At 35.1% G+C, this 70,275-nt stretch overlaps 10 protein-coding genes and 1 long non-coding RNA gene across 13 annotated transcripts in view; 4 read left to right on the forward strand and 7 right to left on the reverse strand.

The window, feature by feature from the left end:
• Window positions 1-6,950: 6,950 nt before the first annotated feature.
• On the forward strand, window positions 6,951-8,964 carry LOC140982184 (uncharacterized). The gene is made up of 5 exons (XM_073448600.1): window positions 6,951-7,630; window positions 7,808-8,053; window positions 8,456-8,521; window positions 8,620-8,685; window positions 8,803-8,964. The coding sequence occupies exons 1-5, from the start codon at window positions 7,004-7,006 to the stop codon at window positions 8,899-8,901; spliced, it is 1,104 nt and encodes a 367-aa protein (XP_073304701.1). The 5' UTR covers window positions 6,951-7,003; the 3' UTR covers window positions 8,902-8,964.
• Window positions 8,965-13,835: 4,871 nt separating this feature from the next.
• Window positions 13,836-19,582, forward strand: LOC140982522 (uncharacterized). Its single transcript, XM_073449064.1, has 9 exons — window positions 13,836-14,370; window positions 14,898-15,057; window positions 15,158-15,219; window positions 15,828-15,922; window positions 16,544-16,657; window positions 17,110-17,175; window positions 17,376-17,473; window positions 17,580-18,019; window positions 18,158-19,582. The coding sequence occupies exons 1-9, from the start codon at window positions 13,962-13,964 to the stop codon at window positions 19,354-19,356; spliced, it is 2,643 nt and encodes an 880-aa protein (XP_073305165.1). The 5' UTR covers window positions 13,836-13,961; the 3' UTR covers window positions 19,357-19,582.
• A 463-nt stretch (window positions 19,583-20,045) lies between these two features.
• Window positions 20,046-24,511, reverse strand: LOC140983307 (uncharacterized). Its single transcript, XM_073450295.1, has 13 exons — window positions 24,213-24,511; window positions 23,630-23,798; window positions 23,358-23,438; window positions 22,667-22,749; window positions 22,465-22,580; window positions 22,265-22,375; window positions 21,995-22,104; window positions 21,595-21,904; window positions 21,427-21,504; window positions 21,296-21,346; window positions 21,118-21,207; window positions 20,628-20,705; window positions 20,046-20,366 (listed from the first exon to the last, which is right to left on the reverse strand). The coding sequence occupies exons 1-13, from the start codon at window positions 24,220-24,222 to the stop codon at window positions 20,322-20,324; spliced, it is 1,332 nt and encodes a 443-aa protein (XP_073306396.1). The 5' UTR covers window positions 24,223-24,511; the 3' UTR covers window positions 20,046-20,321.
• Window positions 24,512-33,095: 8,584 nt separating this feature from the next.
• LOC140982002 (calcium-transporting ATPase 1) lies at window positions 33,096-38,492 on the reverse strand. The gene is made up of 7 exons (XM_073448417.1): window positions 38,042-38,492; window positions 37,223-37,277; window positions 35,197-37,136; window positions 34,582-34,740; window positions 34,271-34,442; window positions 33,902-34,200; window positions 33,096-33,725 (listed from the first exon to the last, which is right to left on the reverse strand). The coding sequence occupies exons 1-7, from the start codon at window positions 38,213-38,215 to the stop codon at window positions 33,459-33,461; spliced, it is 3,066 nt and encodes a 1,021-aa protein (XP_073304518.1). The 5' UTR covers window positions 38,216-38,492; the 3' UTR covers window positions 33,096-33,458.
• A 6,703-nt stretch (window positions 38,493-45,195) lies between these two features.
• On the forward strand, window positions 45,196-47,690 carry LOC140983202 (flavonoid 3'-monooxygenase). Its single transcript, XM_073450142.1, has 3 exons — window positions 45,196-45,688; window positions 46,303-46,755; window positions 46,935-47,690. The coding sequence occupies exons 1-3, from the start codon at window positions 45,233-45,235 to the stop codon at window positions 47,574-47,576; spliced, it is 1,551 nt and encodes a 516-aa protein (XP_073306243.1). The 5' UTR covers window positions 45,196-45,232; the 3' UTR covers window positions 47,577-47,690.
• A 395-nt stretch (window positions 47,691-48,085) lies between these two features.
• Window positions 48,086-50,884, reverse strand: LOC140982458 (uncharacterized). The gene is made up of 2 exons (XM_073448965.1): window positions 49,643-50,884; window positions 48,086-48,443 (listed from the first exon to the last, which is right to left on the reverse strand). The coding sequence occupies exons 1-2, from the start codon at window positions 50,615-50,617 to the stop codon at window positions 48,375-48,377; spliced, it is 1,044 nt and encodes a 347-aa protein (XP_073305066.1). The 5' UTR covers window positions 50,618-50,884; the 3' UTR covers window positions 48,086-48,374.
• Window positions 50,885-51,937: 1,053 nt separating this feature from the next.
• LOC140982608 (polyadenylation and cleavage factor homolog 4-like) lies at window positions 51,938-58,379 on the reverse strand. 2 transcript variants are annotated; one of them, XM_073449185.1, is made up of 7 exons: window positions 57,575-58,379; window positions 56,463-56,564; window positions 56,094-56,348; window positions 54,595-55,140; window positions 53,292-54,251; window positions 52,655-53,203; window positions 51,938-52,113 (listed from the first exon to the last, which is right to left on the reverse strand). In XM_073449185.1, exons 1-7 carry the CDS (start codon window positions 57,926-57,928, stop codon window positions 52,069-52,071), a joined length of 2,811 nt encoding a protein of 936 aa, XP_073305286.1. In that variant the 5' UTR covers window positions 57,929-58,379; the 3' UTR covers window positions 51,938-52,068. The 2 variants fall into 2 exon arrangements, with proteins under 2 accessions (XP_073305286.1, XP_073305285.1); XM_073449184.1 differs by having other exon boundaries at window positions 56,085-56,348.
• A 512-nt stretch (window positions 58,380-58,891) lies between these two features.
• On the reverse strand, window positions 58,892-62,186 carry LOC140982451 (uncharacterized). Its single transcript, XM_073448957.1, has 4 exons — window positions 61,995-62,186; window positions 60,128-60,233; window positions 59,807-59,856; window positions 58,892-59,150 (listed from the first exon to the last, which is right to left on the reverse strand). The coding sequence occupies exons 1-3, from the start codon at window positions 62,102-62,104 to the stop codon at window positions 59,842-59,844; spliced, it is 231 nt and encodes a 76-aa protein (XP_073305058.1). The 5' UTR covers window positions 62,105-62,186; the 3' UTR covers window positions 58,892-59,150; window positions 59,807-59,841.
• A 1,550-nt stretch (window positions 62,187-63,736) lies between these two features.
• Window positions 63,737-64,353, forward strand: LOC140982669 (uncharacterized). Of its 2 annotated transcripts, none has more exons than XR_012176330.1 (3): window positions 63,737-63,795; window positions 64,001-64,211; window positions 64,306-64,353. It is a non-coding gene; the product is annotated as an uncharacterized lncRNA (long non-coding RNA). The 2 variants fall into 2 exon arrangements; XR_012176331.1 differs by having other exon boundaries at window positions 64,012-64,211.
• A 967-nt stretch (window positions 64,354-65,320) lies between these two features.
• On the reverse strand, window positions 65,321-67,856 carry LOC140983367 (exocyst complex component EXO70I-like). Its single transcript, XM_073450402.1, has 2 exons — window positions 66,949-67,856; window positions 65,321-66,750 (listed from the first exon to the last, which is right to left on the reverse strand). Exons 1-2 carry the CDS (start codon window positions 67,729-67,731, stop codon window positions 65,509-65,511), a joined length of 2,025 nt encoding a protein of 674 aa, XP_073306503.1. The 5' UTR covers window positions 67,732-67,856; the 3' UTR covers window positions 65,321-65,508.
• Window positions 67,857-69,367: 1,511 nt separating this feature from the next.
• The window catches only part of LOC140982179 (uncharacterized), a 1,101-nt gene continuing 193 nt past the window's right edge, over window positions 69,368-70,275 (reverse strand). The window contains exon 1 of the mRNA XM_073448597.1: window positions 69,368-70,275. This exon is cut by the window's right edge and continues 193 nt beyond it. Coding sequence (XP_073304698.1) covers window positions 69,368-70,275 — 908 coding nt within the window.

Below are 70,275 nucleotides of genomic sequence, written 5' to 3' on the forward strand. Positions count from 1 at the left end.
AATAAAAACTTTATAAAAATTTTAGGGTATATATAGATTAATAATGAAACAGCTTGTTCGGTATACACGATATCATTCATATATATATATATATATATGTATGTATGTGTGTATGTATAAACAATAATTTACACATATTATTATGAATAAAAGGGTCCATTGACCTTTAGGTCTATAATTAGTTGAAGGGGATGTACTTAATATTAACTTACAAACACTATTTTATAACAACATAATGTATCTCTGCATTACCTATAAAAACTTATGCTTTTATACATGCTTAGCTAATTTATAATATTATATGCTAACAAAATTTAATTGGCATATATTCATTTAATATTTTTGGCAAACAACTGTAAATGCATTTCGTATAAATAATGTGTGTAAATACATATAGCTTAAAATTTGTTTGAGAAGCCAAAGAACTACTGTACGATTGGTGCCATCATGATATTTAAAAATAATTTATTTCGTTTCAATCATTATGGCTTTAAGACTATTATTCCAGCTTCTAGTGGGAGAGAACAATTACATTTTTATTATTTTAGTAGACTTCAATAGCAGCACGATTCCAAGTTTATGGTTAATATAGACGTGATAGTCGGAATTTGTTGACTCAAATAATTATTGACTCAAATAATTATTGAATGTGTGTGTGTGTGTGTGTATCTATATANACACACACGCATATATAAATATATTATAAAAATTTAATTTTATTTCTTATAAGATTTAAAATTTTCAATATGCAGAATATTCACATTGTAGTTTAAATCGACCATCTTCGTCAAATTAACATATATCCCTCCCCCTAATAAACCGACTATATGTTAAAATTATTGAAACACCAATTTCTTATGAGGCAATATCTATCTATATTAGAAAGATAGTAATTCTAATAGCAGTTTTCTTGTGAGACGGTCGCACATATCTTTATACGTGAGACGGATCAATCATGCACATATTTATAATAATAAGTAATAATTTTGACAAAAAAAATAATATTTTTTCATTAGTGACTCAAATAGAAAATCAATATCACAAAATCGACTCGTGAGATCGTCTCACAAAAGTTTTTATGTAATTTCAAACTTTCTCTTAATTCAGTCACTATAACATTTTTTTTATTACACGCTCGATTTAATGAAAGTTTGGTATGTACGTGCCGTATTATTGTCTTGGAAAAACATCTAAGCCACACCACCTTTGCATTCACCTATACAATCATTATTAATTCAGATTAATGAAATTTTATCCATCCCAAAAAAAATTCTTACTTTTCGTAAATTTTTGATTTAGTGATAACCAATATATGATCAATATATATATATATTTATTTATTTTATAAACGGATCTTTGGCCCGACTCAATCCATGAAAAATATTATTTTTTTATATCCAAAGTATTATTTTTCATTAAAAAAGTATCAATTTTTGTTAGTTATATATGTTATAGATTGGGTCAACCCGTCTCACATATATATCCGTGAGACGTTGTAACGAGACCTACTCATATATATATATACATGTGAAAATTTTACCAGGTAATTAATTAGCTAGGTGGTTGTGCTTGCAACACTATACGTATCATCGTGTGGTAGTTCGAAGACAAAGATTGGCTGTCATTCTCTCTCCCATCAAAATTAAAAGTTTGTAACCCACTGGTGATATATTCCGCCGACCCGACAGACAAAAACCCTAAATTAATTTAATTAAACCAATCGTGCGAAGCCGGCCACAGCTAGCCCATCCAGGAGAACAATATCGGATTTTCATTGTATTTTTATCCCTTCACCGTTTCGAAAACCGAGTAGATTTTATTCCCACTATTCATTTGTAAATTTAAAGCTTCACATTTTGTAGCTGAGATCGTGGAATGGGCGGTGCGCAACTCCATTTTTAAAAGATTAATAATCTTTAAGGTTATGTATATGTGTGTCTTACATTTGATTAGGGTTGAAGAGAATCGATGCAAGCTAGCGACCTTGGAGTTAATTATATTATATATATACAGTGTTTCTTAAATATTACGTTTCTTCATCCTAACGACAATATTTACATTAAAAAAGGATCTTTGCAAAAAAGTATTGAACAATGCACTATTGCTTATGTTTACGTTGAAATATATTGAAAGTATTTTGTTAAACATAATGGTAAAGAGTTTGCATCAGATATAACATTTGTGATTGGATGTTGTAATATCTCGTGACAACATGCAACATAATAACATAGCACACGAATAAATAACTTAATTAAAAATAACACATAAATAATTATGCATAAGTGAACATACTTGTGCGATGTATCAAGGCAAAATAATCACTAGAAAAAAATCGTGGTAACAAAAATAACCAAAACACAAGAATGCAAATCTGTGTGACCAAAATTCCGAGCAACAAAACAATATTTCTTCAATCAACACTTTGTACGAGTGTTGTCTTCAAGTGTATCCAACACGTCATTGTGTTGAAACAACGATGCTTCGTCTTTACGAGTTCTCTTTCTTCTCTCGTGTCTCGCTCATCTCACATCACTTCAATGCACCCGTTATTCTTCAATATATATAGATGTGTTTTCATTAAGAAACAAATTCTTTTAAATATTAAAGATCAAATCTAGAGTTTAAAAGACTGAATATTCCAGAAAGACAAATCTTGTGCAAAATCTTATCAGAAAATGAAAGAGAATTTAGGAAATAAATTGTCTTGCAAGGCAAAACATGTTTCCTTTCAATCACTTTTTTTTTTTTTTTTGTCTTTCTGGACAAAATAAGCACAAAAAGTCCACGCAAGTTGATTCAACTCCAATCACCTCCATTTAACTCATCCTGAATTTGAAAACATATATCTCTCTGAATTTGATCTTGTTAGTTTGATTGTTTTTAGTAATGTTGACAACACGGGTGCAGAAATGTCATTTATCACTCAAATTTAATCAGAGCATTAAAAACAATGAAAATAACTAACGTACACTTTATTCAAATAACAATAAACAAAACTAAGCCCAAGTACAAAGATAAAGATAATAAAAGATCAATGATCAGTTTCCTCTCTCTTCAGTGTCTTTATCCTCCTATGCTTTAGTATTTTAACGAGTGCTAGAGGGCCCAGTCTCAGAAGTTTGTGCATTGCTATGTTTCTTTTTTGTCCAGAATGGACACCAATTAGTGAACGATCAAATTTTTTACTTGAACGATTTGCTGAAGTGCAAAGCCAATCTAGACTGTAGGGACAAGCTGGATATAGTCAGGACTTTGTCTCTTCTTTGATCTTTACTAGTTGATTTCACATATTTTGGCTTTTTTTTTTTTTTTTTTTTTTTTTTTTTTTTTTTTTNGAAGATTTGCCTGTTTGCCACTAATTTTTTTAGAACTTTTATTTTGTTTATGATGTTGAATTTCTTGTGTTTCATGGATGCATTGTAATTGCATGTGTGAATTATGATTTCAACAATATTAGAATTGCTATTAAGATGGTAAATTTACAGATTTGTGAGTGCGATGTTTTATGTAGTTAATGCCAAAGATGTGGGTCAATGCATCGTTTTTATTCGGCAGGTATCATTTCTAGTTGAAATATCTATAAATTTTTATCAGAGAAACAATTTAAAAAAAAAAAAAACTATTTTCATAGAACTTGATAATGCAGTATTACTGATGAAAACTGGTTATTTGTTCTAAAAAAATTTCAATAGTTGTAATTTTTTAAAATCGTACGTATATTATAGCTTTTCGATTTGAGTATATAATTCACGGGCATAATTTCAAAGTTCGACTCAAATATAAAAATTCCTGCTATCAAAAAACTAGTTTATAAACGTTGAGCTCCGGCTCCCATGTGCCTAACACAAGGCAAAACTTGTCAAAGTACGTGTATGGTGAAAACTTCAGTGAGTTCCACGCCAAAACATAAATTCATGCCATTTTAAAATTTTAAACTACGTTATATTATATTATTGGCGATTATTTAATAGAAATTGGTTAATGTATATATTTTAGTTATAGTTTAATTGAGTGCAATACCTTCCATGCTTGTTATAGGGCTATCACTAAATTATTGCAAATTAGTTAATAATTTTTCATCGCACCACATAATTAGCAATTCATTTATGGTAGTGTAAGGGGGTCAAACCTAAGGTTTGTACACTAGTTTTTCTAATTTTTAGTTTAATTAATTCCAATACGTATATCTCTTTATTTAAATCCCCGATCCAAAATGCACCAAATTTATTTTCTAATCAATGTGTTCCTTTATCCTAGCTAATAATGTAATTTTTATAAAAGAGTAACATAATAACAAAATAAAAGCTAATTTCCGAGGTTTATTAAAGATTTTACAAAATGATTGTAGATAATTCATTTAACGTTTAGTATAATATATAAAATACAAAATATATTTTTTGAAGTATAATTATACATAAAATTTAAAGATGTTTTTCATTTACAAGGCCACTTTTTTTTAATGACGATGAAACATCCAACTGCTAATTTTCGATGTGAACTAGATAAATTTCGGGCTAACGCAGTGGCTTGCAATCACATTAGCCATGTAATTCGAACTGGACAAATCTTATGGGACATGTTCGCTCGAGAAAGTCTCCTAATTTACAAGGCCATCTTATTCTTACACATATATGCGGCTTAAATAGTTCTACGGCGCGTTAATANTATTTTTCTTTCCAAGAAAAACTTTATACTATTATTCAATATGAAACTCGATTGTTCTGTTAAAATAATGTTGTCGACAAAAATTTTAAATCATATAGAATAATATTTTTTAATAAACTCTACAAAATTATGCTATAAAGTAGTATAAAAGAAGATATTGTCAAGACAAAGATCTAGATAAATAATGCAAAATGCATTGGAGTAATAACCAAATATATAATTCCAGTAAAATAATCTCCATCTTTGGGTAAACAATTTCAATTATTAAACTTTAATTTAAACTAAAAAATAAAACACATAATGATCAATGACAGTTATATATAAAACGTGCATATGACATATATGTCGCAAATATTTCATATATTTAGATGAATAAATGAATTCTACGAAAATCTTTTGTTAACATGATATTATTGAACCTGACTCAATGGGATCATTAAATCATCAACAACACATTGGGATCTTTGTCACGTTTTCGTCCGGTTCTTGGCATGAGTTTTTTCCGAGAGGTTTTAACCTAGTCTCCGGCCACCTCGCGTATTCATATCTTTTGCTTTCAATAAAAGCACGTCTCGCGTGTTTGATTTTTATTTTTTATTTTTATAAAAAAATACATGAGTCTCTCAATAAATATAAATAATACATTATCTTAACTATTTCTATCAAAAAACTAAAATTATGCATTTGGGTGTATGAGACATTCATCTTTTACGATATGAAATATAATAATGAAATGTCATTAGTTTTGAAGCTCTAAAGTCGAAAACCCGCAACTAATCGTAATCTACTTTGTTCCGATTTATACACTCCAATTGTCAATTACTGATACATAATTAATCAAGTTATGGATTCTAAATGAAATGTAAGACGTCATAACGAGATTGTTCAATTTTGTAAGAAAAAACCAAAACAAGGTAAAATGTCAACTTTTTTTTTTTGGGATGGAAGTAAAATGTCAACTGTAAACCACATAATTAATTATTTAGGTGAAATTAACTTGAAAATTGTTAGGTTTGACGTTAACTATCTTAGATGTGATTTAACTATCACAAACATAGGTTAGGTTTATGTTATGATAGGGACAAAGACCAGGCGTTACGGACATAATGTCGGATTTAAAATTCTCTAGTAATCCCCACGACTTCTCTATTTTATTATTTATATCAGCATAATTAATTCCCTCTAATTTTTTGTTATAAAATTCACCAATAATTCCACGTTCTACCAATGACCCTGTACGACGTTTTATTTCCCAATACTCTTTCCCTTTACCCTTGCGTTCACCAAATCATATTGTTATCATCACGTTAACATTCTCATAAATCATTGTTAGTTTCCATCAAATGATTAGACCAGAAAAAGTACAAGACTCGATCTTCTTTTAAATGAAAATGTGATATTTACGTACTCAATTTTTAGATGAAGTTCTTATTAATTAGCAGTTCCGTTAGATTTCCATGCATTTTGTTTGATTGCCATTGATGGTTTTTGTCTTTGATACATTGGTAAAAGGTTAAGTTACTCGTTAATTGCACAAGGAATTCTACAATCGCGAAACCGGTCAACTCTGCTCATATTTACAATAAAAAGTAATACTTTTGGTATAAAAAATAATATGTTTTCATGGATGACCCAAATAAAATATTCATTTCAAAAATTGACCCGTGAGACCGTCTCAAAGGAGTTTTTGTGATTCTTTCGATTACATCACTTATCTTGGGTGGATCTGATTTGTGTTTAAAGCCGGGAAAAGGATGCGAGAGTTTTAATAAATTGACGATTTAATATCTTGAAGAAGACAATTTTTTACATTTATTTTTTTTTTTTGTAAATCACATATAGAATTACAAAAAGGACTTTAATTTAATATGATAGGATCAGTCTAACCCGAGTAAATGAGGTGTTTTGCGGCTTGCTTAAGCAGGCCGATTCCATGCCATATTTACCCATAGCAGAATAAAACCTACACAGTTAACAATATCCTTTATTTTTAATTAAAATTTGAGCAAAGTACAATTGTTTAAGCTCATCAAGGATTGCAAATTTAATAAGGCCATAGTTATTTAGGTCTTCAAATGAGTTGTTTTTGGCCCCCATATTTGACCTATGACATTAGGAGTACAAACAAACTGCTGGGACCAAACCATTTTATAATCATTTGGTTTTACATATAGAATAATATAAGATTCAAGTCAATCCTAATTACTAATTTCCATTCATTCTCTCTTGCCCCAAGTATAAATACATGTAACAGATTTTTTATGTTCCACACCAAAAAAACCAATTCAAATCCTCACCAAGCCCTCCTTTTTCTTCTTTAATTATTAATAACTACAGAATGGGGTCATTTGGTGCTTTTCTTGACGAAGAAACGGAAACTTTGAGCAAAATGTTTTCCTGTGAAGATCCTGATCAATTCTTGCTTCATTTCAACGTCACCAACATTTTCTCCAATAATGGCCTGATCCCATCAAATTTCTTGGCTGATGGATTAAATGATGAGGGTTTGTTCTTTACAAATTTCACTAATTTACAAGAAAGTATCAAGAGCAGTACTGAAATTGGCAGTGCCCTTTTACTTAATCAATTATCAGGCCATGAGCTTTACCACTCTAATGGTTTTAGCTTTGTTCAAGATGTAATTACCAGCAATGCTCATGGAGATACTTATCCGATGGATTACAAAAACGATAACTTAATCGTCCCTGTTTTTACTGATCATATGATGGAAGAAATTCTCCAACTGAAAGCACAAATATGCAATGATCAAGTGGGAAATGCTGGAATTCGTGACACGCTGAATGGTGAATCTTGTGAAGAAATGCAGCTCGAGAAAAAGCATGAAAGATCCGAATTTCAGATTGATCATCAGGATAAGGGTTTTACTGTTCATCAATCCCGCGTGGATAAATTTGAGGACAATCAACCCCAAAGTCCGAGGAAAAGATCTCGGGCTTCAGGAGATGTAAGTATAAGAATTTAGATTAATGGTATTTTTTTCAACAGTGCTTCTATGGCACCATTGGATCCAGCAGGAGGCAATGGCAACGCTGACTCTTTCATATGTTATTATTATTATTATTATTTTGAAAATATAAGTTTTTGAATCCATGTGCCTGTTTTCATCAATTCTTGAACACAGGCAAAGAAAAATAAGACGAATATGCTGTCGAAAAAGAACAAGAAAGCTGTCCAAAACAACAACGATGTCGGAGAAGAGAACAATGGTGGTGTAAATGGACAGAGTTCAAGCAGTTGCAGCTCTGAGGATGATTCAAATGCTTCTCAGGATCTGAATGAAGGGTCGAATTCGGAAGCTAAAAACTCGAAAGGGAAAGCAAGAGCTAGCAGGGGTTCCGCAACTGATCCGCAAAGCCTTTATGCAAGGGTAATTAAAATACTTGACCATCTCAAATTTTCTCAAAATCTTAATATACGGGGTCTGACTTAATTATTATTTTTTTTAAAAAAATGTTAACTAATTGAGTAGGTCTTTTGTGAGACGGTCTCACGAATCTTTATCTGTGAGACGGGTCAACCCTACCGATAATCAAAATAAAAAGTAATACCCTTAGCATAAAAAATAATACTTTTTCATGGATGACCCAAATAAGAGATCCGTCTCATAAAATACGACCCATGAGACCGTCTCACACAAGTTTTTGCCTAACTAATTTTACGTATAAAATATAAAACTTTTTATTCGTTGTGACGATTCCTGTTTGTCCCCATTAAATCCAGTATCTTCTATTTGATATGTTGTCTCTTAACATTCTTCCAAATTCTACAGAGAAGACGAGAGAGAATCAATGAGAGATTGAAGATCTTGCAAAATCTTGTACCTAATGGAACCAAGGTATATTAATTAAATTAAATTAAATTAAATGCGGTAAACTTTTCATTTTATAAAGTACATAAATATGATTAATGATTAAAATTTGCAATACGCATCAGGTTGACATTAGCACAATGCTGGAAGAGGCTGTTAACTACGTAAACTTTTTACAGCTTCAAATTAAGGTAAGCTTAAATATTAATTGGTTCCCACAATATATTTTTTTTCAATTTATCTGTACGATTATTAATATTTCTTAATAATGCGACCATCGAGCTAATTTTTACGTTTGATTCTTGCAGTTGCTAAGCTCGGATGAATTATGGATGTATGCTCCAATTGCATACAATGGAATGGACATTGGCCTTTATCACAAGATTTCTCCAAATCTATGGTCTTAATATTTTTCTGAAACAAACATCAAATTCTGACCTGTAACCAATTTGAGGATATTCTTGTTTCGATCGGCGTCGAGGATTAATTTTAATTTAATGTTTTTTGTAATATTATGAAATAATAATAATAATAACAACAATAAGATTCTTTATTCAAATTTTCCTACAGAAGTGTAATTTGTAAACTTATAATACTCTGTTGAATCATTGCACGTGCACTCGAAGAAATTGAGTAATCTAAGAATTAAAATATCCCAAATTGGTATATTGAGAGATCATGTATCCAATGATTTGGATGCATTTAACTTTTTGGACATGACTATGTGAACTGAATTACGCGGATTTTTGTATAATATTGTTGACATCAAGACGTGATTGAAATTGATAGAGAAATTCAAGGAAGTCAAAAGATATTAGTGGGAAAATTAATTTTAAAACAATGAAGGTTCTTACAGGTTTTTTTTTTAAAAATAAATATTATTGTAAAAATATAACAAGTGGTAAAATTTTGTAAAACTAGTACAATCCGGGACTTACTGTCCCGGATTCAAATTTTTTATTATTTTTTTTCTCGAATCCATGCCAGACTGGCACGGATTCTCAGAATCCATGTCTGCCCGGATTAAAAAAATAATAATAAAAGGGATATCGACGACTGATTATGCAAAACCGTCGCTATTGGCGACGGTTTAACAAAAACCGTCGCTATTGACGACAGTTTTACCAAAAACCGTCGCTAAGAAGAATCCGTGACAGTCTGCCACTGATTCTGAGTCCGTGGCAGAGGATCACGGATTCAATATCCGTGAACCATTAACCTGTGACTCCCTTCTGGTCTTCTGCCTATTTAAATGCGGTGATGCTCTTCATTTTATCACCGAAGCCGAACAACTTAGGAGAAAAAATATTTATTTCGATCACCGAGCATCGAACATTCTTTCCAGCACCGGTCTTCAAACTTTTCCATTTGATTATTAACGTAAGTCTTCTGCATTTTTCAGAATATTAAGAGGTAACAATTTTTTTTTTGTTTAATATATTTTATATTGTTCGTTCATTATACCAGTTTTAAGTTTTAAGTAATAACAATAGTTTTAATATTAATTGTATTATTGGAATTGTAATATTGTAATTTAGAATTTTTGGAATAATAATAACTATACTTAATTTAATTATAATAATTATATTTACGTGATATAGTATTATATCTATACTAATTACAATAATTACAATATTTATATTTAATTTACGTGATATAATATTATATCTACAATATTTACGATATTTAATAACTATACTTAATTTAATTACAATAATTATATTTACTTGATATAATATCTTCAATAATTACAATAATTATATTTAATTTACGTGATATAATATTATATCTACAATAATTACAAAATTTAATTAATATGCTTAATTTAATTACAATAATTATCTACAATAATTACAAAATTTAATTAATATGCTTAATTTAATTACAATAATTATAATATTAATTGTTTTATTAGAATTAGAATATGTATATAAATTACGGACTTTATATTTACGTGAAATTTTATGTATAGTATATGTATAATTATAATATTAATTGTATTATAAATTACGGAGGTTAAAATTACGTGAAATTTTAAAACTTATTCTCAATATGTTTTTTATATACTTTTTGATTTATGTTAATGAGTGATATATTTTAAGAAAAAATGATCTAGTGGCAAAAATATTTATTAGTGACAGGAATTAGCTAATAACCAAACTAAAAATAATAGTAAAATTAAAAAAAAAATGACATGTATATATTATTTTATAACATGTAGTAAATATCTCGGATTAGGATAGAATTGTTCTTATTCTTATTAATAATGTATTTATTATAAGTATATTATTACGAATGTATTTATTATAATTAAATGTTACATATTATGAAGTATTATTGTTTTTTAAAAGAAATTATTTAATCTACAGTAATTAGTTTTATTACGAATTTGTCATCAACAAATACGTTTTCTTTTTTCGAGTCGGACATTTCAAATAAATTTCGTTTAATTTAAAATATGTAGTTAAATTTTGTTGATAAAAAATATAATATTTGTTAAGTAATGATTTTTTGTTTGCAAGATGGCTGAAAATACGGAAAATGTGTTGTATTTGCAGTTATTGGAAGACGTCGAACCTCTTTCAATACACAATTAATACATTCAGACATGTTCGTCGTCATTATCCCTCGTCTCCATCCATCATCATGAGCCAATGACCATTTTTCTTTTGGAATGTTAGACAAATACGTGAAAGTTGCTGCATTATTTGTTCTAATTGCCTCTATTGTCGCATTAAATTTTGCTACTTGGTGTTGTATCCCTGCTTCCCAACATAAGTCTTTCAAGTGAATGTTTTTGAACTTACTGTTGAAATTAGAGCAAACATGCCTCAAACGAAAACGATGAACACCACGAGGAGGCTTGAAGTCAGGGAGATCTTGCACTGCACTTGTTATACCTGCATGTCTATCAGATATAAGGCACACACCACTACACCCTCTGGTAACATGTCGTGCAACATTACTGAGGAACCAATGCCAAGATTCATAATTTTCTTCGTCAACGAAGGCAAATGCTAGCGGCAAAACCTGGTTATTGGCATCCAAAGTTACTGCTATGAGTAGTTTGTGCTTATATTTGGTGTACATATGGGTACCGTGTACACTGATTATGTTGCGACAATGTCGAAAACCATCTATACATGGTTTGAAGGCCCAAAATACAAAGTTTAAAATTTTATGTGGATGGTCATACGGTCGAAGATGCTTCTATTCTAAAATAGTTCATGGATTGTACTTCGACAAAGCTCCTATATATTTAGGAAGCAAATTTACAGAGCTTTCCCGTGTGCCATATATTACCTCCACCGCGCGTTTCAGACTCTGGTATGCCTTAGCATACGATATATCATACCCATATTTTCCTTTAATACTTTCTCGCACATATTTGATCTCGTATGCAGGATCACAACGCACGATTCAAAAAATTGTACTGGCTATCATGTTTACGTCAAGGTTGTGGTGATCTATACCGACTTGGGTAGACATGCATGTGTGATCATCATCATATTTTGTGATCATGAAGTAGCCTAAACTTTTTTTCAACGATGCTCGAAGTCCCCACCCACAATTGCCACCTTCGGACCAGTTCTTGCATTTGACCTTCCAAATTGTCGGAGAACTTTGGACAACGATATATTCACGTCTAAAACCCGAGCAGAAAAATCCTTCACTGAGGCTATTAAATCACCTTTGCTCTTAAAAACCATTTTTACACCGAGCTCTGGCCTTTCAGGATTGTAAAAGTTTGTTCGTGATTCAGAAGGAATACCAAATGAATCTGGAATTTGTTCGTCATAGACTTCATTGAAAAATTGGGGAATTTCACGTAATTGTTGCTCTGGTGCAATAGGAATGTTCTCTGTCATTGTCGCTCCAGACATTAACACACGGGCCGATGTCCCTTCATTTGCATTGTCAACATGATGATCATCTTCTCCGTCACTTGATGTAGCATACAAATCATCATCGGTATTCATTACATGATGCGAACTGTCCCCAAACAAATCATCTTGCTCAGGCATGTGTTCTGTAATTGGGTTGGAATATTTGCATCCACAGTAGAACTATCAAAATGTCTAACATTTGTGGTATTGTCCTCATCAGCCCATGAATTTAAATCCAATTGGCCTGTTCTAGTAGAACCCCATACGACATCAACTCCTGATGGACCCGTGATATGATGGTCCCAACCCCCTGAAGTAAAATCTCATTCTCGTCTTGTATTCATCCCCCATGCATAGTCTTCTTCGGTGTGAGCCGTGATATGGTGATCCCAAGGACCATTGTCGATCCCAGAGTATGTATGAGCTGATTGTTCATCGACGTGATACATAGAAGGTCCCGCTTCATTCAAACCTACTGTTCCCAAACCTTGCGTTATTACTGGCATGACTATATCAAAATCATAATCACTTACGTTCTGTAACACTGGCGATGAATCAACATACTAGTACATGCAATCCAGTGTCGGCAACTCAAACATAAATTGTAGACTATCACTAAAATTCCAAATTGATTTGAAAAGAAATATTGAATAGTAATAAATCACTAAAAAAAATATTAATTTGGGCCTAACAAATATTATATCTTAATCGATCTTGCTAATATTTTGTTAATGGACCAACACGTAAGCCTAATATTTTAGGGCCTAACACTTATGGTATCTGAACCGAACTTGGTAAATTTTTGTTTGCCCAACAGATGAGCCCAATATGATATAGTTTGGGCCTCACACATGGTATCTGAACCGAAAATGCTTTTTTGTTGGACCAACTTGTAAGCCCAATATTTATATTATTTTGGGCCTGATACATGTTATCTGAACCGAAGTCGCTAATTTTTTTTTAGCCACACATAAGCCCAATTTATTATTTATTTGGGCCTCAAATATGGTATGAACCGAACTTGCTAGTTTTTTGTTCGCCAAAACGTAAGCCCAATACGATATTAATTGGGCCTTACATGGTACCTGAACCGAACTTGCTTTTTTTGTTGGAGCAACTCGTAAGCCCAATATTATATAATTTGTGCCTGACACTTATGGTATCTGAATCGAACTCGCTAATTTTTTTATCCCAACACATAAGCCCATATGATATTAATTTGGGCCTCATATGGTTTCTTACTAATATTTTGTTAGCCCAAAACCAAAGCCCAATATTATATTAATTTGTCACTCACACAGATGGCATCTGAACCGAACTTGCTAATTTTTGTTGGCCCAATGCTTTTGTATCAATTTGGGCCTCACACACAATATGAACTCAACTTGCTAACTTTTTGTTGGTTCAACTTGTAAGCCCAATATGATACTAAATTGGGTCTCATGGCACATATGGTATCTGAACCGAACTTGCAGCAGCACACAGGAGAGGAGAGGAGATCATCGTCACTCGTCCATCGCTTCTACTCCGATTTTACTTCATCTTCTGAAACCCTATCGCCAGCATTCAGTATTGGAAGGATGTCTAGTCGACATATACCCCAAATCAGAAACGAGCACAAAAGTTCCCCGAAAACCCAGAAAAAATTTGTTCCAAAGACGGATTTCCAGAAGCTTAACACTCATCAAACGACACTCTCTAGCTCTCTCCGTGCTGGTTCCGCCGCCGCCGTGGATGGAGGTAGCGGTAGGGATGCTGAAATCGCGTCGACTGGCAGAGTTACGAGGGGTGAAAACGGGGAATGGGCGAATAAAAGCTCCGCAGCTGGTAGATTTGTAATTTATTTACCCCAAGATGAGGCGGTTGCTGCGGGACTTCGGGTTGATGATGGTGGATTGGATCCTGTGGAGTCACAGCATGTTGTTGATTTGCTGAATAGGGAGTTGTCTCGTTTGCTCAAACTCGGTCCAAAACAATTTTGGAGAGAAGGTTTTTTTGTGTGTGAATGTTGATGATCGAAATTTGTGTTTTGATGATTTTAGTTGCATGGTGATAGCAAACTGGATTGTTCCGTAATAAATATTTTGTGGTTTAAAAATTTGATATTGATATTTTCTGTACTTTTGGTATGGAACTTTGTGGGTGTTGGTTCCTGAAAACGCTACCATGAGGGATTGTTCTTGTTGCATGTTACTCATTTAATTGAAATTCTTTAAAAGATAGTGTTACTAATTTTGGCGTACAATTTGAATTGTTAAAAACTATTTTAACTGTTATTTAGGAATTTGAATATTGCTTGTGATACTATGAACTTTATCATGATCGCGTCTTCTCTAGGTAACTCAGAATACCAGTAATGGTATTTTAAAAAAAAAAAAAGAACATTGGTTCTGGTTAATTACTTGACGGACAGACCATTGTATAGTCTTTCACTTACTTCCGTTATTTTTTATGTTGGCTATTTTCTTGATATTCAAGCCACGGTTTAGTTTTTAACAACTTCCCTGTTTTTTCAGTGTCTACAGATGAATCATTATATGCTTTCCTTGAAAGCTTTCTGAAATTTAGAAGTCGTTGGTATGATTTCCCATATCATGGAGTCCAAGGAATAGTTGCAGGAGTGATTGTAGATGAATTTGAGCTATGCCGAAGGGTCTTCATGGTCTTGTATCGATTGTATGTTACAATCAAACCCATTTTTATCGTCTGTGCATCTATTATTGCACTGATATGTTTGTTTGGTTCTGTATCTAATGATCATTTTCTTTCGCTTTAGATCTTCAAATCGGGATCCTGGAGCTGAGGCTGCTGATACCCTGAGTCCAAAAGATCATGCTGGTGTGATCATTTTTCGTTCTCCCTGTTATATATAATCCTGTTTACTTAATCGATAAATAGTATAATTCAGTTTTAGATGCCACACACTTGATAATAAAATTTGAAACATGAGCAGTTGATTCCTGGGCGGAGTGACATAAACAACTTCATCAGGTTGCTGTTGGTAACGACACAATCTCATGTCTTGTAATAATAGTATATGTGTGCCATTATGCTCACATGTAGCTGGGGAAATGTCGAATGAGATGAAGCTGGTCGATTTGATATCTTAGCAGCTCAAAGTATCAAGTTCTTAAAGTATTGGAATGACGAAGATGCGTAAGCAGCATATTAGTGACAGCAGGCCATGATCTTGCTTCAATTATCGCTCGATGATCAATGTGCTAACATTTGCTATTTTCTTGAGATAGTTGTTGCTGATCTGGTCTTGTACGCCAGTAATGTATGTCGTATTTTTTTACGATGTATGGAAGGGCTATAGACAATCACGCGGAAATATAAATTTTATATGATTGCAAAACATTACTGTTGTTTTTCTTCTACGTAGACACTCTTTGAATAATTGAGCTACCAGCGCACTTTGTTTACTGATTGTATGTATACTATAGTCCTCTTGCAGAGCAAGAAGCTGCTAGATTTGCCAAAGTTATTAGATATATGTGCAATATATGGTCAAGAAAATGAAGATTTGACCAGAAGATTGGTATGTAGTAAAAACTAAATCGCCCTATAGCTTCTTATGATTTTTTTGGCTTTATTAACTGGCCATTTCGATTTCACTATCTTGATTATCTTGAACATCATGATACTAAATGTTCCTTTGAATTGCATTGATGGCCTGTTTTAAAGTTCTATTTCTCATCATGCTTGTTATAACTGAAGTCGATCCGTTTGAAAATTTGCGACTGTCTTATTAATGAGTGATTTTGCGTTTGTTGAGATTTTAATTTGCTACTTGAATATGTGAATTAAATTGCATTATTGATGATTTCAAATCATGGTCTGCTAATTTTAAATGATTACCAACCGATAGCCTGTCTACAATGCGGCTGTTGCACTTGGTGTTTGTATGTTAGATTAAAAGTTGTGTCTGGTAGTTATGAGCTGAAGAGTGAAGACTGAATTCATAATATGCTCTTGAAAAATAACACCACTGTTAGGATTTCAATATTGTCATGTTCAACATCGATTGAAGCCTTTTTAGTTATGTTGGCCAAAAAAATCTTGTATTCCTGTTCAGAATTACCTAAAAATGAAAGGAAATCACTGAAGTTACTTCCAAGTACGCACTCAGGACTGACTTGTATTGATTTTTATTTTCCAGGTGATGAACGCAATGAAGGCTCAACCCTATCTACAGGATGACTTTCCAGTATTAATGTCCAATTTCCTCAGCATTGTCCGGACCATGTATCAACGATGCGACTCCCATTTGAAGGTACTTTCTTATTTTTTGCAATTTGTCCCCGAAGAATATGCCATGTTGTTAAAGCTAAGTTTTTTGAATCTTGACTGGTTTCTCGTGTCACTTTCAATGCATTGTTGTATATTTTATGTTTGTTATATTATTTAAAATTCCGCTTTCCGTAAGAAGTAGAAGCTTTGAGCTAGCTTGGAATGCCATGATTCCAACTCCTGTGTGGAATTGATATATGTAGAAGTCTCTTTTAATAATTTTACGTAGGAAGTATTAAAAAATACAAGTTGCAGCTGTTTTCCCATTATGAAAATCAAATTCTTTTGGGGTGAGTGGTGACTGTTATGAAAATCCTGTGGCAGCCGGGACGCTTGATTCTCATGCAATCTTGGTTTATGTATAATACCATGAATTCATTTGTATTGCATCTGAAATGTTAACAGCTAATGTTTTATTTGGACCTCTATGTACAGGATCTATTTGGTTCTGGTGGTTTCAAAGACCAAGAATCCAATCGCCTTCGTTTTGACGTTCTAGAGGTAATCTGAAAATGTTTGATGGTCTACATCAATCATCCTCCCTCCTACTTAAAGATGTCAATTTATTTGGTCCTTCAAAAATTGTGATGTCAACCTTACCATAGAGTTGACTTATGTTGGGAATTGTTTTAGTGCTGTTTTCTGTGGCTATTATATCTTCAGATTTTTAGTTTGACTCGTTCCCAGTCTTTAATTTACAGTTTATGGACTTCATAAATGACGCGGTTGTATCATTGGATTCATTTGTCAATGCATATAAACATGCAGCTGTTTTCTTCGCTTCCCCAGTTGAAAGGAGGTTTGATTTTGACATCTGTTTTTTTTTTTTTTTTTTTTTTTTTTTTTTTTTTTTTTTTTNCAAGTTTTCAAAGAATGAACATCATCAAGGTCTATTTTCTGTGCAGTGATGGCAATGAAGAATTGCTCATGACCCTTGCAAGGCTTCATGACTCGCTTCTGCCAGATCTCCAGAGAGGCTTTCATATTGTTTTTGGAGGTGTGAAAGATAGACACCAGGAGATATCGGGAGACATGCTTTCGAACATTCTTATCAGTCTGAAGATGTTATGTTCTAGGATAGTGACATTTGGTTGGAAATTGCTTTATTTCTGTTATCTTAGTGATGATGCATTTGAAAGTAGTGATTCTCCTCCGGTTTTATTGAAGATGTTTCCAGCCAATGTGGAGGACCCTGCGGTTAGGGCAGACATTCTAATACAGTCACTAAAAGATCTCAGTGGAATCCACTCATATGTTTCTGAGGAACGAAGCAGAAATACACTTATCCAAAACATCGAGAAGAATCACAAGATATTGAGTAGGATTCAGTTATTGCAACAGACTGGTAAAAATTTCAATATGGTTTTCATTTATAGTGTGTTCGTGCAAAGCTTAATCATTGATAAATACCTTTCTAGTGAACATCTAAGTTACCTTTTGTATGTCCTTGAGATCCTTGACATAAACCATAACTGTCGTTTAGGTTGGATATCTATGGATAATGAGCAATTCCAGTTTCTTGCTGGGATCATGAAACATCCTCTGGAAACTGATACAAAATTGAAAAGCCATACTCCTGTTCCAGTGACCATTAAAGCGATGCAGACAGACGAAAATGCAGCGATCGTTGAGTCCAAAATCAGTCAGATTAAGGAACTCTTTCCTGATTATGGAAGGGGTTTCTTGGTAGCTTGTCTAGAAGTGTACAACCAGGATGCAGAAGAGGTGATTCAGAGGATCCTTGAAGGAACACTTCACAAAGAACTGCAGAGTCTTGACGCTAAACTAGAAAATATTTCATCACCTAGGGCTGCACCATCTGTCAGCAGGTATGATAAGGGGAAGGGAAAACTAGTAGAATCCATCGAGTCCCCTTCAGATGCTGCGTCATCCAATGTAGCGAAAAATGCTGGAGTGTCTTCCAGTTCATCATCTATTTCTGTTGGAAGATTCATTCGCAAGAATGCAGATGATTTGTCTGATTTTGAGATCCTTGATGCCAAAGATAAAGAACTGGCAAAAACTGCTGTTCTTATTTCACAGCTCGAGTATGAAGATGAGTATGACGATTCTTATGATGATCTAGGGTTGAGCATCTGTGAATCAGTGCTAGAAGAATCCGAGGAAATGGAGGACAAAATGACCTCAAAGAGAGGAGGGTCAACTGAAGCTGATGGTGGCGGCTCAACCTCAATTTCTGACAATTCAAAATGGGGATCACGTAAAAAGCCTCTATTTTATGTCAAAGATGGTAAAAATTACAGCTACAAAGTCGATGGTTCTGTTGCCGTGGCCAATTACAATGAAGCCAAACTGCTTAATCAAGCACAAAAGGAACTTATTTATGGCCTTGGACGAGGGGGAAATATTCCTTTGGGCAGTGTCAAGAAGCTAGAAGAATTGAATGAGCAGCCCATTAATGGACACGCTACTCATGAGGTTGAGGAACAAGTAAGAGGTCGGGGAATTTCCAGGGGTCGAGGAAAGAGGGTTTTCTCGTCGGGTGCAATTAAGAAGGTTTCAGAGTCGAATGAGGAGCAAAATGCAGGGAGAGATACTGATGAGGTTGGAGGTAGGGGTGGTAGGGGTGGAGGGCGCAGAGGCGGAGGAAGAAATCATTATAGACAGGATAGAGCAATGAGGAAGCATTTGTCTGGCATGCCTGGTCATTATAATGCATAAAGTTTATTTTCCACTTTTTTGTGCTAGCCCATAACTAGAATCCGTATTTTAGGTAACAGAGGTTCTGGGATTTGCTGGCTTGGTCTGTTGCACAAACTTCGGCACTTCGCTTATGTAAAGTCTATAGAATACAGTTTAATCATGATAAAGTCTTTTTTTACGTTTTGAACTCTTTTTAACTTTAAGAAGCGTTTAAGCACTATAATATTGTTAGGAACCAAGAATGAACTGTGCTGACTGATTCAAATAGCTCCCAATTGATAAATTTCAAGATTTTATATTACATTGAAATGCATTTTCAGAGAGGTTAAATTAATGTTCATCTTAAGAACTGATTTGATATTTAGATTTATTTTTTTTAACAAAATTCTTATAAAATTTGAAACACTCGTGTGTGTGAATATATATTACTACTCTAGATCGTTTTAACTTCTATAAAAAAACTTTCGTGTTTCGGGTTTCTTAACGTGACTAAAATTATTCTTTATTTAAATCTAGATACAAACTCAAGAACCACATTTTTCGCTCATTACTTGAAATGAAAATTTATTTACCTGTTCGTATAAGATTCATCGTTTTAATTATCAAAATTTCTACATTCGGTTAAATCCATGCACGTGAGAAATTTTAAAAATATTAGCTCTACGATAAACCAAAGAAAAGTTGGAAACGGCAGAAACAGTCCAAGGTGAGTGAACAATAAAGTCAATAATGTAGGCGTAACCGTTAATACAAACTCAAAGTCAGCTTGCAACTTCTAGTAGTATCAAACGTTAAAGACAGAAAGATGATGAACAGACGAAGATAATCCCATACTCAGCAGGTTTTGGTTGTGGTATATCCTCTGCTTCTTTGAGTTACAAGGCAGCAGCTAAAATATCTCTTGCGTCCGGAAATATATTTCTCAAGAATGCAATTAAATATTTAAACGCTTTCTTCAATATATAAAGATATTCGAGAGTGATTTAATCATCAGCAAAGGCAACTGCATAGTGGCCGGAGTTCTTATCCTGCAAATAATTGAGTAATAGCAAATAGAATCTATGAAAAGAGGCTTTGATAACATTAACATAGTATTGAATTTGCATGATGAACAGAAACAAAAAGGTGAATATGAAAGCAGGTAAACAAACAAGATTACCAGATGTAATTATATTACTTTATGCACAATGCCAATTTTTTAGTAATAAACAAACAAGATTACCCGGGGAAGAGACAGATCAAAGTGAAAACATCCAGAGCGAAAATGTGACTTAAAGAAAATGAAGTACCTGAGATAACATCCTCTGTTTGTTCAGTAATTGCGTTCTTGCCTTGTTAAGGGCAGAGTTAGGAGACTTGTACATCCTCTGTCAAGTAAGAAGCAAAAAAGAACATTTGACAGCACAAAGAAGTAAATGGCAAGGATTGACAGATGAGCAAAATACCATGCTCTACAAGAAATAATGACAGCCCAACTCCACAATATAATAGATTTTAAATAACTGAAATAACAAAGCAAAATAATCCAACATCAAGTTGAATCAATTCCGCAACGAATAAAAATTTCTGCAACCAGGGGTTCCAGAGTTTGGTGTCAAAAACTTGCTTCAACAAAATGCAGATACGTAGGTTATCAGCAAACCATGAAGATTTGGGTAAGACTGCTTCCTAACAATCACAATCTATGACAAACATTATCAATCAATTTAAAGATGAGACAACATAAATACTAAACCACAACAGAAGGAAACAGCTTCGAGAATGTAATATCAGACAAACCTTTTCACCATTTGACATACGATTCTCAACTCCTGAAAGTAGCTTTTTCTTAGGCGTGAAACCAAGGACATCTTGTAGAAAATGATTTTCCTATAAAAACAAGAGAAATAAACCAATGGATAATCTCTGTGAAGGTAGAGTGCATAGCAGGCCTTCACAAATCCAGACAGAATTTTACCTGCATGTGCTTCACAAATCCTCCACCAAGAAAATGCTTCAAGAAGTTTAGCTATCAATCACAAAGATTAGAAAAGGTCAATCTCGAAAAGATATCACGTTGGTATAAGCTTCCAAGGAGATAATAAAAACCTGTATCAATTCAGCCCATGTGCATGTATTTAAGGAATCTCCACCAATCTTCATTGACATTTCAGGCGTATAACCATCCTGATGCATTATTAATTTTTTGTGTTGATATTCAAATTAATATGTTCAACAATAGCTGCAATATGAAGCAGATTAAATTAAGTAAACGACCTCAAGAAAATCCAGAATATCTCGAAATGTGTTCCTCTGACTATTGAGATCTTTCTTGGCAGAACCTTTACCACCTGCCTCAGAAGAGAGGCTTCTCACTTGATTAAGAATTTTATTTCTTAACCCATGTATTGACATTAATTTTCGAGAATCATTCACATTATCAACAGAGTTGTCGTCGGAGATTTTAGCATCGCTGCAGAATTTCTCCAGGCTCCCTATCTCAAAAATTAAAGCAAGCGCTTCACCGACAGCAATTCGTAGTGATCTGTCATCCTTATCCAGCAGACTAGAAAGATAGGTGATTGACCTACATTATTTTCAAGAGAGGGCATTGGAACTTAATTACAAGTAGATATAATGATAAAAAAATTCAAGCTAAACATAAAATGTCACTAACTCTTGCCAACTTTTTGGGTTCAGAGTTCGTCCATTCATGGTGGTAAGAAGAAATGACCAGGCAGAGACGACCATCGTTATCATAGCCAGAGAAGGTTTGGCAGCAGCAACCTACAGTTTCAAAACGTAACAAACAGAAACAGTAAAAATTGTATGACTGAGAAACAACTGAACTGCATCCTGTAATTACTGAATTTTTATGAACATATGCGAGTGCACACAATGCAGCACAAGCAAAGATATCCAACCCAAAATAATAAATCATACATACATTGGGACCCAATTTCGGATGAGCCACTTGCCACATTATTTGCATAGATTTCTCAGTTTCCTCTGGTTCTTCGCCACCAACAAATGTAATAACAGCCAAACATTCAAGCAACTGTAATTATGCCAGCATGTTTCCACAAAAATTAGTTCAGGTATCAGTAAAATGGTAAGAAAACAATCAGGAGGTAACATTTTGCATACCGAGGATAATTTAACTACTTCAGGCCGAGTTTTAAGAGCCTCTAATATAGGAGACATTGATTCTTCCAATATTTCTTGTGCTTTGCCCCCGGGGCCTGTGGTCAGTGCTAAAAGTCCTAGAAGTAGATGCACAATGAATAAAAGTAAGCCTCCTATTAAGCTCCCAGATTAAGGATGATTATACCAAGGATATGAGAAACACCTATCATATGAGACGCCAAAGCAATCTCCTTAGCTGAACCCTTCTTGATTGAATTCAAGCATTGGTGAAGTAATGTAGCAAACCTATAAAGAGAAAAATATTCTTGAACCTAAATACAATCATCATAGGAAAAAAGGAACATTAAAACTTCGATGAAAGACCAAATTTCAATCCCTGAACACGTATTAACCCTTAGCCAACTGCTGAAACTTTTCAAGACAGGGAAGAATTTCATCCAGCAAACAAAAATTGAAACCGATAAGAGGAATAAATGAAAACTTAAAAAAGTTTCAAAGCATATCATACGATCATCAACTCGGTGTCATGTTTGTCATGTCTCATATCAATGAATGCTCCCTTTGCTGAACTATGAACTCAACCGGACTAATTTATTGTATAGATTCCTTGCCAATTTAGATACAATGAAACTTCAAATATTTAAATTCAACATGTTATTTATTGGTGTATCTATTTCTATTTTACGTAAGTTCAACATACCACTCATTATTGCGATATAGAAATAATGTTGAATCTGCTAGTAATTGTTGTGTTCATTGACCAATCAACAACACCAATAGATGATTCACGATGGAACACTCATGTTTTGACAATAGGTAAAAAAAGACAATCAAAATATTAGAAATGCTAATGAGCTAAATATTATAACACCAGAATCAAAGAATAAGCATACTTCTTTTCAACAAACTCAAGCTCCAAGCTGTTATTAAAGGCTTCAATTATTGATGACAAAGCCTTTTCCCTAGTCGACCCTCTGAAAACAAAAATAAAAAACATGTTTGTAAGTGTTCTATAGCTCCTTCCTTCGGTCTAGTGCTGTGTTTCAATGAATCCATTTACCAATCATTAAATCTATGCAGACGGCTGAAGATGATAGTTCATGTATTCACACCCATTTATTTTAATACCAAAATAATCAAATAACGAAAAAAAATATCAAACTACCTCTTCTCATACAAAGCGTCCAAGCATTGATCAAGAAAAGTCTCTGTATCCACCTGTACTTCCTCAACTCTAGACATCAACATGTTATCTGTTTGCACAGTTGACGATGAACTTACACTGTCGGCATCATCACCATCCAGCATTGCAGCACTCTTTTTCTGAGAATTTCCTAAAAAATCCATACATAAAATAAATTATCAATTTCCGTACGCTGGCATAGATACCAAATGCTCCACAACAATAGCGACATTAGTTTATTAGAAAACGCAAAGATTAGACTTTGCATAGTTATATAAGCTTCTAAACCAAATCTTTGACGCATAAATAAAAAAAGATCAAGAATTAGAAACAGCCAGTCAAACCACTTCTTTGATGAGTTTAAACGCGTCACTCATGAATGAACAAAAATTTTCAGTCAATGGATGACACACTACACCATAACCAGAAGAATCAAGAATAATAATTCAAATAATTCCAAAAAAAAAAAACAGCGATAAAGACCTAATTTTCTACGAGTTGAAAAAATTCGACCCGATTATACCACGGCAGGACTGAAAACAGTCCGAAAAAGAAAAAAACTTACTTCTACCCATGATGCAGTGAAAACTCCTTGATCAATGAGATTACTCGAATCGACGTTAGAAGGAAGAAATACAGTATTTATCAAAAATCAAACGATGAAATTGAACGATCGAAAGGAGAAAATCGGCGAGCTTGAATTGCGAATAGCGCGAATACACTGTGCGAAACAACTGATAATTGGAACCGGAAACCAATTTATCCATGAATTTTTTTTCGGGGGATTTGGGAGGAAGTTTGATTCTTGTCTTGGGAGAAATTTTGCGGTTGTGCAGAGACACACGGAGGAAATACTGGACAATTGAAAGAAAACAGATTATTTATACGACTTTCACCTATTAGGGCCTGTTTGGTGGATACTTATTTACTTAAAGAATCACAATTTCTTTTTCTTTTTTTGAAAGAATTAAAGAATCGCAATTAATTTTCGTATAAATGAAATTTTCTCTATAAATATCATATATACATATTAACTTGAAATACTCGATTATAATTTTTATTTTTTAAAAAAATAGGATTTTGAAGGGATGTGATTTTACAAAGCTACTATCTTCCTTTTCTCAGGCCAAACGCGGATTTATTCAAAGATGGGTGGTTTGGAATATTCGTGCAGTGTGGAGGGGAACGGAAATGTGCTGGAGAGATGATGACGTGGATAAATCTTCACCGTTGTTTTGGTTTTGTCGGAGCCTATCCTGACATGACGATATGCGGAAGGAAAAGTCGCGTTTTGTTTCGGATCACGTTGTTTCTTTAACACGATTATAGGCCAAGCCTCTCTTTTTGGGTTACCACTTGATTATATCAAAAACTTTTAAAAAATATGAAATAAGATTCGAAAAATCTAGTTATAAAAAATTTATGATAATAAGTTAACTAAAAAATTCATCCATATCCACCGTAGCAAATTAATGTAACATAAAAATGGAACAAAGTGAACAACTGTTTAATTAATTTATTATATTTATATACTGAATTTTTTATATATATGAAAATTGTGTTGTGCTTAGAAAATATTCTTCGCTATTTTTTATTTTCAAAAGTTAAGTTCCATTAGTTCTTCATATAAAGGAGTAAAGCCATTAAAAATAGAATACAAATACAAATACAAATACTTTGAGGAGAATAATGAAGAGATGGGAAAAGGTCAATTTCAGTCCAATATGTACTTAGTTGTGAAATTTTTAATCATATATCTTTTGTTTAATTAATTATGGTCTATAAATATGTGTCAACGATCGATTTTCGTCATTCTCCTCTAATCATATAATTAAATGAATAATATCATTATTAAATTTTTATAATTACGTGATCAAAATAATTCTTCATGCCATGCACCGATGTAGATGTACATATAAATAACAATGTAATTATACAAATTTAACAATGATATTAGTTATTTATTTGTATAAATAATTATGAAGAAATGACTAAATTGATAATCAAAATATAATTATAGAATTATAATAAATTAAAAAATATATATGAATAAAAATATCATAATCCAATAGTTATTAACTAAAATTAACATTTTGCTGCTAGCTTGTAAATGTGACGAGATTTCGATCACTAGGTCAAAAGGGTTGATATATACATTCTATTTTGTTTTATCTACACTCAACTTTTATGTGTAGAATATGTGTCAAATTTATTCACTATATAATGTAAATATCAACTATATGTTTGCAACTAGACCAACACTTCCTTAATTACAAATGTATTATATTTCATTTGGAGTTCTCTTTGATTTCAAATACGCTTGGCATGGTTAGTTTTCAAACAAAAAATTTGACTTAGGTGGTAATTTTGCTAACTGTCCCATTTTATTCGAAATTATATTTTCCATACAAGAGTCTGCCGGCTCCTCCATCTAAGGTGACATCACCAATGACGGATAAAAGGATAAAAGCTAACCATCAACACCCATGCAGGAAGCAAGACTGCGTGATGCATGGGTACGTAGTTAAAAACAGTTGGGAGGCAAGGCTATCTTTTCATTTTGGTATTGTTCACGAAACAAACAAATTTTTTGTTAAAAAGAAACTTCGTAAAAGCTTAGCACATTTGACTGATGAATGAATACAAAAGGGCAGAAAACATCCCCATTAAATCATATTGGCACTGCATGCAACTAGAAAAAAAAACATATATAAAACCAGCATCTTCTGGGACACGTCTAGATGCATGCAATATTCCTCCTTTTTCAAATGAAATGTCTCAAATTTATTAATATGTATGTACATATATACAATATTTTGTTATACTATAACGACGAACTTTTTAAGAATAATCAGGCAATGATATGTGGAAGCATAAAAGACATAACAACACAAACCCTAGCTAGTCATCACGTACAATAACCACTGTTGTTTAGTAAGTATTCATACATTAGAGACAAGAAGTCTTTCTTACACATCATAATGTAACATTTACATATTGTAAATAAACGAGGAAATTGTTACTAGAAAATTGCTAGCTAGCTCACCAAATAAATTAATCATAATCCATTACTCATAATCATGCCTTGATTCATGGCCGGGCTTGAATTATGTCTCCCATAGATCCCTCAAGCATGTAAGAACGAAAATAAATCTCTGGATAGAGATACATATCATGAACTTGATTCTGTATCGGAATTCCCATGATATCACCAATTTGTTCCATGTTAGGTTCCCAGGAAGAAGCCAATTCACCATATCCTACGTTCTCCACAAGATTCTCAGCACCAGTCGTTGTGTGAACAGATCTTGGAACTTCGAGTGAAGTCTCATTATTTTTAGCAGTACCACTCTCAGCCGTCAAATCTCTGGATTCATTGTTTCCAAACAAACTTTTCATGAACTTCATTTCATCATCACAGGTCTCGAAGGCGAAATAAGATGTCGAATCACCATCTTCGTTTGAAGTACTAGACGTCCCAACCGGGGGAGATATTTCATGTGGATTATTGCTGTTAGGTCTTGTAGCAACAATGTTAATATTGCTGGATCCATTATTGTTGAAGTACTTTTTCTTGATGTATTCTTCAAGTAAGATTGAGGGCATTTTCCCATTAAGCCCTTGATCTATTGATCTCTTGAGTTTTCTCTTTGAATTTTGCTTCCTTTTGGTGGCATTCCAATGATTCTTAATCGAATTTTCAGTCCTTCCCGGAATACATTTTGCTATTTCTGCCCATTTGTTTCCAACCCTTTCATGAGCCTCAATGAAAAGTTTCTCTTCTTCATCACTCCAAATATCTTTCTGTAAAAATTCACTAAAATTTTTTATTAAATAGAATTTTGTACAAGGAAAAAAAACATGAAAATGAAGGGAACGGTCTCCAAGAAAATCTCTACAATGGACATTAAAGTTAGTGCCCCTTTGTAACAAACTTTGATTCCTTGTCGGTTAAAAGCTTTTACAGTCCCATTAACTAATTTAAGAATGGAGCAGAACATGAAATTGTATCCGGAAAATGCGTGCTTCAAACCCTACATTCACAGAAAAGATTGACTGAAAATATGTGTGATTTCGTGCTTTTTTATGTACGTGCGTGTAAACACAAAGCCCTAAAAATTTATCTTATATATACACCATCAGTTTACAACAGTACACTAAATCGGCGAACTCTGAACATACAAAACCCATATGCCCAGTAAAATAATTTCAGATCTGTCAATAAGCTGTCAAAAATCTAATAAAAACACAAAATCCTGAATGTATAGACTTGAGTTACCTGCCTAAAATAAGAAAGATTTGTTAAGACTGCTGCCACGAATTCTGATAATTAGATTTAAAGTTTATGATATATAGGAGAAACAAACTAAAAATCAACAGGAAAAACACAAAATAGTACAAAATGATTTAGTAAGAAAAAGAAGAACAAGAAATGTTGTGGGGACAAAAATAACCTTGATATCGGGACGCAGATGATTATGCCATCGTTCCCTACACTGTTTCCCTATTCTTCCCTCCATTTTATCAGCTATCAAAGCCCATTTTCTCAATCCATATTGCTTCACCAACTTGATCAGTCTCCTGCATGGATCCAATCCAAAAGTTTTCTACTTTTAAAATAACTTTAGCTTATGATCATCTAATATTATATTTATGAAAAACGCATGTATTCCTTTAAACAAGAAAAATCATGAAACTCTACCTGTCTTCCTCTTCGGACCATTGACCCTTGATCCACTTTGGTGTACCAGAAGAGCCACCTTTATCCGTACTTTTCACATGATCTGAACTCTCTTCTGCTAATTCGACAATGTTAGCATTTGAGTCAAAAAATTCGTTCACAAATCCAGTGTCTTGTCCAAAACTCCGGTCCAAAACCCCGTCTGTCGAGTTAATGGTTGCACCAAAACCAGAAGAAAAGTTGGAAGAAACATTTGGATTACTTATAATACAAGTGTTGAACAAGGTTTCTTGATCAGAAAAATTATTTTGATCCCACAAAAACTTATCAATGGCAGTAAATGGGGGGCTAGGTTGAATCAAAGAAATTGAACTGTTTCCCAAATTTCCATGGAAAAATCCCCGTCTTCCACCACCTTCCATGAATGAGAGAATAAATCAAGAACTAATTATATGCAAACAAAAAAGCTTTCCTCAAAGGAAAGTTTGCATTTTCTTTGAACACAGTTCGCAGTACTGCAAAAGTGGGAGAATTGAGCTTTCAGTAAGCCTTGTACCGAGCTGCATGCAATCACAGCCTTTGATTTGAGAACTATCCAAGGGTTGAGAATTTGAGCAGACAGAGAAAGAAATGGAGAGACTAGTGGGTCGTCATTAAATTACTATTATTCAATTGCAGAGTAATACCGGTATTAATTATGAGCTTTTTGTTTTTCTTTTAAAAGTAAGTGCACATATTTTCCAATTCTAACCATTTTCATATGTTTTCTTTCTTCTTACAAAGTATATGCATAATCCTTTTGTGATGCTACCTACTACATGGAATTCATATACATACATACATATATATGTGTGTATGTGTGTGTGTATAATTGACGACGTTAACAATATATATGAAAATATTATGAAATATAGATATTCGCTTGTGTTAAGTTAATTAAGGAAAAAAGGTATTAGAATTTCTAATATTACAAAGATCAAGAAATTTGGATTAACATATTGCAGTACGTCACACTCGAATACTCTTTTATATAGAAAGATATATATTAATCAGCAGGCACCATCATCACATGCATCACACACATTGAATGTTAAGATTATGGAAAGTTTTAAATGTTTACAAACTTATATTAATTATTTCTGAATGATATTATGGCCAGTCAAGACAAATATAACATGCTCTGTGGTAAAAACATAAGTTTTAAAATCATGAGTTGTAATTCAGTGAGTATTTTACAGATTCACATTTTTACATTGTGAGTGAAACTATTAATCATATAAAATGTTGACAACATTATATATATTAGCCAAGATTAAAGTGGGATGTTTTTGTGCTTTTATGGTCATTAAGTTTGGGAGGAAATGAGGGAGGACTCTAAGCCTCATCTTAAAGGCTGTGTCAATGTGAATTGTTAATTATATATAGTATGAAACGAGCTTATTAGGTGAAAATAATTCATTGAGTAACAAAGTGACAAAGATTCTTCGTTCGTTTTCGAAAGTTTGTTCGGTTCAATTTCAACAAATTAAATGTTATTCCAAAAAGTAATTCAAATCATTTTAAGATTTATGATTAATTCAGTACCATGTTATTCGTTAGTTATAATGACACACGTGTTTTTGTTTTGCGTAAGAAATTGGAAATTTTTTTTTTGTATTCAGAAGGTCATTGTTTTATTATAATTTTTCTATCTATCCAAGAAAGAAAAATTTTGGTCAAACTTGTTAGATCAGATCGGTCACAAAGTAGATAAATTATGAAAAAATATATATATATAAAAAAAAAACTAGTTTATTTTTTTCTCCCTGGGAATTTAAATACTTTAATATGATCATAAGAATTTAATGTCCAAAAAAAATCTAAAAAATAACCATTAACTCTTCTCTAAAATATTATATATAATATTTAACTTCTAGAAGAAAAATGATCTTGAAACCAGACAGGATCTTGCAACAACTGTGGAAAATCATAAAATACTGTTGCACACATATATAGTTTGCTCCAAGACTTTGGTGAGAGATTAAGTCCAAGCGTTGCAATGTTATTTTAGTTTATAAAGCTTTATAAATTAATTCGCACAAGAATTACCATAATTTGATTTCTGCAAATTTATTGCTCAACAAACTACCTTTTACTTTCCATGTTCGCTTTCTAAAGTAACTTTTGGCTAATAAATCAGTTCTTGCATGCCTTCAAAATGTCTTTCAGTAGTTTCCTCGAGTAGTATTTTCCCGATAGCAACATATTTTCGTGAATTAATGAGTCTAAGAAAGACGCACCCAAAGTTGTAAAATGCTTATATATGACATGCAACCGAATGAAATACTACTACTTTTCACAATCTTCAAGATATGAATTATCGTGACGCAAAGTCAATTGTAACAATGAATACAGATAATTAATAACGAACCTCGAATTTTCATTTATACATATTGTTGGATAAATGAAAAGAGAAGAAGAGGAAGAGTGAGGAGTTGTAAAGGGAAGTGGGATGTCTCAAGTGTGGCTTGTCCCACATTGAGTTAATAATCAAATAAAGTCTCCCTAATAAGCTCCAAGTTGAGACAAGGGTTTGGGCCCCAAGAGGTACCAGAAGTTTTTAGACGGGGGAAGACGCTAATAAGTTGTGTCTCGGTGAACCAAACACACACGTGCGCGCCCGGCCGGCCTGCTCGGCGCGGCGCGGTCTTATGACCAGAATCCGCACACATGCGCGTGACTTGCTGTTTTCTTCGCAGATGGGCAGAACAAGACGCGCATATGCGCGAACCTTTCTGGAATTATGCATTGTGGGCAGAACAGGGCGCGCATATGCGCGAGCCTTTCTGGAAATCTGTGTTGCGAATCTGTGCATGCGTCCCTCATAGAAAAGGTGGGTTTCAACCAAACAATGTACCCCTTGACTGAAGTTGTGACTCTTCTTCACATCCGGTCAGTAAAGACGTGACTTTTCTGCGCACCCGGTGATCATCTATAAATGATTCCTCCCTTCATTTTAGAATGGCTGATCATTTTTCGAATTTCTTGTCATATTGCTGCACTCTATTTCGTTTTATATACTTGAAAGTTCCTGCATATTTTGTTCGTTGTTGCGAGACTTGTAGTGCTGCAAAATCTCGGATTGAAGTCGTTGTATCTTAGGGACGATTGCCTGCAACGTATAGCACTATATACGGGCAATTTCGTCTTGCGGACAAAGGAGATTCCTTGCCTCGACTTGATCTTATTGTTGCTGCGTTTTGTTCGTGATTCAAGTTGCTGCGCTTTGCTCGTGTTTAAAGTCTTCCAACATATCCAGGGTAATATCTTACAAACACATATATCCTTATCCTTAACTCTTAAGGATGACTCGTTTGCAATTATTAAGGAGCAAAAGGGTCACTGTGTGGATACTTGTAAATTGTGAGAAAAATTTACCATTAATTAACCATTTTAGTTTATATGATCCTTGTTGGTTGCATGTGCTTTCATATATGATATGCGTAAGTATATGTTTGTTATTGGTAATTTGTGGTGAACTACTAAATCTTTCAACCGTAAAACTACTATTATTTATTTATGTGTGTGTGGTGCAGGGAATACACCTTCAGGTGACATGCATGATACCTCAAGATAAATGTTGACGATATTGTCTTTATTGATACAGCAACAGATCATGTAATAACCACTGATGATTTCTAGTCTGGAAACGGCTTAGCGTCGAGGATTTTAGAAGATGGCGGTGGAACATGATAGATTCTTTTTGTGCATGTATTCAACCTGTTCGCGATCATTTTCATTTGTCAATGGGAAATTAACTAGCTAGACGTCATCGTTATATTCGGATGTGTCATGTGGATAATAAGGGTCTCTATCTCCCACATTCACAGAAAAAGGCTGATCGATTCCCTTGCTGATACAGCTATTAGTCACAATTTTTTTCTTTGGTATGGATCGGAACTGGCTTCCTCATCGTGAGTTGGGAACTTATCTTTGAGAAGATATAGTGGGGATTTGAATTATGTCGCTTATAAATTTTTTTTAATAACTTCGTTTCTTTCCTTTGAATCTATTGTTCTCGCTTAGAACAAGAAAAATCAAATAAAGAAAATAAAAAATGAAATCTTAATTCAAAAAAAAGAAACTTAGAAAGGTGTGTATAAAGAGCGGATAGAGTGTAAAGTTTCTGAGGATATTGGAATCAGGTGAGGACGATTAAGATCAGTAATATAAGAATAAAATAAAAATAATAGAAAATGATATATTATTTAATCTTATATCCCAAATATTATGATAACTAGTAAATTATGTGTAAAATTATAATAATAATTTATATAAGATTTTGTATTTTATTATATGATTAGGTTTATGTTTAATTTAATAATAACAGATAGAAATCACTGATGGATTATAATTTAATTTGAGAAAAGTAATACGGAAAATAAATTGTCAATTTTGAATAAAAATGTTAATATAAAGACAATTTGAGAAATAAAAGATAATATCGACTGTACACTAATTATCATTTATTGACTCTTGTAATCATGTATCCCACTAATTATCATTTATTGACTCTTGTAATCATGTATCATTCTATTCATTATCATTCTCCATCTACCATAACGTTTTATCCTTTTTACAATAGTGTCTCATTGCAATAGTATGCATAATGATTAAAATCATCTCAATTTTGTTGAAAAGTGGATAAATTTAACTGAATTTAAATAACTATACCAAGATATTCGATACATAACCGAACAATAGTTATCAAAATCCTAAATTACAGAATATACTCGATAGATAATTCTCAATAAATCGGGAAAAAAGTAAAAGAAGTTGACAGTCATCAGAATCTCACAACAAAGCCAAGGCAGCAGTATCGTATCATTTTACAAACGTTAGTGCATCAAACCAAATACAAGAAAATCTAAACAAAGCTTACAAAATCTTGATCCTTCTAAAGACGAGAGACAGCCAGGCAATGATAAGGGTATTTGATTCTACAGTCTATAACCATTTTCTATTCAAACGCCTCGTCTCATATAAATGATGCAGATAGCGTCAGAATCCACAAAATTTACCTCATCAAACTGGAAATGAACGATGCAAGTGTTTCCTATTCTAAGGCTTCAAATCTGTAGGGATGATACTTCAAGAATTGGAGGAGTTTATTGTTGATCCTACGGGGATCATCTTCACAGCAGCAGCAATAGGCATGCCGAGAAACCCAAACAATATGCTAGCGGACCATTGCCGCAAAGTAAGAGGATAGGTGTTGGCAAAAGTGCCTAGGAATTCGACAATGATAATCTGGAAGAGAACCGTGCAGCTTAAAACGCCCACAAAAACATAGTTGTCAAGTATGCCTTTGAAGACATTTATTTTCTCCATTTCTCTAGAGCTTATCTCGTTGAAAACCTGTGAGAGGTAAAGATTACCGTGAAATTCTGGAGTTGACAACTTTTGAAGTAAATAAGAGCAAAATTTATTGCAAGGAAGAGTAATGTGAGTAATGCAAAATGGAGGAACTTTAAAGTAACAGACAACATAACATGCATAAGAAAGATTATTGTTAGTTTCATGTTGAAGAATACCTGACAAAATACAAATGAGTTGAAAATGAGAGTGTTGAGAATGGTATCCGAGTTCTCTCCATTAAGATAGAAAACAGATTTTCCTGAAGTTTGAAGATACCATATAACAACGAATTGATAGATAGATTGTCCAAGAATGTTCCTCCACATGACATTGCTGATGAAGTTCCCTTTCCGGCCAACGGGTTGTCTCCTCATTAAGTCATTATTTGGCGGTTCAGTGGCTAGTGCAAGTGCTCCAAGTGTATCCATGATCATGTTGACCCAAAGAAGCTGAACAGCGGTGAGGGGGGCACTGCCTGAAAGCGTGCGACCAAATGTGAGTACTATTTTCAATCCAAGTTTGCATATGCATTAAACACATGTTACCTGTCAAGCAGGCTGATGAGAAATTGACAATAAGAGCAACCACATTGACAGTTAGCTGGAATTGAACAAATTTTTGAATGTTAACGTAAACCGAACGACCCCATTTCGCCACTGTAACAATGGTGGAGAAATTGTCATCTAGAATTATAACATCAGCACTTTCTTTCGCCACCTGGAAAATTGTAAACCACAGAGTAAGTTTCTTTTACATTCACGACACTGGTTTACAAAATGCACACAGAAGTAGAATATATGCAAAAACTTGCCACTATGATATCAAATATAGTCTATTAACTAACAGAAATTATCACCTCAGTCCCAGCAATCCCCATTGCTAGACCAATATCAGCCTCATGAAGCGCGGGAGCATCGTTTGTTCCATCTCCAGTTACTGCAACAACCTCCTCAAATGTGGATCGCAGATGTTTCACGAGGGTATGTTTATCCATTGGTGAAGAACGAGCCATCACCTTGTAAAGGAATATATCAGACATCAATATAGAATAGTCATATTAAACCACATGCATAAATAAATACTAAACAAAATGTACTTTTGTCAGGTACCAGCTTAATGGCATGCCAACAACCAAATGAAAGACTTTGGTGGCATTTAATTGGGCTTCCTGTTATTTCAAACTCAAGAATCAAGATTTTTAAAGTCAGTTTTTGAAAGTATCTTTGAATAATTTTATCAGAAAGTGTGTAATTCAGTTTTTGAATCCGAACGTGAGACTTTCAAATTGGAAAATGATTTAGAGTTGAACATTACTGGAACTGATGTGCTGTTAGCAAAGTGTATATTTTTCAGAGTTGATTTTGAAAGTGGTTGAAATTTAATTTTAATGCTTAAGTGGCAATGGGAAGAAAACACAGAATTGATCATGGTAAACATGAAAAAAGTAAATATGCATCTAGCATACGAATACCTGAAGTTTTGGAATAAGCTCTTGCAACTCTTCCTCGTTCTTCATCCGAAATTCTGGTCCTTCAATTGCGATACCATCATCAGTTAGTATGCCACATTCTCTAGCTATTGCCTTAGCCGTGTTTATGTTGTCTCCTGTGACCATTCGCACCATAATGCCAGCTGACTTACAAATAGCAACAGACTCCTTGACTCCAGGGCGAACTGGATCTTTTATCCCAACAATTCCTATTAAAGTATAACCCTCAAATGGGATAGGGTTTTCAGCAGAAAAGTCACTTCCAATATCCCTATATGCGAGGCACAGGGTTCGAAGAGCTTCACATGCAAATTCATCAATTGTATCCTTCATATGAGTGATGGTTGACTCATCCAGAGGAACAACCTCACCATTTGAGTTCAGAAACCTATCACAGGCATCTAAAATAATCTCAGATGCTCCTTTGCAGTGTGCTTGGAAACCTTCTCCAGGTAACTCCAATGCTACACCCATGCGCTTCTTCGTAGAATTGAATGGCTCGACTTTGATAATCTTTGACACTCGTCGCTCTGCTAGGAAATCTCCTCCAAGAAAGAGGCCAAATTCAAGCAGCGCAGTCTCAGTTGGCGTGCCAAGTATTTCAATTTTCTCATCTTTATTGATGACAATATCTCCTCCAGTGTTGTTGAATATAGATTTTTGAAGCATTTTCACCACAGAATCAGGAATATTGGAGCAGAAATCTGAACTTTTCATAGAGCCACTAACTTCTTTTCTCTTTCCGCAAATGCATGCTTTCACAACCGTCATGTGGTTAGTGGTTAGCGTCCCAGTCTTGTCACTACAAATAGTTGTGGCTGATCCCATAGTTTCACAAGCTGCCAAATGGCGGACAAGTGCCCTGTCATTCATCATCTTCTTCATTGCAAAAGCAAGGCTCAAAGTAACAGCTAAAGGCAACCCTTCAGGAACGGCAACCACAACAATCGTAACAGCAATAGCAAAGTATTCCAGCATTTCCAAGGCTTCATCTCCAGACCAGCTCCAGTAGGAACCTTGATTCATTTTGCGGGTAAAAAGCCCTTGCACCAGAACGGCGAAGGTAATAACAGCAAAAAAGAGACCTATTTTTCCAATAATGGTTGCGACTCCATTCAGTTTGACCTGCAAAGGGGTTTCATCATCACCGCCTTCACTAAGAGTAGCCATCAATTTACCCCACTGAGTTCTCATCCCAACAGTAGTAACTAGCATTTTGCAGGATCCATCTTGCACTTTAGTTCCAGATAAGAGGAAAGGATTTGCGGATGTCACATTTATGGGTTCACTCTCTCCAGTCAAACTAGATTCATTTATTAACAAAGAATAACCTGAAACAAAGAGTCCATCAGCTGGGACCTGATCCCCAATAGAAAGATGAACAATGTCACCCGAGAGCAAATCAAATATCGAAATTTTTTGTCTGTAACCGTTTCTAGTAACCTGAACTGTAATTTTTTTCTTTTCCTTGTCCAAATCCTTGAATTGCAATGATTGCTTATAGTCACTTGTAGCAGTGACAAAAACTACAAGAAGGATACTAGCAACAATCCCAAGTCCGTCATGAGCGCCCCTGGGCCATCCTTCAGTTGCAATGCCAACAACTAATGATACAAGCGCACAAAAAGCAAGTATCATGAGGGTAGTATCTTGAAGGGCTTCCCATACAAAAAGCCAAAAGCCCTTTGCCGGGCTCTCGGCGAACTTATTAATTCCATAAACTTCTCTTCTGTGGTCAAGTGACTCATCTGCAATACTAATCCCATTGGTGAGACAAGTCGAAAGCTTGCCAGCAATACCGTCCACGCCAGAATGAACTTTCAACTTCCTCAAATTATGGCCTTCAACAATTGATCCTAATTCATCAGCACAAATTTCAAAACCTGCCTCCTTGACTGCCTCTGGCGCTGTATAACTTATACCTGGAGGTATTGAGTGGAAGATCAGTATGAAGTAACAACAAATGTTAAATCTCAGTTTGCAGTTGCACAAGTTTCTGAAATCTGACCTTGAATAAAGCTCAGAGCAGCTTGGGAAACTAATACTGCTACTCTAAGTTTTTCCTGCAACGCGATAGTATAATCACATTTAGTTTTCCATTGAACAGAACAATAATGATTCTTCTGATAGATAAGGGAATAATATTGCGCAGCTGAAGACTCAATTTCACATTGCAACAATAAAATTCCACAAGGATTTCCACCATGAAACACTTTCTAAAATCAAGTAACTTCTATAGTACAAACATCTTAATAATCATATTATCCTAAATGATATGCATAAACTTTATAATTCAACATGGCGCCATCTTTTCCAAGAGTATGTTTGCCGCACATCCTTCCATAAAACCCGAATGAATGAAATGAATAAACCATATTTTTTTAAAACCGTTCCATTATTGGCTGAACGTTGTTTTCAGAGTTTCACATGGATTAAGATACACAAGTCGAGAATTCACACTGCAAGATAAGTAAAACAAATGGTCAAAAAGCTCAGTTTGTGATAAAAATTGCTAAATAAACAAGTAGTATTACGTGCGATGGAATCCACAAATCACGTTAAACCAATCGAACCAAGATGTTGTGCACTGCCTGCTGGTCCACGATATAGTTTGATTTGAATTCAATGTCATAACAAGAATAAATCAACTCCCCCAAAAATAGAGTACTTCGTGAGGTGAGAACAAGAGATAATAAAATAAACAAATAACAGAAAAACAAAGGAAAAAGTAAAACATCGGACAAAAAAAGTCAACGACGACTCAAAAGAAGATAGCAAAGATATTTTTGAGGTAACCAGAAAAAGAAAGATTTGACCAATTCAAAACCTGGTTAGACTTCTGGATCTCACGAACTTCGAAACGTTTCGACAGATTAGCAGTGAATCTAAACCTCCTTTTACGGTTCTTCACCAGCCAACACGCTTTCCTCCATCTCTGCAACGCTTCCTCCGATGAATTCTTCGCCTTCACTTCCGAAAAATCCTTCATAAAACTCCCCATTCTAATCCTAACTCTTCCTACCTTTACAGATCACACAAAACGGCGGTAAATGTCACCTATTCTAACAATACAATACAGCTTCTGGAAGAAGGCAGTTGACGAAGCTGAACATGAACCGATTTTTCATCAGTTTTACCCGTTGCTGAGTAGAAAAGTATATTCAAAGGAGTAAAATATAAGCAAGTTGTTGGATGAATGCGATATTTTTATTCCCAAAGAAATAATGACGGAGGCGGAGTGGAAGCACAGTCGAGGAACTTCAACTACTCATTTTAACCATATATATNTGTAGCTGATAAATTCTCTAATCATTTTTTGAAAGAAAAATTAAATATCTGTTCTGCTTTACCTTCTTTATTTTGACTCTTTTGGCACTCCAAGAAAAAGTATAATAAGAACTTGTTTCATTGGCAGTCCTAAAATTAATTATATTTTGTCGTCCTCCAATATATCCGCACTAAAATTTAAAATGTTTGCCCAAACGAAATTTCCAATTCTTTTCATTATTATTGTACGTATTATGACTTTTTCTTTCTTTCTCTCTTTTGCTTTCTCAGCCTTTCTCCTTCTTTCTTGCTTTTTAATAGCTTTTTGTGATACAAGCCTTTAAATTAACTGGTTAAGAACATATTCAAGGATTGTGGGGCATTAATATTTTTCTAAATCAGAAATTATAAATGTATAAACAAATAATTATAAAATTTAAATTTTGAATAATACGTAATTTGATTGTTAAGTTATATAACCCAATCCTATATTGGGAATGATCTAAGGCTATTATTGGCCTCTAGATATATTAATATAACCCCCACTGCCCAGACAGAACCACAAATAGTTTGTGATTTTGGTCTTTAAAAAATTGTAAACAAGAAGAAGTTGGTATAAAACTTTCGAGGCCATGGCCCATTTTGGTACCAGCGTGCTCTAATTCTCATGAGTTGTTACCAATTTGCTTTCTTCAAAAGAAACACTATGTCTTGTTGTTCCAATAATCACCAAACGTATGTAATTGATACAATTTTTTGAAAAATTATATATTTCCCTATTGTTTAAAGTTTTTATAATATAGTTAGATTTTTTTATTTAAATTCTACCCACTCGTTATTATACTTTTTTTTATCTACTCAAGCATGAATCACCACGTCAGCGACTGGAGAACCGCTTGCGCCGACAAATTTGGGGTGGAGAGATGGGAGAGATGCCCTTCGATGCTAAGCGAACACACCGTCATCCGCCCTTCTAGGTGGTTCTTCAGATATGCCGTCATAGTCAACAGAACTAACTTGTCTTTGATATGGTAATGTAAAATTCAATCATATTTAAATTCGGAAAATTTATATTTTGAAAGAAGTAGTAATATTGGATTTAGATTGAGAGAAGGGTAGAAAAAGGGCAATTTAGGATTTTATAATTATGCAAGGCTATATTATTTAGCAAACAAGGATATTTTTAAAAATACAACTTTAGAATACGCTAGAATAATTAAATTCCTCTTTAAAACAAATTACATATTGTATTCTGTAATGTAATTTATGTTATATATATGTTACATATATATAATAAATAACAACATTTAAAATATCATTTGTGAGGTGTCCTGACATTACTCCAATGGGTTTTTTTATAAATAATTTAAAAATAAAAATTTATTTTAAAAATAATTCAAAAAAAAATTTGCACAAATACTTAAATCCGTGCTTTCGAAGCACAGATACTACTCCACGTGAGAATTATTGAACATTATCTGTGCTTCGTAAGCACGGATGCTCCAACGTGAAGCATAATCTGTGCTTAGTAAGCACGGACGCTCCACGTGGGCAAGAATCCGTGCTTACGAAGCACGGATAATGCTCACGTGGAGTAGAATCCGTGCTTCGTAAGCACGGATACTCGTCCACCTCATCCGCCACATCACTTTTTTCGTGTTTTGTAAGCACGGATACTCAATACTACTCTTTTTTTTTTGTTGTTTTGCCTTCAATAATTATATCGATGTACCTCAATTTTGTATTTTTCTTTCAATAATTCAATCTTTTTCAAAATTTTCACGTGAAATTCTGAAGAATGTCAGTCAATGAAAAGAATTCTAATCAGTCAATTAAAAGTTTACAATTTTTTTTTAATTTTATAGACGCGTATTCTATATAATGTTGTGAACTTCGAAATGAGTTATAAATTTTCTCTTGCATTCGGCTTAAAATTTTCAATATCCTGAGAGATATCTCGTTCGAGCATTCTGCTTAAATTTTCTCGGCAAAATGTCTAATATTGATGTACTCTAATATTTTGGTGGTCATGTAGTTATCGATAATGGATCGATTGAATATAGTATTCCATTTGTTAGACCGTTACGAGTATTACGATCTATTAATTTGTTGTAGTTGGTTGAAGTTGTGCATAAAATGTTAGGAATCGATCCAATGAATTTTTCTATGAAGTTGTCAACCAAATATTCATTCATGTAGAGATCATCTTGGCATGAAATTCAAGTCAATCTCGTTGATGATGATGTTTTACAGTTTATAATCCAACGTGACAATATGAACATGTTGCATTTATACGTGGAGGCAAATTCAATTGAGCATCATGTTGGATTTGATGATCCTGAATCATACGTTCCACATGCATCCGATTCAGGGTTCAATAACAAACACGAAACTTCTACATATGGTGGTTTCTAGGATATAGAATCTTATGTTCCACAGGTTACTAAATGACTCAGCAATATAAATTTCGACAATGCAAGTGGGTCTTGGGATCAATATATCAATGTCTCGTCGGAACAAAATCATGCTCCATATTAAACGAATACAACATTAGATACGAGTTCTCATTGTCCGGATCTTGTCACTAATGATGATATTTCTAGGAGTGATACTGAACCCGATATGTCATATAGCGAGTCTGAAGAAGAAGAAGTGAATGATGTTGAAGAAGTGAATACATTTTCAAATCCTGATGAGGGGACATCATCTCGGCAACCACCTCGTGAAACTTTACAGAGGCAAACCGTAACATCTCTTTCTAACACTTTTAAATGCCATCATTTTTCAATAAATTTTTTGGAGAAGAGCCTCATGATTCTGTCGGTGTACCTTCTGGAATGCAAACAAGCTATTATAATCCGGAGAGAGGTGAATTATGCGTTAATATGTTATTTAAATATAAGAATGATCTTATTACATCTGTGAAAGATTATTCCATTAGAGTTGTCAGGTGTGAGTACCGTGTCGTGGATAGCACACGTAGTTTGTGGAAATTACGTTGTAGAAATCATTCTTCTACGATCATTTCTAGATGGGGACTACGACCTTCTTCGAAGGCCAAAACTGATTATTGAAAAATATCAAAATATGGCGGGCCTCACACATATATATATACCTCTGTTGGTATAGACCACCAGAACTTGAACAGTGATATGGTGGCACATACGCTATTGAGAGTTGTTCATTGTGATCTTTCGTACGAGATTAAGTATATCATTGAAAATGTGAACAAATGACTCCCGGTTCCACAAATGACTCCTGGTTCCACAAACCATCATCAAAATTACAATGATACAAATGACTCCCAGTTCCATAAGCGGATGGATTGCGTCTTCTCGTCCCTCTACGCAATCCAACATCTTCAGGATTTTCTTTATTTGAGTAACCTGGAAAAGTGATATATGAAATAACATTCCTTTGTGGTCGCATATCATAAACAAGTTGCTGAGGACCAACATTAAACAGATTTGTGAAACTTTGTATGTTTGACCAAGATGGAGTCTGATAATCCTTGTGACCAAACGAATGTAAGTCACCAATCCTCGAATCACTGAAAAAAGCAGGTTGACTAGTAGAGGGTCCTGCAGTATTCAACTCAGTTGACGGAACAGTAGTCCCAAACCCACTTGGTTGCCTAACCATATCACTTCCCCACCCGAATGATGACTGATGCGAAAAAGGAGAAGACGTACTGAAATTTTGTAGGACATTAAATTGCCCGGCAAAATTATTGTACAGATATGGTTGAAAACCAACGACATTAATTGTAGGTGATATGGTGCGTACATTTATTCGATTATACCATTGAAAGTAGTCTTCGTCGGTTTGCATCGATCGCCCGTGTCGTACCCCTTTAGCAACATATCTCAACCTACTATTCCATAACTCAATTGAATTTTTATGATAATCTCTCCAATTTGTGTTTCAATGACCTGTTCTCGTGATATTATGCAGATCATCGTTGTCGAGGGCAGACCTTGGAATTGATTGTCGTCTTCTGAATTGTCGCATCACCCGATTAGGACGATGCATCTCCACGATGTCAAAGCAAATAAGGGGACAAACACATCGCCATATTTTGTTGTCGTATGAATCAATAATCGTCTTTACATTTAAGTCATTCTTCTGGTAAACGATCCAATTAAACTGTAAAAAAAATAAATAAATGTTATAATTTAACATTCATTTAATCATAAAAAACTTTAATATTCATTTAATCAAAATTAAATACTAAACATTCAATAATATCTCATTTTGATTCATACGATCTAGAGAATCCATTATAATTCTTACAACATGTGTAGGCGAATGTGTGTAACTAAATCCAATTTTCCACCTACAATTTAATAAATACAATTACATATCAAAAAATTATAAGAGATATACATGATATTAACACAATAAATTTTAAATATTACCGTGCACCATATGGAGAAACTGGAATAATAGCATCTGGATCAAGTAGAGGTACAACTAATGTTAACCCATCTTGGTCGGGGTTAACACATTTAATCCTACTCCATGCCCGTATCTGCCTATAATAATAAAAATAGTTAAAAAAAAGTAACAAAAAAATTGTGTTACATAATCACATTACATTATTTATACCTGCAGGATATATAAAGGTTCAGTCATTGTAGTCTTCTCTATACGTATTGCGTTACACAACTCACGGTATAGAAATGCTAAAACTGCACTATCCCAACTATAAGACTTTACATTATCAATATCTCGTAGCAGTTGCAAAAATATGAGTCTAGCAGACCCTCCTTGATAGTCAGGGAATAATATCCCTCCAATAATCATTAACGCTACACAACGGATATATTTCACAACATCTAATTCCGAACTATCATCATTAACAAGGTTAGACATGCAATGGTCGTGTAGTTCATTCATAGACAAATGACCACCTTTCAAATGTTTTGATAATGACACAAATCCCAACAAATCCAAACATATGTGTTGACATTCCTCAACTCTATGTGACACATCTATTCCAGTGACTGCTTCACTATCAATTGTTAGACCACAGATGAATGAAACATCTTGTAACATGAAATTTGCTTCACCACATATAAAATGAAACGTGTGTCTCGCGTCGCCAACGTTCAACAAGAACAGTAATCAAATGATTATCAAAAACTAGTGAGCCACATTCTAAAACTCCATAAAAACCCATATGATTCAAGTATGTAAGTACACAATTTTGTATGTAATTATCAGTGTATAACTTCCAAATCAAATTGTCTGACCTCTTCACTTTTACAATATCATCAACGGTAACGAAAAAACTGTAGATGACATATGTGTCGCTTGTAAATAGAGGACATTGGGATCTTCTGGACTTTGATTGTCTGTCATTCTGAAATAAGTTGTCGATCTTCTAAACTTCGTTATAAGGTAAGAAATGAGCTCAAGATCCAGTGAGGAAGGGAGGATTTTCGAAAGCCACGGAAAAAAATAAAGAGCAGAGCAAGGAAAGAGGAAGAAGGAGAAGAGAGTCAAAGAGATAAGGTGCGGTGGGGGTGGAGGGAACATCTCCACGTGGCCTGGACATCTTTGCTTACGAAGCACGGATAATGCTCACGTGGAGTAGTATCCGTGCTTACGAAGCACAGATTAATGTATTTGTGCAAATTTTTTTTTGAATTATTTTTAAATTATTTATAAAAAAAAACCCCTACTTCAATGATATTATTTATTGGGATTAATTGTAAAACATTTAAAATATCATTTAGTCACCCGAAAGTCAAAATATATACCGGTTATTCTTGTTATATTATTACCAACCAAAAGAAACAATATTCGTATTAATATTTATCGGCCGATATCAAAATGTCTATTTCTGTTTAATATTGTTTTATAGCCTTTTGGGGAACAATATATAATTTTATTTTTATTTTTACAAATTTATGTTTTCGAGAATTAGATTTCGTAGGTTGGATTGTCTATAGTAAAATTTTTATTAATTTGGTTTTGATATCAGAATTTTTTCAATGAAATAAAACGTATGGTATTTTTATAAATGCTAACGATTATGAAAATAAATAAATAAATAAATATTGGCTATCTAGCTAGCATTCCGAGTTCGTTACCTAACATTCTCCACCCACCATTGACATTGGTCAATGGTTCAATCTTCAGCCATATATTTTAATAACAACCGGCAAGCCACGTGATATAATACGTACCAAACTCTTCATATCCAACCAAGCCATCCATGTGATGATTCACATCAAAAGACTGTACGTGGACATATACTGTTAAAATCTTTGAATAAAACCCAAAAAAAATTTGGAACCACGTTAAAGAATTGATCTAGTTAAAGATGCAACTGCGCTTGTGCATAGGGATGAATGACAATATCACGAGTTTGGGATGAGTTTAACCAAACTCGAAGGTTCAATCCATGTTAGACCAGCAAACACGTTAATTATAATAAATATATTTCTTATATTATATTATAATAAATATATTTCTTAAGAAACATTCAACAAGCGAATCATAGCTATACTGCTAATTAAACACTTAAATTTTACAAATTTATACAATAAATCAAGATTAAATTTTAATAGATGTACAATTTTGATATGTTTAATCACGTTAAACATGAAAATGAACATGTTGATAGGTGTATATATATATATATATATATATATCATTAACTAGCTCTCAACTTCAAGAGATATATGTGTATATATATGTGTCACAATAAAACACACATTTGTAACAAGTGTAACAGGTCAGTATGAGTGCAACCTTGATCTTGATCGCATCCACTTCCGTTGTGGGTTGCCTTATATATTTCATCCTGCATAACTGGAGGCGTGCGGCGGCGCATTCCCGGCCACTGCCTCCTGGTCCAAGGCCATGGCCAGTTGTTGGAAACCTACCGCATCTAGGGCCGAAGCCCCACCAGTCGATGGCGGAGCTATCTCGGGTGCACGGGCCCTTGATGCATCTGAAGATGGGATTCGTGCATGTGGTAGTGGCGGCCTCCGCAAGCGTGGCGGAGCAGTTTCTTAAGATACATGACGCAAACTTTTCGAGCCGGCCACCCAATTCAGGAGCCAAATATGTTGCATATAATTATCAAGATTTGGTTTTTGCACCGTACGGGCCACGGTGGCGCTTGCTAAGGAAAATATGCTCCGTCCATCTCTTCTCCGCCAAGGCTTTGGATGATTTCGTGCACGTTAGACAGGTTACTTGATCATCTATCAGTTCCAAATTAAATTTAAGTTAACTGAACATAATTATTTCTATAGAGTAAAATTCAGGTATGGACCGGATTTGAATTATTATGTTTGAAAAACTATCAGATGTATTTTGAAGTCGAGGTAAGCTAGGGCCATACATAAAGGAGGAGTTGATCTTATCTCAATCTTTTGTGTCTTCATTTATTTATGTTTTGGGATGATAGAACCCACCCACGACTATTATCTTCGGACTGTCAGTTTGGTTGTCTAAGAGATCATTTATCAAATGATAAAGAAATGTGTCTTCATTTATTGATTTACACAGTTGGAATTTATGGAGCGAGCCAAATCACGCCGGCCTACCTTTTTATCTTCAGATTTCGTCAAGTTTAATGCAAATACTGACCATATATTAAGAATACAAATATTTTTTTTATATCATAAAGATTTCAAGGGATTCCTAATTTAAATCAGGAGTATAGATTGTAATTTCCCATTAAATTGATGCAAACTTAATATGGAGATAGATAGACCATCAACAGACTACTTTGTGGCAAGACGATTTTATCATATGAATTGCCATAAATAAATAATTAATTAATGGTTGGTACGTACGCAGGAAGAAGTGAGAGTGCTCACTCGAGCTCTAGCGCGTTCGTGTGAAACGCCCGCGTACCTTGGTCAAATGGTCAACGTGTGCGCTACCAACGCAATATCAAGAGTGATGCTAGGGCGGCGCGTGGTCGGGCACGAGCAGGGCGGCGGAGATGCCAAAGCGGAGGAGTTCAAGGCGATGGTGGTGGAGTTGATGACTCTGGCAGGTGTCTTCAACATCGGCGATTTCATCCCACAGCTTGAGAGTTTGGACCTTCAAGGGGTGGCCAAGAAGATGAAGAGGCTCCACTCACGTTTTGATGCTTTCTTGAGTGCCATCGTTGAAGAACACAAGATCGACGGTTGTCGTACAAATGAGGGATACGTGGACTTATTGACCACGTTGATGTCTTTGAAGGATGTTGATGATAGCAAAGGGCACAGGTTGACGGATACAGAAATCAAAGCTTTGCTTTTGGTAAGTACAATAATTGTATGATAATTTCATAATGTTTCAAGGATTTTGTCAGAGTCCCCGACTATTCTAATTTTTGTCCCGATTTACATGATCCCACATAACTTTTTTACGTGGGATGGCTCTCACCACATTAGATTTTCCTTTATTTATATCGAGCTTAGAATATAAAATTATTGCAGAATTTATTTGCCGCGGGGACAGACACGACATCTAGTACGGTAGAATGGGCCATAGCGGAGATGCTTCGCCATCCAAAAAATTTGGCCCAAGCGCAGCAAGAACTCGACTCGGTTGTCGGTAAGGATAGACTCGTGTGCGAGGGTGACCTAGCTCATTTGACTTTTCTCCAGGCCACGGTGAAAGAAACCTTGCGCCTTCATCCTTCTACGCCTCTATCTTTGCCAAGAATTGCACAGGAGAGTTGCGAGATCAACGGTTACTTGATTCCAAAAGATTCCACACTTCTTGTTAATGTCTGGGCTATCGGCCGTGATCCAGATGTATGGGCCAGTCCACTAGAGTTTCGTCCCGATCGGTTCTTACCTGGTGGGGAGAGGCCCAATGCTGATGTTAGAGGGAATGATTTTGAGTTGATACCATTTGGGGCGGGTCGTAGAATATGTGCGGGAATGAGCTTAGGAGTACGCATGGTTCAGTTGCTGACCGCCACGTTGATCCATGCGTTTGATTTCCATTTGGTTAATGGACAGCTGGCCCAAAATATTAATATGGACGAAGCTTATGGGCTGACATTACAACGGGCTGAGCCTTTAGTGGTGTACCCGAAGCCCAGGATGGCACCTCATGTTTATGAAGCCTAAGTTTGATGAATGATTATAAAATTTGTACCTTTTGAGCTACTATTGTAATTTGTGGGGTAATTGTGAACACCCTTGTGATGTGAACCTGGTGGGTTCAAATCCCATTGTAATAAATTTTTTTTTTTAATATTGTGGTGTAAGTTTTTCTTTTTTGGATGAGATTTGATTATCTTTTCTTGTTTCTTTTTACTTTACAATTTTCATATAAAATTTTCCGGACTATATTCAGTGAAACCGATATTGAAAGACGGGACTAAAAGGCGATTTTGGATACTCACCTATCCTTGTCCATAGAGTTGGCACAACCTTTTCGATTCAACCAAGTTTATTTAGAACAAGACTCACAATTCAAGCGCCAAAAAATTTTATTCATAATTTTTTCTTTAGAATAAAACCGCCACCAATAAAGGGAAGGGGAAAGCAGTGATTGTCAAAATTTACTTGTAAAACTCTTCCCAAGTCGAATTATGCAAAACCCAAGGTAAAAGCAAGGGTTATTTTCATGAAAATATCAAAACGTAGCATTTCTGCGATAACCTTTAATCCCCAAAATACTGTATACAAGATAAAAATTTGAACTGGCCTGAACAATTTACAAACTGTCACAAACATAATCTATTTACAACTTGTCCATTCTCCGCCCCACTTTTTGTTTTTCATTTTCATTGAGGAAAAACAAAGAAAGAAATGCGTTTTCCACGTGTGTTTAACCTGTTACGATTGAAGTTTCCTACGTGAATGAATGGAATTCTAGCGGGGGCCGACATGTGAAATATGGGACGAGATGGAAGAAAGGACTCAGCAGATGTGTTTGTCATCCGCGTTGGCGGATCTTGGTTGCCGCAGAAGCTCTATTAGTGACTCTGCCTGTAATCAACACCAACACGGCCAAAAACTCAATCCCAGGCAGAGAAACATGATGCATCTAAGACACAATCATTATTTTTGAGGATAATTCAATTGCAGTTTCTAAAACACAATCATTCTTTCTAAACTAAGACCTCAAATCAGCAGGTCTTAGTTTAATGTATATTAAACAAATAACAAACACTTCAACGGCCTACCTTGATTGTGGTGTATTAAAAAATTAAGTGCCGACAACTCTTCCAATCATGCAACAATTAACAACATAACAACCGAATTCATTACTTTTTTCCCATTATTTTATACACAATAATTAATCACCCTATAAGTAATGCTAACTTCTTGTTAATCAAGACCTTTCAACTATTATTATCCAACTAACAAGCTACTAAGTAGGGATATAGGTAGGTAGGTTGTTATAACCATCTCGTTATTTTTTTCTAAAAAATAATATTGAATAATTCAAAATACATCTATCGAACCAATCCATTTCATCATTTACAATTAATTATACTGAATATCATTAAGATCTTATCAACAAAAAATTAAACTTCCATCCATCACTTTAATTCCAATCCCAATACTCAAAATCACCAACTTATTTGACAAAAAATAAACTTCATGCTACTCATGTCTTCGACATCATGGGTCGTACTCGGTTCGCCGTCGCTATCGGGAAGGTGTTGTTCTAGTTTTATAGACATTTCGCGAAACGGTCACGTTCTCGTCACAAAATGCTTTTGTAATAAAATTATAAATAATCATACAATTTAACAAAAATTACAGAAAACGTTCTGCGACAGTTGCACAGCCATGAAATTGTCATTCCGTTCCACGATAACAACAAAATCACCGAAATTTCAAAAAAAAAGTCGTTATAGTCACACAACCATTTTAACTTGGAACTTTGTCGTAGTAGCAGAAGTTCTAGAACTTCCGTTCCGACCGTTCCGCGACCGCGAATCATGGTTTTACCCACTGTGTTTTATATATATATACATATCACCTTTTCAAGCTAATGTTCAGTGATTTTCCCACGAAATGATATCGAGTTAAACCATGCACATCCAATTAAATTAATATAATTATATTTGAAATTGAAATATAATTAACGAGCCACCTCGAAAGACATAATTTTTTTAATAAAATTTATATTTTGACGGTCGGATTTCAAGACATTGGGACTTTGAGCTTAATTTTACCTTTCGTTTGGCGCGACTTGTCCCGGTCTGCGACAAAGCGATCAAGGGAGGAATAGCTCCTTCGCGGGATACCATTGTGCGACACGACGAGCAATCCTCACACAACCTCAACAATATCGACACCGCTATATCCTTTTGCCGCTGAGTACCCACCTCCACCATCTCCACCACCACCGGAATTCCACCTTCCTCCACCAATGCCGCCCTCGCCTCCGAAACAGACACCAACAACATCAGCACGAACGCCGCTTTATCCACCATGTTTGAACCCAAATCCGCCATCATCTCCACCAGCGGCTTCATTATTCCGGCCTCCACAGCCATCACCTTGTTCTCCCTCGACGAGCAAAGCGAGTACAGTGCGGTGCATGCGTCCTTCTTACCGCGGAAACTCCCGCCCTCTAACAAGCTCACCAGCGGCGGAATCGCGCCGGATAGCCCGATAGTGATTATATTATCTTCGATTTGTGACAGTCTGAGTAGTGCACAAGCAGCGTTCTCTCTCGCAGTAGAGGTGCCAATTTTCAACGCGCGTACTAACGGGTTAATGGCGCCCGAGGAGGCTATCTCTTCCTTATTCTCGTCACACAGCGACAGATTCAATATCGCGGTGACACCGTACTCTTGCAGTTGAGCATCGTTCGACGAGATTATGGAAATGAGCGGTCTAATTGCTCCAGCTTCAGCTATTTTAATGCGGTTCTCGGGATTGTTTTTGGCTAGGAGACGAATTTCCATAGCGGCTTGCTTTCGATCGTCTACGTTGCTTGAATTCAGGGCGGTAACGAGATGTGAGATTATGTCGTCGGAGTTATCGGAAGCGCAGGCATGGAATAGGCGGCGAATTTTTCCGGAAGCGGCGGGGAATTCGCCGGATCTATCACTGTTGCAGTCGCTGAAGGTGGATGAATCGTCGTTAACGAGGGTGATATTGGCGAAATAGGTAAAGCTTGATTGAACGGAATCAGTATCCATCACCGGGTAACGGAGGAATTCGGTTGAGAAAAAAAAACGACGGGGAAGAATATAAACAAACAAGAGGAAAGGTAGGTAGAGGATGGGGATGCAGGGAAAGATGGACACGTGCGACAAATATCAGATTGCTCCTCTCTCTAAAAGCGTGCGGAGAAACAAAATATTTAAAGTCAGTTGGTTTAGCCCATTGGGAAAGCTCAAGTCTTCCATTTTAGGCCTAGCATAACTATATCTGCGATGACATTTAACTTGGTTCTCGAAGCAGCCATAATAAGAAGAAGAAGAAGACAATTCTTTTTTTTAGTTGTTTGACTCAGCTTTTCGACAGCAAATTGCTTCTCAAAAACTTTGTTATACTTGCATAAAATAATAACTTATACCCTTTTTTTATGCCATGTACTTTTTATTCAATGTTAGATACACTTTCGAAATAAGTTAAAACTGATACATAAATCATTTACCGATTGCATTTGTAGTCAATCATTTCAAATTATATTTTGATTCAATAAAATTTTAATTATACAATCGTGAAAATTATTATAATAAATTTCAAGTAAATTCAATCTTGATTAATATTATTTATAATCCACGCTTGACATCCACCCAGATCAAATTTATATATCCAAATGCAACATTATAGTAGTGCAAAATAAATGCCTCAATTCTAACTTGAAAGAGAAAGGACCGAAAGAGCAATTTATAAAGATGGCAAGTTTCAAATGTATATCCCTGAACGTCAAAAATAAACCGAATCGTCTCCGCAAATACAAGCATTCATTGTTCCTACTACACTAATACCAGGACTTCGAATAAAACAGTGACATTAGATAGTCTTGTGTATGTAAAGATTCCAAAACCCAGGAAATTTGAAACACAAAACATTGCTTTCCCTGGTGCATCGAAACCAGCACTATTATAAAAGAACATGAGTACCATCAACAACTTTAACATAATCAGACCAGCCAGTTATCTTAACTGCAAAACCGTAAAGAAGAAACTCCTTCATGAAGACTAAATGACGCTCTCGACATATGCAGCAAAACATGATCTTTCTCCAGAAATATGGCAGTCACCTCCAAGATGTGTTTATCACGATGCTGGTCTTCTGTTCGTGAAACTATTTCAAGCTACCTCCTGCAAAACAGGAGCAAGAGAGAACTTTCGACTAAAACCTTAAACAATCCCCAACCCAGTCACTAAGCCGTTGGAACTAATAAAAGTCACAAGAATTCTTGAAGGAAGAAAGAGTGAATAACTCGAGAGAAACAAACTTGTAACAGTGTGGGTTCAACTTTTCCTTTTAATGCAAGACAAAGTGAATAAGCGAATAAACCAACTATGTATATATGTACAAGAATCTGGTAGGCTACAAAATGTAGGGAAAAATAAAAATATAACTTGACAACTCCTTGGTAAGTTACAAAAGACCTATACGACCATTCCCAAGAAGGCTAGCTCCTCGGCTTTTTCTTTGGACCACCTTCTTCAGCCAATTCCTGCATGAGGACACGATTTAAAAAAAATGCTGAATGATTGCTTTAATCAGATTTATCCACAAGAGTCAACTTATCAAGGCCGATATAGAATATAATATTTTTCATTTGCGCAAGCATGCCACCAAACCAAAGAATCGGCGAGATGATATATTTATAAAACTTTTGGGGCAATAAAAGACTAAGAACTATTTTTGGGGGCAGGATTATAAATTCTTCCCTGATTATGGTGGCATGCTTACAACCACGAAAGAAGAAAAATGCAGGTTTAATGACATCAAAGGAAAGAACATAAGTTCAAATCACAAATAAAATTAGTAAAATGTTTTATTACCGCAGACTACACCTAAGGGGTAACATAATCATGATTTCGAAAAGGTTTAGAAACAATTTTTCCTCAATCATAGGCATCATTGATGACCATGACAATAATATGATATTAATCAGAAGTCGATATGTTTGAGAAGTTAGTGACATTGAGTAGAGAGGAAATTTTGTAAAAGTGAAGTAAGCAAGGCCATAAAACTTATTACAACAGTCATACCCCTTCAACTCTTGTAAAATCGTCAGGTGGAATCCCATGAGAGTCAGACTTGCATTTAGCATGCACTATGGGACCTAACTGCGACCTGTCCATTCCTACTGTTGACCCAGCTGGAGCATACATGTATACAGCCCCCTTATACATCCATTCTTCCATCTCATCACTGTAAAAATCATCAAAACGCTCTCCACATAATGCACAAGCATTCTGGTCCTCGTCAGCAGGAACAGCCATTTCTTCGTTCTCCTCCTTTTCCACGGTGTTCTCAGCAGGCAAAAAACCTGGAACTGCTTCTGTCCCCAATGCTTCCGCACCATGGAGCCACATACTTACACTTACAAACCACTTTGGAGAAGGCTTTGTTTTACGGGTTTTTAATGTCCTATTCTTGCTAACATGCCAATCCATATGCTTGCTGTGCTCTTCTTGGCTCTTGAATCGAAGACCACAAGTGGTACATTGCCTGGGAAGAACACCATATAAAGCAGTTATTGCAGATTCATGCCGCATCTTGAGACTGTCTGGATCAAAATCCACTCCAACAGAATCCTATTTGTTGTATGCAAAGGATGTGAGAGGTTTTGCTCGATTAGCTAATGAGATATAATAGGATATAAATGAGGACTCAATCACATACCCGGTTTGTCAATGATATCAAACCTTGAGCCACTAAAGAACTAAATAAAGTCGAAAGCGGGCCCACGGCTCCAGAGTTAGGAGTCCCTTGACCAAAATTTAGACTAGGTATTGCAGGAGTTGTGCCAGGACGAGGACCCCCAGGCCCTGATGGCAAGGCCGCCCCAGGAATGTGAAATGGCATATGTGCGGCACTCAACGACAAAGGTGGATGCCCACCAGGAACTAGATTAGAAGAGGCCAACCCAATAGGAGGACCATGCCCTTGTAAGTATCCATAGTTTGGAGGTGGAACTTTTGCCTGTGATGGGGCTGAAGCTGTAGAAGGTAGGAGCAAATTTGGTCTAAACTCCTGAGACAATAAAAAATTAGGTTGTAGAAACGAAACTGGTGCATGTCCTTGGAGATTTAAAGGAACTAATCCAGGACTCTGACTGGGAATTTGAGGCATGTTCAAATGTGACATGCTCGTCATACCACTCAAATGTGTCCCAGAATGAACCTTTTTATTTGAACCGTGATCAACAATGATATTGCCAGATTGGTTCAAACCAAATCGACCCATATTTTGCAATTGTGGGGGAAGAGAAGAAACTGGGGTTAGAATGTGTGAACTCGAGAACTTTGCAGGATATCGTGAATTAATTAAAGCTGCAGCGGCATCAGGTCGAATATCAGGAGCTGGAGAGTCATGAGCAGAACTAAGCTTGGATACAACACTCGAGGACACACCAGAAATCCCATTCGATATTGGGAAATCACCTAATATCGGAAGCCTTTTATCAGTAGAAGTAAAATGGCTTCTATTTTCAAAAAACGAACCACCTCCGTTAGCATGTACACGACTCTGAGAATGCTGTGGTGGTAAATTAGGAGGGGAAATAAGACCGATCAAATCAGTAGGGGGGCCAGCAACATTCGGCAGGAGTCCAGCAATCTTGTTGATAGCTCCATGACCAAGCTACAAAAAAGAAGAGAAGAAAACATCATGAGTTAATGTTTCGAAAATCACCAAGAGTTGCCATGAAAGAGTAACAGTTGGTGTGCCCGAATAAGCGTGGAGTTAAAGCCTGGTATCGAAAAGTAAATAGCTATGAGAAAAAAATCAACAAAAACATGATAACTAATTACAAAAAGGTCATAAACTTAAAAATCATATCATAACAAAAAGGGTAAATATTCAAAGTTGCTAGGTAGTTATAAACCACACACAGATACAAGAAAGATCAAACATCCTCAGAAAATAAATCAGGCTACTAGCAATAGAAAAACATCTATTCTTAGTTTCCTATGAAATCACCCACCAATGGAACAATGGTGTTTGACGGGGTCATATCTTCCCAATCAAATTCTTCTTCTTCTGTGTTTTGCCATGTCCTAACAGCCCCCTTTGAGTCAATAACATTGGCGTCCAACTGCTCTACTGTTTGATGTTTGGAGGTCAAATTTTTCTCTCTCTCATCAATTCCATAGGCACTAATCAAAGCTCTAGGACCTCGAAGATCAACATCATTGTTATAGTTATATGCAGCAGAAGTTTTAAGATGGTGATTGGATTTTCCTTGCCAATTTCTCGTTTGCAATTCACTGCTTTCCTCCTCTCTGCCTATCACTCGACTGAGGCCATGATTAATCCCCAACTTAGATGGTGAGGCCCCAACAGCAACTCTCCTGGGAGAACTATCAACGGTAAACTCATCAAGTGAAGGCACTAATGACCCAGTATTCCCAGCTCTATATGCAGAGGACCGCATGATCTTGGCAGCTGATGGCAAAGACTTTTTTATTGCATCAAAACTGGAAGTTGCGTTGTTTGCACCACCAGTTGAGCTTCCACCTTCAACTCCAACCTGCAAATTGAATAACTCAAAATTGTAAAAACATGATCATCATACTCCATGAATGTTCTTGATATTATTGCAGATTATGTTCCCTTCATCTGTCATCAGTTAGATGAACTTTCCCAGTGTGCTCATAAACATAAGTTTTACACTCCAAAAGCTTTGACAATAAATGCATTAAGAATCATTAGTACAATCACAAATTATGGCAAAACAAATAAAAAATATCAGAATATCTCAAAGAAAACTAACAAAAAATGTGTAGTGAAAATGATCTGAAGAAGTGAGATAGATGAAGTGCTTACTATATAAAGCAAAAGGCACAAAAACCCACAGTAAACTATTAAAACTCGTGCTCAAAAAATTTAGCCTCCAAATGAGCAGTATAACATTTTTGCTATGTTTAAGAATTAAAACTATTTTTGTGTCTAAAATTGGCTACTTGGAATAAAAGTATCTCTATTAATTCTTGGAAACATTGACCACATCAACGGGGAGTTGTAAAAAACATAAAGCGATAATACTTGATGTCCACTTGTCAAATAGTATTTCAAATGAAAAGGACAGCCCAGCATACGGAGTGAGGTTCCTCAAATGATGTACACAACTTTCACTTGCAGAAAGACTAAGCATGAATTCCGATAAATACATTTCGGAAAGACCTACCAGCAACATAAAAATAAACTAAAATAGTTTTTGGGCCTCAAAATAGTCACTCGTCTACTACAGTGAATGAAGCACGTGCTTCCACTATTAAAAAAATGCAACAAAGAGAGTAGATCATTGCAATCAATCCAATTTACTCTTTCCTGGGATAATAATACTGGTGAATCAAGGATCAATCCATTTGAATCATAAAAATGAAATGCATTAACAATGCAACAAGTGAATCATCGTAAGCAAGAGAAAAGACAACAAAGTAAGAGAGAAAAGAAAATTCAATTAAAGCTTACGGAGCCTACAGTTGAATGACCAAACTGACACCGTGCTTCCAAATATTTCGGATTCACGTGTATTCCATGCGTAGGTCGAGGAGATTCGGAAGCTCTCAAAGAATTCAATCTAGGAGATTGACCACTTACAGAAGGGGAAAACTGTAACTGTTCCTCAATCTTGCGAAGTACTGACACTGGGAAAACAGCTGACCATGTACCAAAAAGGTGGCGCATTGCAGGGTGCATATTGGGGTGGACTTGAGCATAGGCCTCACAGAAAACCTTTTCGAAATCAAACGCAAATAGGAAATCACAGGCATATTAAACAACATTAGCTCAACATGTCATGCAAAAAAGTGATGCATTTAATTCAATATTCAATTCTTTAGTACTCACCTCAGGCAAGTGGACAGAGAAATATTTAATATATTCTTTGCCTATGTTCTTCACAATACTGTCCAAAAGGTACAAGGAAGGCAGCTTTTGATCGACAGGAACCTGGAAGAGATAAATATCAGAGAATCGGAAATCTTTAAGCCACATAGTGTATGAACCTTCAATAAGTACGCTGAGATGAGAAAGAAATTTATAAAAGCGAGTCATCGTAAAAACAAATAATACAAGTGCATGATAACAGGACACAGGCACAGATGGAAATTGACAGTCCTAACTATAATAGAAACTAAATCTTGATCGTGGGCATGGGCATTGACTCATTGACTCAGGGATATCCAAGGAGTGGCAGGGGTAGAACACTGAAGCACTGCTTTTTGTCAGTGTTTTGTAAATAAGGCAGAGTACACAGTAATTCATGGACAACAGGGAACAGGCAAATCATAGTAAATCCAACGGCAGCATAAATTGTGTGAACCTAAACCATCACATTGTCAAAAATATTCAAAATAGAAGAGAAATGAACAAAATTCAACATTAGATGTTTCACCGTGAACAAGTGCCATCAGAGTTCTAGTTTTTATACTACTTGAGCTCCGCTCATAGCATACATATTCAAATTCACTATTTAAATCAAATAAAATTTTATTTCTTACTCAGAATGAGATTAAAACCGTAATTTCAACTCAAAATTTGCAGATCTGAAAGTGTATGGATCTTGCAATGAGACAATTCATGTTAGTTTAGTTATGTCTAAGTTGGTAGCTTGGTTTGGTTCTCATACGAAGTGACCTCATGATTAAATAAGACTTATTTGAAATTCTTTCCAAATCTTCAAATCTGTGCTACCAGACACTTCTACTTGCTCTATTTCATTCATTTGTGAGATTGCCAGGCTCATGATATTTTATAAACTAAAACGAAAATGAAATAATTAAAAAAAAACTTAAATGGAAAAAAGAGGAAGAAATATAAAAGAAGCTTTAATTCATGCCCTTTATGCTCTACAACTCCATTTGCTACAACTCCACTACAATGAAAACTATCAAATCAACATATTTACAAGGAACTCCAAAAGGCTGTCGAGGATTCCAAAAGTACCCTAGATGCTATACCTCGATAATCCGGGAACAAATAGCTTCAGCAATGCCCTTTGCATGCGCCCTCTGCTCACCCGCAATTATGGTGAGATCAGTGATTGTGGGCTTCGAATTAAATGTAAGCTCTGACAGAACGATCTCATAAAACCGTACAATTTCATCCATACTTAAAGGTGAAACTGCTTCTTCGCCAGGGCCACCAAAAAAACCAAGTTCTTCCTCCCTCTCCCTCACCATTGCCCTAAATCGATCCAGAATTATCTGCGGCAAGGGTTTCATCCCAACGGCTTCGTTTCGATTAGGTGGTAGCTTGTTAAAACTTCCGTTGCTGATAGGCACAGGATTCTGAAATCTCGAAAGATTATCCATTGAAGGATAACAAACAAAGATGCTAAGAGGAGAAAATCGAGTAAATTGGAAAAAGGTGTTTTAGTCCTCGCGGAAATTAAAATTAGGGTTTCGAATCAGCAATATAAACAACAAAAACAGAGGAAACAATTAAAAAAATTCTGCTATAGCAAATTGGACACGCAACCGGAAATTCCACCGCACCAAAGTCCGCAACTTTCTTCCTGTGGCGAGCTTTATGGCGTCGTCGAATATGAGACAAGTACCGTAAGGGCTGACGAAGAAAAGAGGACCAAAGGAGGACAAAGGGGGGACGCAAATGCGGCGGAGCGCGCGGGGGATCTGTACCGAACCCACCACTACTAGAAAGACGGCGAGGACGAGCGGGGGGGTTTATGGAGGGATGATGTGAGCGGGCGAACGGTCTGTACGTAATTAGCCACACACATAAATACATTGTACGTATGTACTCTACGCTCGCATTGTGTTCCGAGTGTATTCGTTTTAGAAATATTTAATTAATATATGATATCAATCGAGAATTAATCTTATTTATTAAATATATATATANAATTTCCATTAATTTTTTTACATGTTTGGTGCATTTATATAAATTTTTTATTTGTTTTTTTATTTTTATCAATCGTATATAAATTTTCACGCATTAATGTTGTAAAAAAAGGTTTTTGGAAGAATTTTTGCTTATTTTAAAATAATTTTTCTATATATTATTTTAAAGTGAGTGAGAACAAAAAATAAGAAGTGTTTGAAAATAAAAATTTAAACCTAATACAAACTAAAATTTGACTGTTTGCAGAAAAAAAATTTCCAAAATTATTTTTTAGTAAAATGACACATGTATTAGTGATTGTTGATTAATTTCAAATGCACCAAAAACAAATTCTATTATAAATTAAATTATTCCATCAAATGCTACTAAATGTTCAGAATAAAAAAAAATTTTGACAAAATTTTTCTGTACTCGAGATCCAGAACAAAGGCTGTAAATAGCAACACAAGGTAGGGTTATTTACATAAACTTTTTCTCACAACTTTACAATCAAAGACAAATAATAAGTTAAATTATTCATTAATGATCGTAATCTAGAATGGAAAATGGTTTGTGATTATGAAAATAATTTACATATATGAGGAAATCAAACAATTCAGCTTTATTTTTAGTTCTTTTTCACACGTTTCATGCCGATTATTATCCTCAGTTGAAGCCCACTTACTCCAGAATCTGCAAGAAAAAATTAAGGTATTGTCACACTAAGAAGCCCTTGTATAATTCTAAACTACTAATTCTGCGTATGCATGGCTTGGTTAAGCGACAAATATGTTATTTTGGTTTAAATATCAAAACTTAAAAAATTACATCTTCATTACAACACATAAGGGATAATCTAGAAAATTGTCGGATTATGTTTTTGGTCGGCTTGTAAATTTGGAGAAAACATATATTTTGTTAGGCTACAAGATTTTAGGAAATCTTTGAAAAAATTTGTTGACGATAATGAAGATCATTAGTTTGTCGAGTCTTTCAGAAGGACAGCAAGATAGATCGCTTGCTTGTCGAGTTTTCAGAAGGGCTCCTGACATGAGAAAATCATGAGGAATTGGCATTTGTACTATATATAATTTGCTCAAATTTCTAATACATGACACATTCGCACTCAGTTGTAATTAAGGAATGCCTACGCATTCAATTACCACCGTCAAGAACACTTCAGATTATTTATTGTAAATTGAAGTTTCATTATGATTTATAGTATTTTCATGGAATATGTGGTTACTGTGGGATATAAGATAGATAGTGTACTAAAATAGTCGTTAAAGTTTGCAAAAGACAAGAAGATGGTCCAATACATTGCGAAAATAAAAACTGAGAACACTTACATTGTGCAGTTTGAATTCAGGTAATAAGAGTAACCTCATCCCATCTGCCACTGCAACCGAATAAGATCAAATTGGTGTATCATTACCAGAACATCATCATTCTTTTACAAGTGCACACCAAAGGACAAAGTCCAGTATTCCTCAAATATGGTAGAAAATGTTTAAGCAATTATCAAAGGAAAATAAAACTGTTTGAACATCTTAACCATTAATTTCAAAACGCAACATAAACAGAACATTGAGATAAAATAAGAATATGGTCAAATGTAGTCCATGCAACTATGACAGCGAAAAGAAAAAGATTTACAGAGATATTTATACCTTAAGAACTGGTTCGCCTTGATTGGTATTAGCCTTTTGTTTTGCAGCAGCTGCTAGCTGTGCTTTTGCAGCTCTTCCTGCTGCAGATTGCTCAAATTGTTCTTGCCTGCATTCATAGCAGGAACAAGCATGTCATGCCGAGTTAACAAGAGAAAACAGTAGACATCAAATTACTTGCTTGTGCAGGAGAGGAACATAAAGACGTGCCAGATAGCTGGCTGATGAGCTGGTTACAAGCACAAAGAAGCCAGTAGAGCTATAGATGAATTTGAAATATAAAGAGCACATCGTAGGAGAGAATTATGAACAAGCGAAACTGGAAAAGACGATACAAGATTGCCAGGCTTTTCACTTCTTTAAGCCAGCCAACTGAGAAGCATGAATATGGAAACTCATATATTATCCAAAATTCATGATATTCTAGTTGCTTAAAGAAGAACAACATATGTGTCAAATCTTCAGATGCATCTCATCAAACTTCCAATGCATAATTTCCAATTTTATCAATAAGTACAGAGGCCTGGGAAATATGTACATAGGTAAACAATGCACAAACAGAGTTATCTGCCATCATAACGTACCGAACACAGTCCTGCTTAATTACAGATGCTTCTCAGTTACCATAAAAAACCCAATTGTTTTCAATCCTCAAATAATCCACAAAATGCATCAAAGTGGATCTTCCTAAAGGTTAGTGATCATTCTCCTTTCTGTCTATTTTATAAGCTCTTATAAGTAAAAAGTCTTTAAACGTACAAGACGTCGCTCAAACAGCCACCCAGGTAAGTACACAAGCCCACATGGCATGTAGACCTTTCAGAAAGGAAGGTGGTGGTCAAGGAAAACAAAACTTTCAGTCCAGTACTAAGAGAGGAAAACAAATAAACCTATAAACTCCATAAGTGTCTCCAAGTCAAGTTTCTTACCTCTCTCTTTGATAGTTTGATTATTAGAGTTTTTGAAGTTTATCGAGCAAGGAGATTATGCATATGATTTTCACCGTCATGTAAGCTTGCAGAATTTACATGACCATGAAAATAAAACTATTTAGAATCCTCACCTATTGTAGTACGACCCTCCATATAGAATTTGTTTAGGAAACAAACCAATTATTGTGTTCCACAAGTTTGTTTCTAGGTGAGATCTACAGAGAATAAGATCTAATAAGAACATCTAATTCGATTTCGAGCTCATATTAGTAAATCTATCTCCCCACAACGAAATGTCAACTGAATTATCCTTTTTTGTACCAATCCCAAGATCAAAAATTATTATTTCTTAAGGATAATTTCATGCAAACTTCAGAAGATTATTGGATTCTCCACAAGCGCATGGAGAGAAAAGTATCTCAGACTTGGTGATTTTCTCTATGCCTGGTCTTATCCCCTTTACAATAGCTTGAGAATAGCTCATAGCCTCGCACTGTATCAGTCCATTATCATCGATGCGACATCTTAGCAATAAACAATGCACACTCAGAAAGTTTGAATAAATTGAAAATTAGAAATTAAATCTTTTTCGAAAAATTAGAAATGAAATTTTAAATGTTTTAATTAGATGCCACGGCTGAATCGATTACACGAGTTACATTCATTTATCATGAGAAAAAGATCAATCCTCGCAAATCCCATCTTGTTTCCCAGAAAATATGAAAAAACAACAGAACAAGCTGATACCTACACCCAGCAAATACAACCACAAACCAGACAATACCGAAATGAGCCCTGAGACACACGAACGGTATTGATCAACTGTGGCACAATTCACATCTTCCCTCGCGAAAACGTATTTCGATTCGATATCAGCAATAATAAATAAATCGTAAACTAATCAACGTTCCACGCAAAGAAAAGCATAAAAAGTGTACCTTTTCTGAGCAGCTTCGGCGGCTTTAGCGCGGGCTTCTTCAGAGGCCAAACGCTCTTCTTCCCTTCTCCTTTGTTTACTCCCTCCATCGAAGCAAGCGAAGCAACCCATCTCTCAAGTTCTCCTCCTGTCCATTTGATTATATATATTTTTTGTTAATATGACGTGTAAATGGGCCAACGCTGCAATGGTTAGGCCTTATAGTTCGGGTTTGGACGGGCTTAGTCTGTTTTAAAAAAAATTAATTTAATCATTTGGTCCAATACATAGGCATAAAAAATTAATAAATTGTGAAAAATTAATGGTAAATAAAACAGTTAAATAGACTACAAATAGTAAGAAAGTTATGAGAAGTTGTGATAAATTTTTAAAATATGAAAAATTACAATATAGTCGTTTATTATTTTTTCCATCAATGTTAGTTTGGAAATTCATCGAATTTTTTTAGAATAAATTCACTTAAAAGTTAAAGAAATTATATGTTAGGTGTGTTTCATTCGGTGTAGCAACACTGTTGGTGTGTGGTTCCAAAAAAATGTGACCGTTCCCAGCCAGATGAAGGGCTATGATCCATTGAGTGAAAAAATATAGTTGTTAGAATTATATATATTTTTTTAAGGAGATTTTCATTTGATTTCAAAATATCAAGATTTACAAAAGTCATATTGTTGTAATTCGATTATATTACGATCGAATTAACTCGTCCTAATTGCAAGAATATCGAGTTCGAATCAATACTGATTCGCAAGATATCACAAACTAATGATGATCAAAGAAAACCGAATAAGAAATGTGATCAAAACACAACGATATAACGTGGTTCGACAATTTGTCTACTCTATGGACAAGCAGCACCCGATCAATCTTTATTGACTCACAACACCTTGATGGTGAATCACAAGTTGCAAAATCAATCTCGATTACACAAAGAACCACCACTCAATTCCTCAACAATGAATCAGAAAGAATATGAAAACTCTTTATTGTTGTGAGTGATTGTGTTAATGAACAGAAAGAAGAAGAAGCTTGCAGAGCTTCTGGAACATATATATATATATCTATGTACGTGTACACTACATGTCAGCAACTGCCACTTTCAATCGTTTCATTCATTTCTTGACTTCTGTTAGTTCACCTTGTGCTATTAAGCCAGCTCCACCTGAACAAGGCTCCACAGAAGAGTCAATATCTTGAGATAAATCCACACATTTCATTACAGACAAAAGAACCAATCTTTATAGGACAAACGTTGATGTAATTCAGATGTTGTCATCGATGAAGATCTTGAATAACGAAAAAATGAGTTATTGTGTTAGTTGTACGTTGACAATGTCGAATAATAATCCCCTAATGAAGGGGACAAAAGTGCCTAATTGATGCAACCACTGGTGCTTCCAAAGCAAGAGATGAGATCTTGTCAATGCATGAACTACATTGGCAGTATCAGATTCCAAAATGCAGGCTTACCATCGAAAGCACAAAGCCATTAAAACACACGTATGGACAACATATACTTCAATAAGATGAGGTGAGAATATTATGGAATAACAACGAGTCTGTGCAAACAAATTCATCTCGTGCAACAAAACCCACACCAAAAGAAGGAAGATCAAGGATTACGGCAACATTTTGACATTAATTTTAACCACATCTGATAGAGATGCAATGATAGAGCTGAGGATGAGGTTGAAGATGGTGGGGACCTAGTTCCTGGTTTTAATTGTAAGATGGTTGTTCGGTTCAAAGGTCACACAGAATTTTATAATGCTTTAAAGGTTTTATGTGGCCGCTCCATAGTCAAGGTACCCTACTATCTTCCAATTTTAAGCTATTATTTTCAAACTCTGGTGTACTTATTTGATGTCATTCCCCTTTCCTGAACTCCAATCAGACAAGATATTTGGGTGGCATGTTTAATGGTAATATGACATTGTACTCATCTAAACAATTAGAGGATTAAGGTACACTGACTTAATGACAATTAAATAAGTTATTTGTGATATGAAGTTAGTCATTAGTGCAGCAAGAATCACGCTTGAGGGATGATTACGAAGTAACTTGGGACAAGAATAGCTTCTTTCAAAATTCAAGAGGCCGAGTAGAAGACAAAAGATGGATGCCGGTGACAGGATCAATAAATAACTGAAATCAAGCATATAGACATGGGTCGCAAGCCTCTCGTTTTATCTCTGATGATTTGCGGAGAAAATGCTTCAAGGTTGGTAGTCAGATTGTTCAATTCGAATCGAGACACTTAAATTTTTGTATTTGAACTCAAGCGAAGAATTCACCATGATTCTTTCTGAATGCAGGAATGAAGAGTAATTTAAATGTCACGGAATCTTTCCTGGTTAAGCTAACGGCTATTGGCCGATTTAATGGGACCTCTTACCTATTGATCGACTCAACGGCCAGGCCTATACTGATGAGATCAAGAAGAGAGCATGTTCTGCAAGAATTGTTGTTATAAGTTTGTTTCAACTCTGCAAGGCGGACTTGAGAAACTTTGAATATTGACCGACTTTTTCGAGGATAAAACTTACTTTTTAGCAATTAAAACCACTCGATAGATATGACGATTTATTTCATATGAGTAGTTACTTTCTTTAGGCACCATGGCTAAAGCTTCCAATCAAAAAAAATCTGAAAAGGGATGCTAATTGATTCTGTTTTCTTTGTTTAGTTTGTATTAATGCTTTTTCATCTTTATACTTCGTTTTATTAATGGATTGAATCAAATTGAGAGGCAACGGTTTATGTGTAATGTATGTTGGTGAGGTATTCTAATGAAGAAGGGGAAATGGTGGTGGCTAGCTATTGGTACACAGAACTCATAAATTTTGATAACTTATCGATTCTCAGATATTGGAATTATATTATATGATATATTGGTATAAACAGCACAACAGTCGAAGGCCATTAGGTTCTCTAACTTGTATGTGATTTTCCACCTCCTTCATTAAACTTGAAAAAAGAAATTGATATTTTTTTCATAATTCACACATGGTCGTGAAAAGATGATAATTATGGTAAACTCTGTTGTTTAGACTCGACTACAGTTTTCTTGAACCGTGAATCGAAAGTAGAATTACAACTCGAAAACTAAAATTTATAATTTTAAGCACCACATCACCAATGTGGGCTCCAATCTGCCATAACGAGTAGTTGTAGTTAATTAGATAATAGAATTTTGTCCGAAACTATTTACAAATATCTTTTATTTCAAAAATACCAACTGAAAAAAAATAGATTCTAACAAAATTTATTTCTTTTTTTTTTTTATTATTATTATTATCATTATAGTCATTAACTCAAAACCATGTCCTTATGCCTCATTCGAATTACATAGTACATATTCATCATTGCTTATCTAATTGTGAGATCGTGTTTACATAGAATATCTCAAGAGCTGGTTGCCATAATATAATTAAATAACTCTGTTTATAAATAACTGTTATGAAGCTCAGGAAGTCGGGAATCTTCGCTCAGACCTGCTCGATTGCAGACGTGCTAGCTCAGACTCTCCTTCCATGGCCTTGATCATCATCTTCAAAAATTTGCACCAGCAATCCTTCTATTGTATCGGGGGAAAGATGAGACTTGACCTGCAGCAGAAGTGATGAGTAAGTGTCGAAAAACTCACTGTATGCAGGCACTATTAACCTAATAGAAGCCTGCCTCATCTGATCCCTTAAATCAGCATCAGAAACGATATTGTAAGTATTCTTGTGCCTTTGGCACATTTCCTCAAATCCCACCAGGAAAGCTTCCATTTTACCCCTCACTAGAGCTCCAATTCCATCTTTGTTATTCATTTTCTTCATCTCTTCTATGTCCAGAAATTTGATCAAAGAACCCCATGCTTGCTTTTGATACAAATAAGCCGATTCTTCAGCAACTTGTCGGTATCTTTTCTTCATGTACGGCTCTCCTAATAGCTTCCCAAGCTCCACATTTCGAGTCCTCATGTAGATATACCAATAGGTGTTCATAGCAAATATTTGAGCAAGTACTTTGTCCTTGTAACGGCATTTCTTGGACTCGATGTTTCGTTGGATGGCCTCCATGACATTGGAAATGGCATCTTTGAGCAAATCTTGATCGTTTTCTAGATTTGATAGTATGCCCACTTTCCATAACTGCTCAGTCTTGAGTGCTTTAGCCATTGGCGCACTGTAACTATCCGTTGCAAGATTCTTGAGGTAGTTGATGGCATACCTAACAAGTTTAGGAACTGATCCATCTTTTGGTGGAGGTAAACCATCACTATTCCCTTCAATCTGAAGCCCAAATTCCCAAAAAACTCTTGTTGAAGCATGAACTAATAGTTTTTCGAGTTCTCTAAATCGTGAGCATATATCCACTCCAGATTCACCTTCAAAAATCTCTGAGAATTCAGGTTTGAGCTTTTCTAATGAATCAAACATGTCTAATAGCTTAAACAGCTTCTGGGGTTCTTTGTTACTTCTTGCAACACCTTCTCCAAATCGGAAGAAGACTGCCATGATTTTGTCTGCAATCTTTATGAAGCATTCTGGCCACACCATTCCCTCCATGATGTTTCCTAATACATGTTTGCAGAGGTTCTTCTCAGATACGAAAACTACCTTGACCGCAAGCTCAAAGTGTTGGATCCAAAGAGCAATTGCTGTTTCTAAACTCTCCCATTCCATCTGATCAATTTCTTCTGGTGTGTAGGTTCTTAGGTAATCTGGGCTTAGTCTCATTAATGCCTTGGCCGCCCTTCTATATCTTACCTGTGCAACATTAAGGAAAAAAGAGCTGTTTTAGAATGGATTTTTATGATAAAATTTTGGATAATAATCAAACGCAACAGTACATTTGTCATCTATAACAGGATTTAAAAGGAAATTTTTTTATGTAAACTTCAACTTTCACCCTCAACCTAGTGAGCATTATCCAAGGAAATGAACAAGAAAGAAAGTTACTCTAACCTTTACAAATATATCGATGCATATATCCAAGCAATCATTTGCAGCCAAACTCTCAGAAATTTTTCTGAGCACCGCAATCTCCAAATCACTCCCCAATCTATTCTTCACCTCTATTTCGCTTTTATCATTGCCATTTCCTTCACCAAAATTCTGATGCCTAAGTTTCTGCAGCAAACTCTCACTCTCATCCTGCAAATTCAACAATGCCTCATCTAGCAAACCATCGAATTTCATTGAATCCACCTCGGTTTCATATAGCGCCTTAAGGGTGTTCAATGTCTCCCTTAACCGTATTGTCCTGTAATGATCCGTGGCCTTGGTCCTACTCAAGAATTCAACAACTTCTTGAAGTTTTTGAATGGCAGACTCACTTTCTTGACTGATGGAGTGGATTGATTCGTTTAACTTATTGACACAGTCCACATACTCGATCAGTCTCTCTAGTCGTTCAGTGGATTCTTTCTCTGCTATTAGTTTAGAGGCTATTTCTAGAAGTTTCTGTTGGAGGCATTCGGATAGTTTGAAGCTCTCTAGGAGCGACAGGGCTGGAGAAATGGCTCGGTTTATACGGGTGTTGAGTGCTTTGGTGGCAATGGAGAGGGATTGGAGTGGAGCTACTCTTCTTGAGGCCATGTTTAGGTCTTCTAGAATTGACTCAAAATTTTCATCCATTTTTTGGTAAGTTGAATCCATATTTGCAGAGGATTTGAGGAGGGTTTTAAGATCAGAACAAGCTGTCTGGAGCTTGATTAAAATTGGGTCATCTTCGCTTCTTTGATCCATTAATGGGAAGGGCAAGTTTATGCGTGTAAAAATTTGGTTTTATGGAAGGGAAGGCATATAAGTTTTGGCTAAATTGTATTCTTTGACCCTTAGTTATAGGTTTTTCCCCCCCTGAACAAATAGGTTGCAAGTCATGCAGTCCATAGAAAAAGCCCACATCGACTCTGTTTCCCTGTAATATAAAAATCTGTCTATTTTTTAATTTTTTTTTTAACAAAGTCATTTTTTAAAAAAATTGTGAAATGTGACCAAATACTTGCACTTGCCGTCCAAATGTGCAATTTTTATAAAAAAATGGTTTAATGTGTTGAACGGCATATAACAAGAAGATAAAAGATCAACATAGAATATGTAACGTTATGACATAAGCGACTGCGTGTGTGTATATGTNAGATTTGATCAGAATATCGGAAGAGGACAAAAGGATGTTTCCTATGACTCTCGGTTTCGATATAAATTAAGAGCATATGGCATATTATTGTGTGATATAAAAAGGATATTTAAGGAATTCGAAGGATCCAAAATCCAAATGCGACGGCTGGATATGTTTCGAATTAGTCCAATGCATAGAGATTGACGGGGAACAAAAAATACATTATTAACATTAATAAATTTATCGAAGTTTCTGTCAAAATAATAATCGTATTCATGCTCATTATTATTTAACAGGAAAATGATGTTTTTTTTTTAAAAAAAAAGACCTTATTGTGCGTGTTTTTGTAAAAAAAAAAAAAAAGATATTCTGTATATTTCAATACATTTGGGATAACTGTTTATTATTATTATTTTTTAAAAATAGACAGTAGATTAACTTTGTATATTTCAATACTTTTGGGATGATTATTTTTTTTAAAGAAACACAACAGTAAGTTAATCGACAGTGATAGCTATCTACTATGTATTTCAATACATGTGTTTTGTAAAAATATATTAAAGCTTCTATAGCCTAATTTAAAATAAAAAATAAAACATTTTCCCGACGATTTATATCACATCATATACCAAATGAATTACATTCAATATAATAAAACAAGACATTGTATTATTTCATATCGTAATTTATAAATGAGTAGTCAAATATTTACGTGTATGCGTAGGAAAATAAATAATTTAAAATTTAAATTGTATTGAATTTATCAGTTTCTGTAATGTAAAAATATTATTTCGTAAACTAATCGTTGATTTCTTTCATTTTAAATTATGTCACATTTTCATATTTCTCGAATCAAGTTCTTTTTTTTTTGTTCGTATTTTATATATTTTATCCCATGTCTTTCCAGTTTTTTACTATAATTTTAAAAAATTAATTACATTTCATTAATTACAAGCTCGTAAAAGAATTAAGGATCGTAAGTTACCAACCACATCGTTAATTTGAAATAAAATACTATTTATTAATCTCTGTTTGTCATGTATATATTATTCCACATAAGCTGTTTAAGAAAATAATAAAAATGCAGAATATAGGGGACGAAGATTAATCCAAATGCTACATATGTGATAATAAATCAATAATTAAAATATACAAATCTTATACAACAAGGGAAATAACATAAAGATTATATATTTAAATAGAACAAGATGATTATACATTGCCTATTCTAATATACAAATACTTTTTTACACTTTGAAATTTTCAAATATCATCCGAACCAGTTTTGGGTGCTTCACTTGTATGAAACCTCCATAAAAACCTGCAGTTTTTCTCCTCAAATCCAACTTTCACTACATCACAGAAACCATTGAAACAGCTCCTCTTCCCTTCACTCTCCCAAACAATCTTAACTTGGCTTGTGAATCCATGCATCGACATAATCTTCACCTCTGAATCCCCACAGAACTGGAGCAAAACCTCGCCACCAATTCTTTTGCACCCGCCGCTGCACGCTGCTACGCAGTCCAGCCAGCAGCATTCGGGCTGGCCTACCATCTCCTTGTATGCAGCATTTGTGATTCTCACTTTATTGTTAGAATCGGATATAATGGCCGGTACTGCATCCCCCTCGATCTCCTTCTCCACCTCCTCCGGCCGCTTTGCAGTGGCGGCGTGGATACCTGTAGAGTCGCTGATGTTCTTCACGACGATACTGGATCCGATGGGTCGAACTGGCTGAGGCGTGATGATATTTGACTTCGCCGGCTGCTTCAGTTGTGGCATGAAATCTAGTTCTTTAGGACCTTCCTCGGCTTTCACGTTCAAATCTATTTCTTTCCTGCAAGCGTGATCTTTTCCCTCATTCCCAATCACCGGGATCTGGGTCGGGTCAGCGGCGGTGTAGTGGATACGAGGAAGCGCCACCGACTCAGCCAGGGTGGTCACGGCCGCGTCCAGGCCGCAGTTAATCGGCACTAGAGAAAATCCATTCGGCGTATGAGAAAATCCATGCACGGACAAGTTTTTAGCGGGCAAATTTGTAACCTTAAAAGAGGTAGACATCCCATGGAAACTACTCCTCGATCTCTTCATAGGTGGTGGCGGAAAGGCGGCGCTCCGGCCCCGCTTCCGCGTCCGTGTCGGCCGGGCTTGGAGATGGGCCCACACAT

The sequence above is a fragment of the Primulina huaijiensis genome, chromosome 8 (genome assembly GCF_012295235.1).
Source record: "Primulina huaijiensis isolate GDHJ02 chromosome 8, ASM1229523v2, whole genome shotgun sequence".
In the NCBI taxonomy this organism is placed as follows: Eukaryota; Viridiplantae; Streptophyta; class Magnoliopsida; order Lamiales; family Gesneriaceae; genus Primulina; species Primulina huaijiensis.

Coding starts and splice junctions, on each gene's coding strand:
- LOC140982608 (XM_073449184.1), bottom strand. CDS start 57,928: ATGGATAATCTTTCGAGATTTCAGAATCCTGTGCCTATCAGCAACGGA. Junction 54,252..54,594: donor CAAACACCATTGTTCCATTG/GTGGGTGATTTC, acceptor TCTTTTTTGTAG/CTTGGTCATGGAGCTATCAA. Junction 53,204..53,291: donor TGATATCATTGACAAACCGG/GTATGTGATTGA, acceptor TACAACAAATAG/GATTCTGTTGGAGTGGATTT.
- LOC140983307 (XM_073450295.1), bottom strand. Junction 22,105..22,264: donor ATCCGAAATTGGGTCCCAAT/GTATGTATGATT, acceptor TTGAAACTGTAG/GTTGCTGCTGCCAAACCTTC. Junction 21,905..21,994: donor AACCCAAAAAGTTGGCAAGA/GTTAGTGACATT, acceptor AAAATAATGTAG/GTCAATCACCTATCTTTCTA.
- LOC140982522 (XM_073449064.1), top strand. CDS start 13,962: ATGTCTAGTCGACATATACCCCAAATCAGAAACGAGCACAAAAGTTCC. Junction 14,371..14,897: donor AAAACAATTTTGGAGAGAAG/GTTTTTTTGTGT, acceptor CTGTTTTTTCAG/TGTCTACAGATGAATCATTA. Junction 17,474..17,579: donor GCTTCCCCAGTTGAAAGGAG/GTTTGATTTTGA, acceptor TTTTCTGTGCAG/TGATGGCAATGAAGAATTGC.
- LOC140982002 (XM_073448417.1), bottom strand. CDS start 38,215: ATGGGGAGTTTTATGAAGGATTTTTCGGAAGTGAAGGCGAAGAATTCA. Junction 34,443..34,581: donor TGGGGATTGCTGGGACTGAG/GTGATAATTTCT, acceptor ACAATTTTCCAG/GTGGCGAAAGAAAGTGCTGA. Junction 34,201..34,270: donor CTCATCAGCCTGCTTGACAG/GTAACATGTGTT, acceptor GCACGCTTTCAG/GCAGTGCCCCCCTCACCGCT.
- LOC140982451 (XM_073448957.1), bottom strand. CDS start 62,104: ATGGGTTGCTTCGCTTGCTTCGATGGAGGGAGTAAACAAAGGAGAAGG. Junction 60,234..61,994: donor GCCGAAGCTGCTCAGAAAAG/GTACACTTTTTA, acceptor CTATGAATGCAG/GCAAGAACAATTTGAGCAAT.
- LOC140982458 (XM_073448965.1), bottom strand. CDS start 50,617: ATGGATACTGATTCCGTTCAATCAAGCTTTACCTATTTCGCCAATATC. Junction 48,444..49,642: donor CAAGTCGCGCCAAACGAAAG/GTAAAATTAAGC, acceptor TGTTGATTACAG/GCAGAGTCACTAATAGAGCT.
- LOC140983367 (XM_073450402.1), bottom strand. CDS start 67,731: ATGGATCAAAGAAGCGAAGATGACCCAATTTTAATCAAGCTCCAGACA. Junction 66,751..66,948: donor GCATCGATATATTTGTAAAG/GTTAGAGTAACT, acceptor AATGTTGCACAG/GTAAGATATAGAAGGGCGGC.
- LOC140983202 (XM_073450142.1), top strand. CDS start 45,233: ATGAGTGCAACCTTGATCTTGATCGCATCCACTTCCGTTGTGGGTTGC. Junction 45,689..46,302: donor ATTTCGTGCACGTTAGACAG/GTTACTTGATCA, acceptor GTACGTACGCAG/GAAGAAGTGAGAGTGCTCAC. Junction 46,756..46,934: donor AAATCAAAGCTTTGCTTTTG/GTAAGTACAATA, acceptor AAATTATTGCAG/AATTTATTTGCCGCGGGGAC.
- LOC140982184 (XM_073448600.1), top strand. CDS start 7,004: ATGGGGTCATTTGGTGCTTTTCTTGACGAAGAAACGGAAACTTTGAGC. Junction 8,522..8,619: donor TTGTACCTAATGGAACCAAG/GTATATTAATTA, acceptor AATACGCATCAG/GTTGACATTAGCACAATGCT. Junction 8,686..8,802: donor TTTTACAGCTTCAAATTAAG/GTAAGCTTAAAT, acceptor TGATTCTTGCAG/TTGCTAAGCTCGGATGAATT.